This window comes from Macaca thibetana, chromosome 17, assembly GCF_024542745.1.
Source record: "Macaca thibetana thibetana isolate TM-01 chromosome 17, ASM2454274v1, whole genome shotgun sequence".
Lineage (NCBI taxonomy): Eukaryota > Metazoa > Chordata > Mammalia > Primates > Cercopithecidae > Macaca > Macaca thibetana.
In genome coordinates, this window is record NC_065594.1 from 84,016,358 (window position 1) to 84,088,446 (window position 72,089).

Below are 72,089 nucleotides of genomic sequence, written 5' to 3' on the forward strand. Positions count from 1 at the left end.
ATTTTAATGTAGTGTGGTGGCAGAATCTGTGCTGTTAGGGGATATTATTTGGCTCACAAGAGCTGAGAGGGGAATTGCAGAAGCATAAAATGTCAGCTGGAGGAGAGATCATAACAAGCTGATGAAGGAATCGCCTTTGGATGAGAGAAAGGTACAGAAGTGTGGAGAGTGTGCTCAGAATACTGGTTTCTAAGACATATTTTCAGGAGTTTTTCAACATATACGTTATGCATGGCTACTTGATAGCGTGCACAGTGCCAATCCATTCTAATTCTCTATGAATATCAACAAGAGTTTTACATGACAGTGTCAAAGTAGGTTAGTTGAGAGTCATTATTCATTAAATAGCAATTAAGTCACCTAACTGAAACTTAAGGTAGATATCAGCGAGAGAAAACAGCCAAAGAATACACATAAAAATACATCAGATCAAGGGTAAAAACAAAGGACTATCCAAGATGTAGGTCAGGCGTTGCCCTTTCAAGGTAACAAACTGATACTGCAATCTCTTGCCCCTGGTAAAACAGCATAAACTGTTTAAATACAGAAATAAAACCATAATTGAGTTATAAGTGTTGGGAAGGAGAAACTATCATCTCTGAGGCAGCATCAGCGCAGATAGCACATTCCATGGTCAGTAGATGTGAGAGTCTAATGACTGTAGCACTAAGTGGTCTTAGGTATTGGAGAGGTCTATGAAGCACAGAGATCAAGCCAAAATCTACCTGAATGCATCGCATTGGCCAATAACAATAATATGAAAACAATGAAAGAAAAGTCAAAGGAAAGAGAAGACAGGTCCAGATGTTCCAAACATCATCTAACATAGTAGTTCTCAACCAGAGGTGATTTGCCACTGGGCATTTGGCAGTGCCTAGAACCATACTTCATTGTCACAACTGCATAGAATAGTGGAGGTAGTGAAGGTAGCTGGTATTAAACAGGTAAGACAAGAAATGCTGCTGAATATCTTACAATGCACTGGGCGACCCTCAACCCAAATAATTATTTGACCCAAAATGTCAGTAGTGTCAATTTTTTTTAAATGCTAGAAAGTCTGGAAGAAAAAAAAAAGGTGCAATGAGTGGTAAGTGTATTATAGAAAATTATTAGATAGTGTTACAGTCAACCTCCAAATTCAAGTTGTGTGACAAAAAAGAAACATACTTTTACTCAAATAATCATTCAATGCAGGTGATCTTGGGCAGTGAATAAGAGGCTTTTCTCCCTGGATTGATTCAGGGATTCAGCCTCCTTCCATTTTTTAGTTCTCTTTATCAGGAATGGCCCAAGAATCCTGTGCCTGCAGCATGATGAGGGGAAAGAGGAAGTGAACATGGTATATCAGCTTCTTAAAAACCCACACGTCACTTCTGACAGGTACTGATGTGGATACTTCTAGTTGCAAGAGGCTTAAGATAGTTAGTTCCTGGATAAACAGCTATGTCATAATGAAAATCCCATACTGTAGAAACAACATGGACTTTGGGAGCAACTAGCTCAGTCAAGACTCCATCTGCCCCTCTTTCAACCAAATAACTGCATGAGTTACTTTTCCAACAGAGACCATTTTCCATCCTTCCCAAGGAAGACAGAGACAAGTCCCATCCACTGTCTGTGTCCAGATCAGCCTTGAGGAGGATGAGACGGATCATAGGCTTCCTCATCTGTTCTACATGAAGGTTAGATGACACATCAGCTTCCCCATTGTTCCCACCACCAAAATCAAATTATAGAGTGAGGGAGCCTCAGGTAATACTGCACAATACCCGAGAGTCACTAGGCCATATGAAATGTGCTATGCAGGCAAGGAGAGGGCCCCCTGCCCTTGCAGTGAAGGAAGTTCCCTGACAAGTCTCTGAATCTGCTCTCTGTAAGGAAGTCTCATTGATTGCAAGATTCATCCACTGTACATCCTGTCTTCTGTTTCCAAATGCTGAGAATTCCTCCTTGTTCAGTTTCTTCCTAGACCACATCTGAAAGAATGCCATCTTGGACAATGCCATCTTGGAGAATGGCAGTTTCCTAGCCTGATTTTGGGTTTTTCACCATCATAGGATTACTTGGGTCATACTCAAGGTTTCCTTGGGTATATAATCCCCACAAATGCCATTGGCCTTCTGAGCTATTTGCTTCCATTTTCAGTAACCCCAGGTAAAGTCATTGTCTCTGTGTACATCTCAAGTTGGCCAGTTTCTTCCGCCTGTGTTTTCTGTCTTGTAAACCTAAAGGAGACCACTTTGAAACCATTGAAAACAATTTGGTGAGAAGGAAACCGTTAATCTGATCTTTGCCGCAGGGCTTAGCTTCCCTGTTTGAGTGATGATTCTTCCCGGACCTTGTTGTTCAAAATTTTTACTTTCGGCCTTAATCATTTCACTCTGGTATTCAGCCAGGTTCCGGTTTTACAACGTGCCACATCTCTGCATTCCCTCTTTGGCCTTTACTTCTTATCTCAAACAAATTGACTTTTGCTCAATTTTATCTCCTGTTGCATCAAGAAACTACCACCATGCAACTAATAGTTTTCTAACCTCGTATCTTGAAGCTGTGGGCTTGGCCAGCGTGTGTTCTGATTTCCAAGTTATCACAGCTGGCAGCTATTGTAATGGGTCACCACACACATATTGTGACCAATCTTTATCTTCTCAGAGTCTGGTATCAGTTTCCTGACTGCCCATGACTTGATTATTAAAGCAATACTGTGTGTTTTCATTTCTTTGTGTATTTGCACTCTGAGGCCTATGGAGTACTAGGTAAGGAATAATAGTCACACTTAGATACATTAGGGTACAATTCGGGAATTTTGAAAATTAAAAAATGCTAAAAGTTTTCCATAGCAAGAACAATAACAGCTCACAGTTATTTAGCATTTTCTATTTGAAGGCCTAAGTATATCTTTTAACTACATAATTTAACCATTACAATGACCTGAGGAGGTAACTAATATTATTATCGTTATGTTACAGGCATGAAAACTAGGGCACAAATTATTTAAATAGCTTCCTCACATAATGTGTATGTATAGTAAGTGGTATATCCAAAATTCAAATTCTTAATTTTTAATCCTACTCTATGCTAATTTTTCTAGTACCTTCGAAGGAATAAGAATCAGATATATAACATACGCTTCATTATCTCCAGTGAATGCAGAAGACAATTAAGAAATATTGTCCAAGTATCAAGGCATGATAAATTTTATCCTGTTTTATACACAGCTGAAGGAAAATTCATGTTTGAGAAAATATATTACTAATTTAGGTATGTAAGGGATTCAAAAACATACCACAAAGATTGGTTTAAATGTCAGTAAATAGAGGTGTAATCAAGGATATACAATTACACACTGCAAGGCAATTACATTATGACCTAAAAACGTAGCTAACAACAATATGGTAGAGTGTGAAGTGAGAAACTGAGAACAGGGTATGTTATAGGTATTTAGTGTCTCTATATGGTTATACAAATATAAAACTGAAACATGAATTATAAAGATGTGTTACTACTGAAAGAAGAGAAATCACATCTACAAAAAGTCTTGGAACTGAGTGGGTGCTAAATAACTAAGTTAGGTGAATTATTTAATAAAATGGACACAAATGAGACAAAAACAGATGGACCTTAATAAAGTCTGAAAGTCAGACTGTGTGGTGATCAGATGGTTGCGTATCTTGACAGCCTCACACGTACAGGGTGTGTGCATTGCACTCACTTACAAATTCTTGCCCACAGCTCTTCACTGAATGTTAATAAGAAGTATTGGTGGCAGAAGAAGAGAAGTAAGAGTGATCTTCTTTGAGGAAAATCTCAGGGCAGGACAGATAAACCGTAAAAAACCCCTCCAGACACTCCACGTTTTACAGTGAAAATGTGCAGTGACCACTTGCTGCTTTGGGGAAAGGTGACTGTGCCAAAAAACACAAGGGGAAGCCCACCGGGCCTCCTGGAGTGTGGGAGAATGGAGACACCCTTTGGAGCACTAAAGCCCAAGCTCTGCTGAGCGAAGACCCTGATACTTGCCTCAGATGAGTTGAGTTGAATTCAAGCTGCACTAAATTTAAATCAGCAACAAAGCCCCAGTCTATCTCAATTATAGACAATGGCTCAAATCTGCAAACCAGAGGCCTGATAAAAGAAAAGTCATGGAATTTTCCAGATAATGTTATTTATTTAACTTCCTGCTGTTCTTGTAAACATTTAATCAACCATTACATGATTCCTAAAGAAGCAATAAAATGTAACTCACACTTAAAATTTCAGCAGAACTAGTCACACAGATGATCAAGATATTGTAATTATCAGAGAAAAACTTTAAAATAATGATGCTACATATTTGAAAGGATTTAGTGAAAAAGATGGGTAATAGGTATGAACATAGCGGCAAATTTAAGAAAATCTCTCTAACCATGCTTGACATAGTAAGCACTTCATAATTATTGGTTGATTACATTAAAATAAAGATTAAATTTGTCACCCTTCATGATAATCCTCTGAGCAATGGAATAAAATTCATATAATTATATCAGCAGTTCCCAAGTTGGTTGACACCAGGAGCTGGTTTCATGGAAGACAATTTTTCTACCGATGAGGAAAGGATGGTTTCAGGGTGATTCAAGTACTTTACATTTATTATGCACTTTATTTCTATTATTATTACATTGTCATATATAATGAAATAATTATACAATTCACCATAATGTAGATTCAGTGGGAGCCTGAGCTTATTTTCCTGAAACTAGATGGTCCCATCTGGGCGTGATGGGAAACAGTGACAGATCATCAGGCATTAGATTCTTGGAAGGAGAATGCACCTAGATCCCTCATATGTGCAGTTCACCGTAGGGTTCAGGGTCCTGTGAGAATCTAATGCCATGGCTGATGTGACAGGAGGTGGGGCTCAGTGCTCAGGCAGTATTAGTATTACAAAGGGCAATTAAGAGTGGTTTTGTAACTTTTGAATTTCCATTTAGAGCTCAACATTACCTTCCCTTCTGTGAAATTTTTAAGTCCCGTGTCTTGATCTCTGTGAACTTTTCTGACTAACTAAAATGTTTCCTTGATTAAAATAATGGATTTTTATTTAGAATAGAGGCAAAGTGTAGGAAAGAAAGCCCCTGATTTTTCACCTTCTTACTATCCATTCAGTCTTTCTCAAAGTCAGATAGAATTCTTTGTAGTCATTACCTTTTTAAGAAAGTTTAATGTTTTTGCTTTTTGAATGTTATTTTTTCCTACCATATATAATTTTATTTCATTTTTTATATATGGTATATGGTAACCATAAGTTTCGTACATGCATGTAAGACTAGTTAAGATCAAACTTAGCAATGACAGGCACTAACATGTTGAAAATAGTTTTGTTTAATATTTAATAAAGATTCTGTAGTTTAGACATGCAGTATATTAATGAGATCAATTTAAATCCATCTCAAAGCATGTGTTCTCAAGTAGGGATGACCAAGGCACATTGATCTAGATGAGAAACATTTGTTATTTGTAGGTTTTCCTTTACTAGTTCTACCAAATGTTAAACTTGTCTTCTGTGCCACCCTGGAGCCAAATATTATTCAGATAGATCCTACAAGGATGATGTATTAGTCATTTCTCACGCTGCTAATAAAGACATACCCGAGACTGGGTAATGTATAAAGGAAAGATATTTAATTGACTCACAGTTCAGCATGGCTGGGGAGGCCTCAGGAAACTTACAATCATGGCAGAAGGGGAAGCAAACATGTCCTTCTTCACACAGTGGCGGCAAGGGGAAGTGCTGAGCAAAAGGGGCAAAAGCACCTTATAAAACCGTCAGAACTCATAAGAACTCACTCACTATCACAAGAACAGCAGCATGGGGGTAACCAAGCCCATGATTCACTTACCTCCCACCGGCTCCCTCCGATGACATGTGGGGATTATGGGGACTACAATTCGAGATGAGATTTGGGTGGGGACACAGCCAAACTATATCAGATAACATGATATTGATGTTAAGTCATCCAAAGACAATAAAGAAATTTAACATTGTGAAAAAAGACTCTATCTGAGATACTACTATGGTTATGAAAATAATTTGATGGAATGTGTGCATATGTGACTGTCAGTGTGTGTGTGTGTATTTGTGTGTGTGTGTTTGTGTGTGTGTGCGCGTGCATAATTTACTTTAAAGGGAATTTAAAAAAGAAACTTTCAGGCAAGTTTGGGTATTAATTAACTTAATTATTGGCATAAATTTAGAGAATTCCAAGGTGACGACTAGTAGGCTAGTACATCATAGTAGAAAGAGCACAAACTGTAGTGACTAACTTACGTGGAATCCAATGCTTGTTGTACAGTACACCAGTTGTTTGACTTTGGACATATGACATAACCCCCTCATGCCTCAAATTCCACATTTTGAGCATGAGAAAAATAGTAAGTATAACAGAATGTCTGGCATAGAGAAGAAGGCTCTGGGTAAATGTTAGGTCATTTCCTCTCCCACTTTCACCCTTCATGGAATAGTCAAGTCCTAGCAGTTTGGTTAAAACTCTTGGTTTCACTCATTTTTTTTCACTTTATAAAAATCCTCGGATTCTCCTTAGTGCCTAAATTACTCAGTGATTTAAAATAAAGTGTCATTGAAACCTATGTTGTATTTATGGATCTTTTAAGCATATAAGCACTGCAGTTATCTTATTTACAAAGATGCTATTATTAACCTACTATAAATCAAGCTTGGCTTGATTTACAATGGCTCATTCTCAACTGCACAATGTAAAGGATAATAGAAGACATCATTAATCTTTACTTACATTGAGAGAAAAAAGGTCATATGTTCATTTGAGCTTACGTAGGGGGTATCGCGGTATATTGGAGTAGAATTCGGCTATCTTGCAGGTTAGTCCAAATACATGTACCTGCCTCAGGACCTACTGAGGCTTCCTGGTCCTCTTCTCTGATTTGGGGCCACCGTAGCTATGGTATGGGCTGAAGATAAGCCTCTGTTTATTAAAAAAAATTAGAACTTTAGCTTTACAGAGAGAGGAGAAACTTGGAGAATAAGAACACCTCTGAATTTATACATGAAGGTCTGGAGTCATATATAAGTAAAATGATTTGCTGGCGGTCATGTGGCAGAATCAGGTAGGAAACTCCTGTGTGCTAGTAACTCCTCTTTTCTCCACCATATGATACAGAAGAATTTTTCTTCTTTTTGTGTTCTGTTCATATGATTCCATGCACTGGAGCATATAACAGCACTGTTGAATCTTCTCAGACTATAGAAAATTTGAAGTTTTAACTTTGTTTTAATATATGGTTTAGCTATATATTCAGAAGTCATTATGGGCACTATAACTCCCTCTTTTACTCTATAAAACATTTTACTTGGTGCATATTTTATACAAAAACACAAAATAGGTGATCAGTAAAAATGGATCGATTATTTAATTTTGAAATAAATTGCAGATGATACTCTCTTATAATAATGAAATACTTTCAAAATACCCCCAAATTATTTTTATGCACTGAAAGTTAGTTGTATTGACTGTAGTTCATACCAGAAGTGCCATTGGCAAGAATTTGGAAATCTTTGTTATATGGGGGATGTTTTAATATTTGTTGTAATGGTATTTGCACACAGCCATGCACTTGTAGAATATTACTAGCTTTAGGCTTTCTCTAACCCTGAACAAACTCAATTCCCAAGCTCCCAGAGCAATTTTTAAGCAGAAAGGGGGAAGGCAGATCTGAAGACAAACATAGTAGTGATCCCATGCTAGGTGAAAATCAGAATTGGAAATGGTAGGGTCAAACACAATTTAATAGTTGTGGCACAATATTCTGACCACTATTACTTTGACATGCTGGGGTGGAGCGTAAGCAAGACCATCTCAATGGAAAAGAGTACTTTCATTATGATGTGCTCCAGATTTCGAGACAAAAACTTACATCATAGCAATATTAATAGTAAGGATATGCAATATTCATTAATAACTTACTACATGCCTTTTGCTGAGAAAGTGTTTTTTAGCTCTGAGATATGTTTAATCTTTGGAAGAAGTCTGTTTGATATACTATAAATTTTTCTATTTTTGTCCAGAATAATACATCCGTTAATGGACACATCTGGGACTAAAATACAACTATTTATAAATCCATAGTAATCAAATAATATAATATAGCATCTTTCCATATGAAGTCCTAGTAATCACTTTTGTCAATCTAAATATAGAAGATAAAATAGAAATATGAATAATAAAACCCATAAAAATATTACTTAATATGAGTGACTTGAGACATGGGCATATTTCTGGACTCTTGATGTTACATATGTCATAACAGGCCTGTTTCCTTGGTAAAGAAAACTCTGAGGCAACTCATAAAAACATTTATTTTATAGAAATATTTTGAGAATAAGAAAATAGTTTGGTTTATTATTAGGTTTATACACAGTCTAAGATATCAGAAATGTTTAAAATCATTTTAATTGTCTATATTTTCTATGTATTATTCTACATTTTCTGAAAAGGTAGTTTTATTCCATTTTTAAAAGCTTATAGATGAAAAATTTTAAGAGAGACACATTTAGTAGAGTATTGAATTCTAGAAGCAGACAATCCACAGGGAAAGCATGGACTCGTTCCATTGAGATTTTACAGGTCCTATTGGATCTCAGTTACATAGTCCTTGTTTTCAATCTTTAAGGGTTTTAATGGATTTGGCAGATTAATAAAATGTGTTTTTTTTCTAAATCTTTTAACCTTTCACTTTTTATTGCATGGTGCAGCACACACTGTTTTCACATAGAGGGCAGCTTCGTCCCTCTGAATTGCAGACGCTCTGCCATTTGTACAGCCTTCTCCAGACAGACAAAACTGAGCAGAGTCCAAAACATTATAATAACATTTGTCTCCGATGTTGATGAGGGCCAACACATATTAATTTGTCATTTGCCGCATATTTATCAACCAGATTGCAGACTATTTCCAGACTGAGGCAGTTAAAAGCCTTTATTAAAAATGATGCTTTTGAAATCTAATTTATGTCAGCATGCATATATTTTTGTCTAATTTTTTTATGTTTTACAAGCTAATAATGTTTCAAAAGTGACAAACAGGAATGTTAGATTTATGAATCTATTTTTAAATTAATTTCTGTTATTACAAAGTCATTTTATTTCGCTTTTTGCTATTCCAGCCTTAAATATTTTAGAGGAAACCACACTACTACAGTGGTAGCTGGTAGTTACCATGACAATCATAATTTTAAGGAACTCTGCCTCAGACCTTTATAGTGAGATAGTATCAAACAAATAGGACGCATAAAGGAATCAGGATAAGTAATGCAATAAATATTTGAACAGAGCTTTTCTAATCCCACATATAGAAGCAAAGGGTAAGTGTGAGGTTTGTATTTACATATACTGCTATGCTAATATATATAACAATGTTAATTTCCAAGTTTTTAAAAACATATAAAGTTTTTTATAAGGATAAGTGTGAATTGCAAAACAATGCAGACTCAATCTATACATACAACTTAAAATGTCTTCACAAAAACCTTTTGGCTAAAAAAGGAAAAGAAAGAAAATAAAAGGAAAAAGAAATCACATTTTAAATATTGAAGAAATACATGTTTGACAAATTTTTTACAAGCAAACTACATGAAATCATCTGATATGTTGCTACATACTTGTATTGCATCATGAATAACCTATGACATTGGTTTTCGACTCCCTCATTATATGTTATTCACCCCGCTTATGTTACATTTTAACGTCTGATCATTGACTTCTCAACTTTAGACTTTGGTTCATATGCTATAAGTGATATAAATATTTAGAAATATGGTCTTTGCCTACTACAAGCTTAAAATATAAGGAAAACTATAAAAATAAATAACTATGGTATTATAAATATTCCAAATTAATGGTAAAAATAGTAAACAATATAGAAATCAGAAGAAATTATCAAACTAGAATCTTTATTGTACAGGTCTGAGAAAATACTAAATGTCGGCTGGTGGCATTTCAAAAACTGAGTTTGATGCCTGATACTGCTACTTATTTTCATATGTCATTTATAAAGTTCCTTTTTCTCTCTAAGCTTCATGCATTCATCAGAGAGCAACCCTGTGTTGGTTTGCTCAGGCAGTTATAACAGAGCACTGTACACTGGAAGGTTTAAACAAGAGACATTTAATTTCTTAAAATCCTGGAAAGCAGAAATCTGATATCACTGTGTTAGCAGGGTTGGTTTCTTCTGAGGCCTCTCTCCTTGGCTTGCAAATGGCTACTGTCTCTTCTGTGTCTTCATGTGGTCTTCCCATGTGGTGTGTCTAAATCTCTTCTTCGTACAAGGACACTAGTCATAGTAAGTTCAAGTCCATCCTAACAACCTCATTGTAACTTAATTACCTCTCTAAGGACCCATCTCCAAATACAATCACATTCTGAGGTACTGGGGTTTAGCACTTTGATATATACATTTGGGGGTAAAACAGCAGCTCATAAGAGTCACTAATTGTACTCATGTCATATGAGTGTTGTAACGTTAAAATAGGATATTACTTGTGGGAAAATACATTGTAAACTTAAAATGGATAATCAAGGTTAAATGGTGCTTTAGGCAGGGTAGGCATCAACTGCTATCATACACACAAAAACAATAATTCTCAGGGACTTAAGACAATAAAAGTATGATACAAATCCATGAAAAATCCATCGTAGATGTTCCCAGCAGGCACATGGTGAATTGAAGACGTAGGCTAGTTCCATCATGTTGTAAAGTCTTGGTGTCCTTTACTGAATTCAGTGCTTCCAGTCAAGAGGTGAAAAAAGATAGCATAGGAATTGTGTAAGGAGGACATGTGAGAGGATCAGGCCCAGAAGTGGCACCCACCCTCCCACACACATTCCACGTTCCACAAACAACAGTCCTGTGGTCCCAATCAGATATGAGGAGCCTGGGAAATATGGTCTAGTAGTGAACAAAGGAAGGAATAAAGAATATAGGTCTTCTCAATTGTGGTGAAAAATTAGCCAATCCTTGCCATAAAAATTATCTGTATATTTATTTTAATTGGACTTTGAAACATAAGTAGGCATCCAAAGATGAAAATGGGGCAGTGATTGCATTCTAAAGAAAATGATATGGCCAACAGATTAAAAAATGTGTGATACTTTAAATCAAGGAAATACAACGTAGAGGTGAAAAGTCTATAGCTGGGGGCTGGGGTTTATATCCTGCTTCTCCCATATTTTTAGCTGAGATGCAATTCATTGTTAAATTCTCGAAGCTTCAGTTCCTTCCACAGTCAATTATCCGTAGTATTACCTTATTGCTACTATAATATAACATCTCATAGGTATTGTTTGTTAGAATTAACATGGAGAATATGAATTGAGTAATTTGCACATCTCGTGTTGTGAGCACTTAATAAAGATTCAATAATATTGTGATGTTCCATGGCAACAGTGGACAAAGATCTACTGCCTAAACCAGTGCATTTTTTCATCTCTATTTCCAAATTTGATCAAAGTTAATATCTTTATTAACTGAAGAAGTTATAATGAAAACTGTGAAGACGAAGGCAGAACAAATAGCTTGGATGATCATGTTAGATACCACTAGTGGCTTGGCAATAGTACTTGAATGGGTCTTCAATTTTTAAAAACTTTAGTAGTTTATGGTTCAGGAGTTCTAGGAAAATTTCACAAAGATGTTTTTCAGAATGGTGTCCAAAACTACATGTATTCATTCTGAGAGGAAACTTACCCACCTCATCTCACCCAGAACCCATTGCAATGAAAAGACTGACTTGCTTAATTAGACTCACACAGAGTTTTGGTTCTGCTGTAAGGTAACCTCGAAGTCCAGTTGAATCATTGACAAAATTCAAGCTAAAGAAATTTTGGAATTTCACTATGAATACTTCTTGGCATTAGTGATAACTGTTGGAGGCTAGACTTTGTCCATAGACTGACTAAAAAGTGAGTTAACTTCAAAAATAGCCCCTCAGAATATTCATTTGCTTGGGCACTTACCAGAGAAGCACTCAGGACTTGGACACGATTATAAATCAAAATGTCAACACTGTGAATTACATGTAGAGGCAGCCAGAGTGGGCTCTAGAGCACAGCTGGTGGAGGCATCACAAATCCGATGACCTTAAGCGTATGGCCACTGTTGTCTTCCAGCTGGGGCTCCTGAGTGTCACTCAGTGCTATTATCCCAAAGCAGATTACCACAATTAGCTCTCAATCATTTGAGGCTCAAACTTCAGAAAATCTAAATAAGCAAACGAGCATGTACCTAGAGGTCATATATTTAACACAACACATGCTCAGCAATATTTCAAAACAGATCCATATAAATTTCCCAAACTTTGTATTGTAATATAAAATATCGTAACTTAGATCATTTCTACCTACCTAAATATTCCTAAGAGCATTCAAATTGGTAACTGAGTTTGAGGTGACTTCTGTATCTCTTAACTGTAACTGTGAATTTTAATATATATATTTTTTATTTTTCCAATACTAGCAGTAGTAGGGATCAGTCAAATTAGCTAAACCAGGTTGAGGAGTCAAAAACATTATAGTTATAAAAAACTCAGTGGCTTCTGGGTTGCAAATGTTAAATTTACTCTCTGATTATCTATTATGTGTTGTAAAGGTATACGTATATTTAGTAACACTTACCTTGTAAGAAATATCAAAAGACAATAATAAACATATTATAATAATACAAAATCTCACTCACTTTCTTCTGGATAGTAAATGTTACATTTATCCTCTTATTATCTATTAGATACTTAAAAGGTATGTATAAATTTAATAACATTTACCTAGTAAAAATATCAGAAGACAAAAAAATAGTTAAATGTATTAGGATAATAAAAATATCTCAATTAGTTTCTTCTAGATAGTAAATCTTAAATTAACTTTCTGATTGGCTATTATATATTTAAAAGATACATTTAAATTGAGTAACATTTACCTAGTAAGAAATATCAAAAGACAAAAAAATAGAGTTCACACATGTGGAACCATGTCAAATGAAGCTTTAACATTGTATACATCTAGCAGAATAGTCAAAACATGTATTTTTTAAAGTCTATTTTTATCTTGTGGGAAATTGTGGAAAATACATTCCACATTTGAAGCTTATTAAGCAAAGCAAAATAGCATTGGCAGATGGATACGTTATCCTGAAAGCCGAGATAGCTGCCTTTTCTGGCTCAGGAGAAACTCTCTTTTAGGCCAAAAAGTATATATGCTTCAAATTTGTTCATTTAGGAAATACTTACTGAGTGTCTAGTGCATGTTTGAGTTTTGTCAAGCCATTAGGAATATAAAAGTAAACAAAGCTCTTTAATGGCGCCTACCTTCTAACAGTTTCACAGTGAAAATAGAGAGATAATTTTCTGTACAGTTTCAGTATAATATGTCATGGTAAGCAAGCTTCCACCAAAATCTGTCCTTCTTTTCAAATGTACACGGGGTGCGGCCCTTTCTCTCACTGCTGCAACGTCGGCAAAAGCCCTGTGTGCCCACTTCTCAAGGCTTGTAAGGTAGCTCTGTCCTCCATCCTCTCTTCAGCTGCTACCAAGACAAGACTCGGAAAACAAACAAACAAACAAAAACTGCAAATGAAATGAACCTCTCATCCTGAGTCCCCACGAAAAGAACCACCGCCCAGTGACCAGGAATATTGGAATATTCACTTCAACTTAAAATGTGAGAGTGACATAAACTTATTAGACTCGAACCGTTATGCATCGGTTGGTCTATTTATACCGCAGTTGAACTTAATTAACTATTACATGTGGGGAAAATATGACAGCATAAGGGGAAAAGGCATGCCTAGGCAGTTGGAGTGGGGAGGAATTCAACTTGGTCAGATAAGCCCTTCTCATGAAATGACATTGATGAGTAATAGGAGATGGTCTAGAAGCCTTACCCTCCACTCAGGCACCAGGGTACCCCTTGTTCCCTACCCCCACCCCAAGGACAATGCTCCATCCCTTCCCCCTTCACCCTCCTTTTCATACATCTTCCATGTACCCTTGTCACTGACACACTCCCATGCTATTATATCACTCACTTTAAAATTCCATTTATTCCCTCATTTTTTTTTTTTTTTCCTGCAGGAACTGTCCTTATGTCTACAACCGAAGTGCTAGAAAAGTCTGTCCATGTTTATTGCCTCTCCTTCCATTCTTCTATGGATGATCTCTATTAAGTTTCTGTCAAGGGTACCAAAAACCACATAGTCTTATGACCATTTCTTGATCCTTACCCTATAAAACCTGCCTGAGGCATCTGAAAATTTTCTTCCTTGAAACGTTGACTTCAGTTAGTTTTCAGGATGCCACACTAACTTGGTTTTTGTTCTATTTTTCTTCCGATTTCTTCTCTTCTATTTGGCTTGTTACTCCTTATCTCCTTGTCCTTTTAATGTTGCACTACTCCAGGCTCAGATCTTGAAAATATTTTCTGTCCTGCCTCATTCCCTAGTTTATTTCATTCGGTCTCATGAGTAGATATGTGCTCTGTCTTCTGATAATTATTCAATTGGAATTTCACACTTAGATTTTTCACAGGGGTGCTAGAGTGGTGTAGCCATTTTCTACTATGTTCAAAACTGAGTCCCCAAGTTCCCTAGATCTGATGCTTCTGTAGTTCTTCCCTACTTAGTTGTATGCATCCACCTTCCCGACATTATTAAGGCCCACAAATTTGATGTTGCCAGAGACTTCTCAATTTTATCACCCTCAGTCTCTTATTCCAATTTGTCGGTAAATCCTGGCAGCTTCAATATATAGAATTCAGGCACATTTCACCCTCCCAACTCACTATCGTCTCTTACCAAAGTGCTATAATACATCAATCGTTTCCAACCTGAGCTCATTTCCACCATTTCACCTTGCAGTATCTTCTCAAAAATCAGCCACAGCAGTTCAACTAAAATGCCATTCCTCACTCAAATGTCCATAATGCCTTCTCAGCTCACTCAGAGTAAAATACAAAATCTTGTGACGCTAAACCCTACATGACTTAGTGTCTCTTTGCCTCTTCTACTTCCTATTTTTTCTGCCATCCCTTGGGCACCAGGGCACTCTGGCATCTTGGAAGAGCCTCAGATTTAATTACGGTTCCACCAGGATTCACTTCTCATGGAAACCACAGATGTCAACATGGTGAATGTTCTCACTTTCAGCAGGTGTATTCAAAATTCATCTTCCCAGTGAAGCTATCCTTGGCCATCCTATCTAAAACAGTAACTCTCAACCATGGCAGTTCATGCCCCTGCCTCTCTGCTTTATTTATTCTTTAGTCCTTACTGTCTACAATGTAAGATCTTTGTACACAGACACAAGCTTGTTTGTTGTTTCTGCTTGTTTATACACTGTGTGAAGGTAGAGTTGTCTGTTTTTTAACTTTTGCATTCCCAGTGTCTAGAACACAATGTCATACATAGAAGATGCAAAATAAATATTCATGGAATGATTGGCTGAAATAATTAGAAAATACTATAAATTGTGCATGCTATCATTGTGAATAATATGTTTATATATCCAAAGATAACATTGTCATCTTTTTTTCTATCTTGCTAAGTTATGAAATACTAAAATACTTTTTAAGAAGTATGAATATATAGTTTTAGTCCATTGTGTTGAAGTTGATGTATCAAAATATCATAAAAATACAACAAACATTTAAAATGAATTCTTCCATTTTCTGTAAACCACTTTCCACCTATTACAGGCAATAATGCTAGTATGTCAGTGCTAAATGCTAGATTCCAAGCTTTTTCAAAAGGAACTTTGAAAAGATGAGTGTCTGAAAATATTCTTTTTTCTATAGGTTCCACTTCAGAAACAGAATTTAATCAAAATTGGCTTGTATAGTCCTGCCATGATTATATGCCTTTCCTAACCAACCTGATAGCTACAAGGTTCAAACTCATTCTGGGATTGGAGGATTCACTTTTCTATTCATCAATTATAATTTCTAATAATAATGCTCCTGCCTTTGTAATTTACAATGGTTCTTTAATTAAAAAAAATCACAAACTTTCTGAAATAATCAGGTTACCTTCTGGAGTTGCAGGTTTTTTATCTTTTAAGTGAACACTAAACATTCTGCTATATATGACATTTTCTAAACACCTGTTTGGAGATAAGGGCAGTTGTTCTCTTTGTTCTATACATGTGTTTTCTTTTTAGGTCTAAAAATGGAAACACACAATTAAAATGCTTCTTAGTAAATTTATTACTGCCAAATTCATAAGTTAAATTTAAAAAATCACATCTTTGGAAATGTCTTTAAAAAATATTCATAGGTTATTTCACAGTAGCAAGTACATAGGTATAAATGCCTGTCATTTAACAAGCTTCTATTCTTCCTTTAATTCCTTTTGATGTTGAGGTCTCTGTAAAGATGAGAAAACCAACCTAAATGGATTTCACTTTAAAATCAAAATGAGTTGAGTCTGAAATGTTCTTGTGTCTGTGACAGTTTAAATCCCTCCTGAACGTTCTATCCTTCTCTGGTTTTATCACGAGAAACATGGCAAATGGGTTAGAGTATTTTCACTCAGTCAGATGATGGTAGTGAAATAGAAAGAGAGTAAGGATACTGTATCCAGAAGTGGCAGTGTTTTATTGCTTTGTGGGCCCTGCAGCCACTTTATGAAGGCTGAGGGAGGGAGTTTCAGAGCGCAGGTGGCTACCGGCTCGCCTTCAGTACCGACCTAAGCACTTACTCTGAAAAAGAGGCCAGGTGACCCCCGAGGAATTATAGAAGGAAACCGTGTAAAAGTTGAAATAAGAAAAACCTAGGGAATAAATACAAAAGCATGTGTTCACAAGAGCAAGCACTCCAAGAAATGCCACCTCAGCAGAAATCTGGTAACTAGGCCAGGCAGAGAACATCCTTCCTAGGTTAAATTATTCTCACAAAAATTTTTCCTATCTCTTCCTTAACCTTCAATTCTGCTGTATTTTTTAATGTTCAGGAAAAAAATAAGTATAAATTTTAGAAACAGACTCAAATTCAGCAAATTTGATGTTATGTATTTATAAAGCCATTGATTGCAATTCCCCCAACTGGTTAATATATAATCTTCCTGATGAAATTGACAGGTAATTGATGTTTTTATTTTCAGTTTGAGCATTCACCTTAGTATCAGTGTAATTTAGACTATGCAATAATATAACTGCATTAATGAATAGTTTTTCAATTATGTTTTAACATTTCATATTCAAATTTTACAAGAATCCTTGATGAAATAGTATCTTTTAATTGCTTAGATTTATGGACATGATATTATTTGTCAGTTCAGGGGAAACAGCTCACCAAGCTTGACCTATGCTTAAGGCCTTGTGCTAATTAATCAAGAATAGGCTGCAGCTCCTCTTGCTAATGACCTCATCAACAATGGGTATAGTTTCAGGATAGAAAAAACAAAAGGTGAATCCCAATTATTATTTTTTTTCAGTTTGGTTTTCTCCTTGAATAGCGTGGGGAGGCTCTGGAGGGAAGCAGACTGGCTGAGTTCATAGTCTAAAAATAATAACTTATATTTACTGTGCCTTTGTCAATGATAGGCATATAGGAAATACTTTGTAAATGAATCCTCTAATTAAATTATCACAACAGTGCTAAGTGATAGAAACTATTACTATCCTCGTTTTTTATACAGACCAAATCTTAGCATGGCTAATTCACTTGTTCAAAGTGATCTATCTAGCAAATGGTAAGGTCAGGATATAAGCCCAGGCATTCTGGTTCTGGACTCTATACTCTCTCTGAATCTGAGTACAGTAGGTCATTGATACATGTTAGTTTCTTTCTAGCTATACAATTTTTAAAACACTTGAAAGCATGATTTTTTTAATTCAAAGAATATTTTTTATTACATAAAATGTTATATATACAGTTGGGCTTTTATTTGTTGTCTACCTGGACCTTTCTGTCCTTCAATACACCAAAGGTAAGATTATGTTAAATATGGTGCATTTCTTTCCAGGCCCATTAGTTATGTGGTTATAAATGTACATGACTCCATAGCACATTAAGAAATGTACATATTCTTCAACTTGGTTTTGTTATCATTATGTCTTAAAATTTACTTTAGTTATCTATGTTAAATTATATAAATGTGTCAAAGTTTACCCATTCCACTATTGACATAAACTTAGATTGTTCCTACATTTTACCAAAGTAATTGGTTTTGTAATGAGCCTACTTGTCACTTTGATTTCTGCATATACAAATTTCAGGCAAAAGTTGCTCATAGTTACTCAATCTATTTTTCCTGCAGGAACATTTCTTTGTGTAGAGACATGACAACAAGTCTGTTAAGTCGTAGGGCGTGTGTAATCTTCTGCTAACTGGGAAAAGCCTGATAGTTCTCCTTAGTCTCAAGAGTAAAGAGTCTTTTTGGACTTGATTTCTGCCATATCATCACCATCAGTTTATAAATCAGATTTGTTGTTTGTTTTTTAAAAATATTTTCTGCCATTATAAAGGTTACAAAATAGTGTATCGTTAGTGATTTATTGCATCTCTCCCTGATGACTGTGTAAATTGAGAATCTTTTCTGTTAGTTATTCAGGATTTCTTTTCCATAAACTCATTCATTCGCTTATTTATTTAAGATCTGAAGGGAGTCAAGAGGAAATGCAAAATGAACACGAGAACATAATGGTAGTGATTTCAGGGGTGAGGCTGAGATCATAGAAGTTACCGTGGGAATCATCAGCGTAAACATGGCACTTACTGTCATATAAATGATACCACACCAATAATGAGTAGGGAGACAGGAGAAAAGCTTCAAGGCTTGAACCTCAATGCTTGAATATTACAAAGTCTCAGAAAAAGGAGGGATGGCCACTAGAAAGAGTGAGACAAACCAAAAAGAAGAAAAAATGAAGACGATTTGATGTTTAGGAAGGCAAGAGAATGCTCCCAGAACGAGGGAGGAAACATCTGGGTAAAGATTGCTGAGAAGACAAGAAAGAGGAGGACCAACGTTTGATCATTTGAGTTGATATTTTGAAGATTGTGGATAAGAGCAGCTTTGGTGGAGTGGTGGAATTCAGTGAGTACAGACAGTTTTTTCATTCAGTTTTTCCTTTATTTTTCAGCTTTCTTGTTATAATTGATAAATAAAAACTGTATACATTTACTGCATACAACATGATCATTTTACATACATATGTACATACACATGGTGAAATGATTACTGAAACCAAGCTAATTAACACATCCATCACCTCATGTAGTTATGTGCATGTGCACTTAAGACCTACTCTCTCAGCAAATTGCAAGTATGTGATACAGCATTACTAACGAGAGTCAACATGCCACACATTAGAGTTCCAGAATGTATTCATCTTGTAACTGAAAGTTTGTAGCCTTTGACCAACATCACTCTGTCCCCTACCCATACCAAGTCCTAGCCCCTGGCAACTACCATTTACTATCTGCTTCTACAGGTTTGACTTTTTAGATTCTGCATGTAAGTGAGATCATATAGTATTTGCCCTTTGGTGTTGGGTTTATTTCACTTAGAATAACATTCTCCAGGTTATATAAAGCACACTTTTTTCCCATTCATCCATCAATGGACACGTAGATCATTTCCATATCCTGGCTCCTGTGAATAGTGTTGCAATAAGCTTGGGAATGCAGCTATCTCTTGAAGATACTGATTTCCATTTCATTTGGATATATATACCCAGAAGTGGGATTGCTGAATCATCTTGTTATTCTGTTTTGAATTTTTTGAGGAAACTCTGTACTGTTTTCCATAATGGTTGCACTAATTTACATTCCCATCAGCAGGTGCACAAGGCTTTCCTTTCCTCCACATTCTTACCAATACTTGTAATCCCTTGTCTTTTTGATAGCATGTTATATACATGTGTTTTATTTTTATAACACACCAACATCCTGATGTGTGTGAAGTGATTGTTCAGTGTGTGTGTGTGTGTGTGTGTGTGTGTTTTAACATAAATAAGGTGTTGTAATGAAAAGGACAATTTCAGGATGGCACCATTAATGTGTGTATATTTCTTTTTTATTATTATTATACTTTAAGTTCTGGGATACATGTGCAGAATGTGCAGGTTTGTTACACAAGTATACATGTACCACGGTGGTTTGCTGCACTCATCAACCCATCATCTACACAAGGTATTTCTCCTGATGCTATCACTCCCCACCCCCGACAGACGCCTGTGTGTGATATTCCCCTCCCTGTGTCCATGTGTTCTCATTGTTCAACCCCCACTTATGAGTGAGAACATGCAGTGTTTGGTTTTCTGTTCTTGTGTTAGTTTGCTGAGAATGATGGTTTCTAGCTTCATTCATGTCCCTGCAAAGGACATGAAATCATCTTTTTTATGGCTGCCTAGTATTCTATGGTGTATATGTGCCACATTTTCTTTATCCAATCTATCATTGATGGGCATTTGGGTTGTTCCATCCAAGTCTTTGCTATTGTGAACAGTGCTGCAATAAACACACGTGTGCATGTGTTTTTATAGTAGAATGATTTATAATCCTATGGGTATATACCCAGTAATGGGATTCCTGTGTCAAACGGTAGTTCTGGTTCTAGACCCTTGAGGAATCACCACTCTGTCTTCCACAATGGTTTAACTAATTTACACTCCCACCAACAGTGTAAAAGTGTTCCTATTTCTCCACATCCTCTCCAGCATCTGTTTCCTGATTTGTTGATGATCGTCATTCTAACTGGCTTGAGATGGTATCTCATTGTGGTTTTGATTTGCATTTCTTTAATGACCAGTGATGATGAGCTTTTTTTTCATACCTTTGTTGGCCGCATAAATGTCTTCTTTTGAGAAGTGTCTGTTCATATCCTTTGCTCACTTTTTGATGGGGATGTTTGTTTTTTTTCTTGTAAATTTGCTTAAGTGCCTTGTAGAGTCTAGATATTAGCCCTATGTCAGATGGATAGATTGCAAACATTTTCTCTCATTCTGTAGGTTGCCTGTTCACTCTGATGATAGTTTCTTTTGCTGTGCAGAAGTTCTTTAGTTTAATTAGATCTCATTTGTCAATTTTGGCTTTTCTTGCCATTGCTTTTGGTGTTTTAGTCATGAAGTCTTTGCCCATGCCTATGTCCTGAATGATACTGCCTAGGTTTTCTTTTAGGGTTTTTACAGTTTTAGGTCTTAATTTAAATCTTTAATCCACCTTGAGTTAATTTTTGTATAAGGTATAAAGAAGAGGTCCAGTTTCAGTTTTCTGCTTATGACTAGCCAATTTTCCCAACACCATTTATTAAATAGGGAATCCTTTCTTCCGTGCTTGTTTTTGTCAGGTTTGTCAAATATCAGATGGTTGTAGATGTGTGACATTATTTCTGAGGCCTCTGTTCTGCTCTATTGGTCTATATCTGTTTTTGTACCAGTACCATGCTGTTTTGATTACTGTAGCCTTGTAGTATAGTTTGAATTCAGGTAGTGTGATGCCTCCAGCTTTGTTCTTTTTCCTTAGGATTGTCTTTGCTCAATGGGCTCTTTTTTAGTTCCATATGAAATTTAAAGTAGTTTTTTCTAATTCTTTGAAGAAAGTCAATTGTAGCTTGTTGGGGATAGCAATAAAGTACTTTGGGCAGTATGGCCATTTTCACAATGTTGATTCTTCCCATCCATGAGCATGGAATACTTTTTTATTTGTTTGTGTCCTCTCTTATTTCCTTGAGAATTGGCTTGTAGTTCTCCTTGAAGAGGTCCTTCACATCCTTTGTAAGTTGTATTCCTAGGTATTTTATTCTGTTTGTAGCAATTGTGAATGGCAGTTCACTTATGATTTGACTCTCTGTTTGTCTATTATTGGTGTATAGGAATGCTTGTAATTTTTGCACATTGATTTTGTATTCTGATACTTTGGTGAAGTTCCTTATCAGCTTAAGGACATTTTGGGCTGAGACAATGGGGTTTTCTAAATATACACTCCTGTCATCTGCAAACAGAGAAAATTTTACTTCCTCTCCTCCTGTTTGAATACCCTTTATTTCTTTATCTTGCCTAATTGCCCTGGCCAAAACTTCCAATACTATTTTAAATAGAAGTGGTGAGAGAGGGCATCCTTGTCTTGTGCCAGTTTTCAAAGGGAATGTTTCCAGCTTTTGCCCATTCAGTATGATATTCCTGTGGGTTTGTCATAAATAGCTCTTATTATTTTGAGATACGTTCTTACTATTTTGAGATACGTTCCATCAATGCCTAGTTTATTGAGAGTTTTTAGCATGAAGGGGTGTTGAATTTTATTGAAAGCCTTTTCTGAATCTATTGAGATAATTATATGTTTTTATTCCACTGGTTTTGTTTGTGTGATAGATTACATTTATTGATTTGCATATGTTGAACCAGCCTCGCATCCTAGGGATGAAGTCGAGTTGATTGTGGTGGACAAGCTTTTTCATGTGCTGCTGGATTCGGTTTGTCAGTATTTTATTGAGGATTTTCGCATCGATGTTCATCAGAGATATTGGCCCGAAATTTTCTTTTGTTGTTGTGTCTCTGCCAGGTTTTGGTATCTGGATGATACCAAATGAGTTAGGGAGGAGTCCCTCTTTTTCTATTGTTTGGAATAATTTTAGAAGGAATAGTACCAGCTCCTTTTTGTACCTGTGGTAGAATTCAGCTGTGAACCCATCTGATCCTGGGCTTTTTTTGGTTGGTAGGCTATTAATTACTGCCTTAATTTCAGAACTTGTTATTGGTCTATTCAAGGATTCTACTTCTTCCTGGTTTAGTCTTGGGAGGGTGTATATGTCCAGGAATTTATCCATTTCTTCTAGACTTTCTAGTCTATTTTCCTAGAAGGTATAGTATTCTCTGATGATAGTTTGCATTTCTGTGGGATCAGTGATCTCCTCTTTATCATTTTTATTGTGTCTATTTGATTCTTCTCTCTTTTCTTCTTTATTAGTCTGGCTAGCACTCTATCTATTTTGTTAATCTTTTCAAAAAACCAGCTCCTGGATTCATTGATTTTTTGAAGGGTTTTTTTGTGTCTCCATCTCCTTCAGTTCTGCTCTGATATTAGTTAATTTTTGTTTTCTGCTAGTTTTTGAATTTGTTTGCTCTTGCTTCTCTAGTTCTCTCAATTGCGATATCGGGGTCGATTTGAGATCTTTCCTGCTTTCTCCTCTGGGCATTTAGTGCTATAAATTTCCCTCTAAACACTGTTTTAGCTGTGTCCCAGAGATTCTTGTACATTGTGTCTTTGTTCTCATTGGTTTCAAATAACTTATTTATTTTTGCCTTAATTTCGAGAGATGTGGAGTCAGGGTATTTTTAAAAACTTGTTTGTTTTCATAGTGGAAGAAGGTATAACATATCTTTGGGCTCAAGGGATGATCCAGTAGATAAATAAGGAAGTTTATTTGCAGAGGCAACATTCTTGTGTAGGTGAAAGAGCATGAGAGCCACTGAAAAAACAAATAGTTAGCCTTAGAAAGCAGCAGAGAGAGTCATCCATGGAGATGGAAATGAGGTCAGAGTATGTGAGTATACAATGGGAAGGTGGTAGGGTTAGGGATTATGTGGAAGTTATTTTCTGATTTTTCCACATTCACATTTAAGAGACTTAATATTGCAAAATGAAATCATTTATCTCAGATCCCTATTATTCATGTGTAGTGTGCTAGTAATGTCCTCTCCAAGAGAAAGTTTATGAAGAGAAGCTGTGACCATTCTCCAGGTATAAGATAAAAGCATTGGAAAACCTTCTTAGATAAAAATCTGCCTTTTTCCTAATTTTTTTGTGGGCAATACTGCTATTTTCCTTAATATGAACCTATCTCTGCTTCACTGGTAAGTGAGGAATTGAACACCGATGCTATTCCATAATAATGGTATATATAGAAACATACTGATAGAGCTTAAAATTGAAAACATAATTTGAAAAAAAAACCTTATATTATTATTTTAAATTTTCTTCAGGAAACATAACCATGTTTCCTAAGCTGATGGAACACCTTTGAATTTTCATACTTATTCAGAATTAATAATTACATATTTGATATGGTTTGGCTCTGTGTCCCTACCCAAATCTCATGTGGAATTATAAATCCCTATGCATCAGGGGAGTGACCTGGTGTTAGGTGGTTGGATCATGGGGGTGGATTTCCCCCATGTCATTCTTGGGATAGTGAGTGAGTTCTCATGGGATCTGATGGTTTAAACGTGTGGCACTTCCCCCCTCACTCTCTCTCTCCTGCAGCCTTGTGATGAAGTTACTTGCTTCCACTTTACCTTCCCCCATGATTGTAAGCTTCCTGAAGCTTCCCCAACCATGTGGAACTGTGAGTCAACTAAATCTCTTTCTTTACAAATTACCCAGTCTCAGGTAGTTCTTTATAGCAGTGTGAAAACAGACTACTTTCTCTCTGAAATAAAATCCTCACTTTTGTAATGTGGAGAGATAGTTACTTTTAGTTCATAAATTGTTTATTAAGTTACCAAAAATAATTATTTTTGAAGTAATTTTCTGGCATATTATTTTTTAAATGAACATATCAGTGCCAATACATAGTCTGAGGAAAGGCTACAGAAATCCAGAGGTCCTGACAATTATGTTGAGCTGCTCCTGGGTATATCGGAGTGTTCATTTCTCTGTGCCAACCACACTGACATAACCTTGCTTAATGAATGGCTACAGACACAAAGACGCTAGATTCTTGCAGCATCAGCCCTCTGCTGACATACCTTATCACTGCAATTTGTCTCACCTTTCGTTGTGTGTACTATCTTTCTGAAGTTTTATCTAGTCAACTGCCATAAACTGCTGTTCTAAAACACATTTTTCACATCTAATGAGAAAGGTGATTTTGGAAAAGAAAGTTAATGGCCTCTTTGCTTTTGCCTTCTCTCCCTCAAACCTGCATAGCGGTAGCATCTAATGTCTTGAGATAGATACTGCTGATCTCACGTTTGCTTTGGATACTTTCAAAGCTGCAAAGTGTGACACAGCCTTGGAGAGGAAGAGAAAAAGTGTAAGTATTATTTGGAACTCCGGGGAGGATGAAGAACTAACCTCACAACTGAAAATATGTAATAATCTACACTTGGCTACTAAATGTGGAGGGTAGTGATTTTGTCTTCTTTTTCTTTCTTTCTTCTCTCTCTCCCTGTCTCTCTCTCTCTCTCTCCTTTCTTTCTCTTGCTCTCTCACCCAGGCTGGAGTGCAGTGGCACAATCATGGCTCACTGAAGCCTGCGCCTCCCCAGTTCAAGAGACTCTCCCGCCTCAGCCTCTGGAGTAGCTGGGATTATAGGCATGCACCACCACACCTGGATAACTTTTGTATTTTTAGTAGAGAAGGAGTTTCACTATATTTTGCCAGGCTCCTCTTGAACTCCTGACCTCAAGTGATCCACTCGCCTTGGCCTCACAAATTGTTGGGATTACAGGCATGAACCACTGCACCTGGGCGAGAGTGGTGATCTTTAATGTCCATTTGGTGGAAGGAAGAAAATGGGAGCGAGAACTGAGTGAGAGGAAATGAAACCATTAATCCTCTTGCTTTAGCTCCGTGGAGAGACAAGGTGGACAGGCACAGTTGTTGCAGTGGACTCACCTCTACCTCCTGAGTGTGGAAACAGAAAAGAACACAGCCTAAGTGAAGGACATCATTCCCCTCTCATACCGCATCTTTGGTGACTGGTCTCCGAGGTCTGGCCACACGACTCTTTCCTTACTTTTAGAGGCAATCCCATAATCAAGTTCTTTTCACCTCTGATGCTTTTATGGTTCATGTTCACTTTCTCAGGCAAGGTTGAGGAGGAAACGTGGTCACTTGTTCGGAAAGCTATTTTGTTCATTTTTTTCTCTGTGGATATGACAGAACCATTGTGACAGGGTTCAGCAACGGCAGCTGACAATGCCTGCTTGCCCCCTGCTCTTCTTTGCATCCCTACCTTTCCACCTGCTGATGCTGCTGGAGCCAACTTGGTTGTCAGGTCCTCAGGAAATGCCCATGGGAATCCCTGCAGGGGCCCCCCGTCTGCTCACCCGCCTCTTGGGAAGACTCAGCACGCACACCCCTTCATCCCAACACCATCTGCAATCCACGGGCATAGCACAGGGTCCAGACTAACTTTGCTTTTGCTCTGAGAATTCCTCGGTGACACGTCGCACTGTAGCCTTCACCTTACATGCTTTATCTTAATGCCCTTGATTCTCTCTCTGTCACTTATCTTTAATATTCTAATTGAGAAAAAATCATGGCTTTATGTGGCCTTTAGAGTGTCCCTAATGGTTATTCAAACAGTGAATGACTCCTCTCATGAGCCAGGAAAGTAGATACTGGAGTGTGGATTATATTCTGGAAGCACATCATTTTCCAGAGAACTTGACATCACTGTTTTTCAGATTTGAGTGTCTATCTACCAGGTTTAATTTTTAAAAAGAAATTCTACTTAGGATAGCATGCTTGACCTTAAAGCATGACCTTACTTGTTATGAGAAGAATAGGGGATTTTTTTCTAAGTTTCATTAAATGATAGAGTTCTTGAATGGATATCTGTGTGAATCCAGTGGGACAATTTAAGGAGGGTTTTCAATACTTGAAAAATTGTAATAGACTATATGAGTAAATCTGGCCAATTGCTGTACCAATGGGCTCCCTCTAAAAGGCTCTGTGAAAGACATTCTTCTCTCAGGCTCAGGGAGAGTCATTGACTACCTGAGTTTTCACCCATTTTGCCAACACTCAACAGCAAAGATTTCTTCCTATAGAAAATCAGGATCCAAGTATTTAGTCAGAAGATAAACAAGGAATACAAACATATGTTAAATAAAGTCTCATAAGATATTTGGGAACATTTAGGGTAAAAGTAGATATAATAAAAAAGATACTTCAATGTTTTGGAAATGACTATAATTTTACACATGTATAACTATTGGGTACTGGGCTTGATACCTGGGTGATGAAATAATTTGTACAACGAACACCCATGACACGTGTTTACCTATGTAACAGACTTTCACACGGACCCTTGAACTTAAAATACAAGTTAAAAATGTGATGAAACAAAATATAGTATAAACTACGGAGCGTTTTACCTCAAGGCATTTTTCTTCCTCCAAAGATGAAAGTTGCCCAAACAGGCCAAGGGCCTGGTGATTCTCTTAGGGTGGTAGCTGCTATCCCCTGACCTGCTTTTCTAAGCTATTGTTAATGTTCTTTCAACTTAAGCTTCTTGGCTGTCTCGGTTTGGTGAGTTTGCTTCCATCCTTTCGTATTCATTGAGATCACGCATTACATTAGTGATTTGGTGGCTCCACATATGAAGGTCAGAGAGTAATTAATCTGAAATTGCTTACTTCTTAGGAAACTGCATCCTGCTTCCCAAATGCCTACTACATATTCCGTTTGAGTGTCATGCAAATGTCACAAGCTCACTCTGCTTCAAGTATAGATTATTAGATTCTAGAGGAAAAAAAGTAATCTTCAGTTTCTTACATAACATTTGTCAATAATTTCTATGATTCTGAGCTGTTCTGTAGCTCAGGAAGCACCATGGTTCAACCTCAGTATTTTGGAACTTGGAAAGTTTCTATTAGTCTTGTTTGTTTCATGTTTGACTACCTAGTTTTCATGCATTTTGCCATCGCCAGGCAGTACTTGCATAATGTGGAGAGCCAGTGTGGCTTTAGCCAGGAATCATCCTGGGGCTAGGTGGGGGTTAGGCAGGGGTTAGATGGGGTCTAAGGGGGTGATTGTTGGAGGCCTAACTTTCTCTGCATGTTTTACCATGATGTGATGCAGAGTTGGCAGCAGCGGTTTTGGAGTGAACCAGCCCTGGGTTCAAGTTCGGTTCTAGCAGTTTCTTAGGTCTGATTCCTTAGAAGTAAGCGCTGTCTTGACAACTCATGAGCAAGCGATTTGGAGGAATTCCTTCTAAAAAAAACCACTAAGGGAGCCAGGGGAAAGGGAGGGGGAAAGAAGACAATTTCTGTTGTGAGCTCAGGTGTATTCCCAGCCCCACCTCACTCCACAGAGAGTTCTGAAGTACAACTTATACCTCAGAGTTTGCCTCACCTTAAAGCAAGGGGCAGTGATTGTCTTGTTTCAGTTAAGATATGTTCTGGAGAAGGTGTAATTTTCTGGGTACCTCCATTTTTTGTAAACATAGGTGGCTCCCACAGTTCAAACACATCCATGGAAGAAAGTGCCAGGTGCTAGTTATCAAAAGCAAGGCACCCAAAAGACGGGGGAAGAACGGGCATGTAAGTGCGCATGGCATGCATACACACACCATGCAAACAGACACACGTGCACACACAAACATACACACAGAGACATGCACACATGTACATACACCACACACACGCACATATGTACACCATGCACACACAGACACGTGCATACATGCCCACCACGCACACCCACAGCTATGCACACAGCATGTCATGCACACTATGCACACGCACACACACACGTAGATCACACAAACACATGCATATGATGCACATGTGTACACACACGCATGTCCAATGATACAAAGGATCTAAGGGTGTCTGGTCAGAGCATTGTAGTGTCTACTATGACTATTTAGTAGCTGTCACATTGGGGCATAGCTATTTAATTCATTCAGATTGCAATTCAAATCGAATATAAAAGCACATATCACCATGCCTGGCGCAGAGTTGCAGTTCAGCAAATGATAGCTTTTATTAATACTGTTACCAAAAAAGCCTTATTTCTATCTTTTCCTTCCGCCTTCCTTGTTATATTCTTTCCCTCATTAATTCCTCCCCAGGCTTTCTTTAATTTTTTTTTTCAGATCCATCCATTCCTTCCTATTTCCACAGGCTTATTCCAAGGTACATTCTTGAAATCCTACCAGGAGCCTCCAGTTAGGACCTTCCTAACTCTCCTCCATGTGCCTAATACATGTTTTCTAATCCATCTTGCGCAATGCCTGTGGCTAATTGTATGCCTGTAATCACCCACCCCTGTAATTAATCCCTGCATTAATTTTCCAGGTTACGCAGTCCTCCTACATCCCTTGGTCTTGGAAATCAAGTATTTCTCTAGCATTAAAAATGGCCGAATTGAGTATTTCAAAATTTCAGCCCCATTTTTCTCTGACGCTAAATTGGTTTTGATCTTTTGAAGAGACCCCATGATTGTTGGTGTCCAAGACTATTTCCCTCCTTTGGCTTGCCCTCTACTCTTTTACCTCTCAACACTCCATTTATAGTCTAGAGCCTGTTTTGGAAAACCAGGTCCATATCTGGAGGCCCTGCATCCTGCAGAATGGTTCTACTGAGTCGCCTCTGCAGTGGCAGTGTGAACTTGGGCATCCCATTAAAGGAACATCCCAGGGGATGTCAGTAATTTTCAGTCATGATTCGTGCACTGCTCTACTTCATCCAGCAATGCCATTCCTCACCCAAATTCTTCAACTTCCTGTACGAGCCTCACAGTTCCTTCCTCTGGACCTGATTGCCTTGCCAATTTGGCTTACATCACATTTTCTTCACTTTCTTACCGATAAATTCAGTGTATTTTCAGACTGTTGTGGCTAAAATGCATGTGTGTGATTGGTGAGGACTCATGATCTTCTTTAACGGAGGACCCTCCAGCTGGCCTACAGGACTTTAACGGGTAGGGCCAAGAAGGGAAATGATCACAGCATCCTACTTGCCTCTGTATCCACAATATCCACCATCCTCCCTGTGCTTAGGACGTTTTGAAAATGCCTTTGAAAATTAAACTTCAATTTAGTGTGAAAAAATGAGCGTAAGTCTATTTCTCTTTTCCAATCCACAGTCCTTCTTGCCTGCCAGCTTAGTCCAACGTTGTGTCCCCAGTTCTTAGCACAGAGCCCAGATAGCACATGGTGGGATGTAAGTACATGTTTATCCTTGAATGGATGAGTTTTTTCCCACAGCCTAATCACTCAACTTTACAGAATGATAGGCCATCTACCTCTTAATTCTTCTACCGAAAATCACTTAGCTCAGCCACCATTTAACTGGACTGCTCTGTTTCGATTACTAGAGTATTTTCAGAACATTATATCTTGCATACTTGAGATAAGCATCTTCCTTAGCTGAAATTTACCTTGAGGTCAGCTTTTAGGGGTCTTAGGTTTTAATGAACTCTTGACCTCCTAAAGTCATTAAGATTCTGGAAACTGGCCCCGTTTGATGTGTTTACAGATCACAACAGCCCTTGAACCTAGTCGCCCTTAGTTTCATTTTGCACGTGATTTCTGCTTTGTTGGTCACTTTTACTCATCCAGCTTCACTCTAGCCAAATCTCTTTAAACACAACTACTTATACATGCTGCATTCTTCCACCTCCACAACAGACCTTGTACTTTATTAGTTTATAAGGTTTTTCTGTTCTCTGTACAGATAAATCACTTCACATTTTTTTCCAAGGGTCATATAACATTTTGTTTCCTCTGTGACACAGTCCCTCACCCCTGAAGTTGAAGTACAATGACATTTTCTTCCTCTACCTTGCAATTTTAGCTTGTTTAGAAGCATTAAATTTTACCCTGTGTAGTTCTTCTTTCTTCATTGATTCTTATCATTTTCTTTCTTGAGAGCAGGGACCATGAAGTGTTTTGTTTCTTTGTTGGGTCACTCACTCACTTGCTTTGGTGTGTGCTGGTATACTCTCAGTAAATATCATTGAGTTAATGAATAAATAAATGAACGATTCTCCAAGTAGTCTAGATATAAAAAATACCAGAAAGATATGAATTTTTAATAGTATAGCTAATAATAAAGTTCTTGAATTAAGGGGAAAGTAGTTTCAAAATAAAAATTGTAAAGATAAATAGGCCATTATACATTTTCTTTACCTTATGTTGCTGTTTTTAAAATTTTGGCTGGATCACCAAGAATGATGAATTTACATGGTGAGGTGTGTCATGATATCAGATGGCTCAGCTGGCAAAGCAGATTCGGGCCAGGGAGATCAATATCATTATTGGTGTAAATGAAACAGGTTTATATTCTTTACTTAAGATTCTCCCACCTTTATGATTTTGCCCTTTTTTGGCTTCTTTGTAAAATTCAGCCTGTTTAAAATGGACTACTTAATTTTATTCTGTTCTCTGCCTAACAAATCCAATAGCCATTGTGCTGATTTTAGGACAAACTTTTAAATGGTCAATTTATGAGCAATAGTAGGGATATAGGTTTCAATCTCAGTAGAGCATACAGAACTCAGACAAGACAAGGCTGCTGCTGGTGTTCTTGACACACTGATGATCCGCAGGGTTTTGTTTTGTTTTTTAAAAAGTCTGGTTTCTTGACGCATACAACAGCTCACTACACTAATCTGAGATTTAGTCAAATGCTATTACTTCAAATCTTCCTATTTTTATCTATGCTATCCTAATTTTCTAATTTTCTTTTTTGCTTAGTGATTGCATGATTTATTTAAACATCTTTGTGAATTCTGGCCTCATTTTAGATTTACAAAATCTTTCTCAGCCATTGATTCAAATATCAATGAGCTATTGCCACAATAATACTGTATAGCATCTATCCCATTCTGAATGACTTAAGGCAACCAAACTTTATCCTATTGAGAGGTGAAGCCAGCTGGGCTTCTGGGTTGGGTGGGGAATTATAGAACTTTTCTGACTAGCTAAAGGATTGTAAACACACCAATCAGTGCTGTGTGTCTAGCTAAAGGTTTGTAAACACACCAGTCAGCACTCTGTAAAAACGGACCAATCAGCACTCTGTAAAATGGACCAATCAGCACTCTGTAAAATGGACCAATCAGCACTCTGTAAAATGGACCAATCAGCAGGATGTGGGCGGGACCAAATAAGGGAATAAAAGCTGGCTACCAGCAACAGCAGTGGCAAGCGAGTCAGGTGTAGTTGGTCCACTTCCGTGCTGTGGAGGCTTTGTTCTTTGGCTCTTGGCAATAAATCTTGCTGCTGGTCACTGTTTGGGTCGCCACTACTTTCATGAGCTGTAACGCTGGCCACGAAGGTCTGTGACTTCACTCCCGAAGTCAGTGAGACCATGAACTGACTAGGAGGAAATAACAACTCCAGACACATCTACACATCTGAAGGAACAAACTCTAGACACACCATCTTTAAGAACTGTAACACCACGAGGGTCCGCGACTTCATTCTTGAAGTCAGTGAGACCAAGAACCCACCAGAAGGAACCAATTCCGGACACACCATGATCGTGGGTTTGCAGGTTGACTGTGGTTTAGTTGATCATGTCTGGGATCTGCTGAGTGGCTCCACTGCAGGTTACGGGTCAAATGCACATGATGCCTGACTTTACTACCTTTGATGAGTTTACTTACATAAAATAAAAAATGTAATTTGCAGTATGTTGACCTTGAATATCAATCATTAAAGAGAGAAAAGAACCATGATAATAGTAGTTTCTTTCCAGTGTCAAGAGCAAGAGATGTGTTCACATAAATGTGAATACAGAAGAAATCTGGACTCTGTGATGTCACTTTTAAATGACATTACCCTTAATGCCTGTTTCAAAACAGCACTTTGGATCCAGTGTCCAAGATCTTATAAGCAAAGTACTTCCCACTGGGTACACTGGAATGTATTTGCTTATTTCAATGATTCAAATTTATTAAAGAAATAAACACATTGTTTCTTTCGAAAGAAAACCTAAATGCCTTTGGAAGTGCATGGTAATCATACAGTTGAATGATTTGTTGCCTGGAAAATGGATTGTCCTAATGTTACTAACTTTAACTTTCTTCTAGACCGTTTACCCAATACAGTACTGGCTCTTATGAAACTTGTGAATAATCTATGCTTCCAAGAACTACAATTCCATCTCTATAGTATTTTTGACAGATGCCAACTGAATTGACTCATTGGGTATTGATCAAATGTAGCAACTTCTCCATGTATTCCTCATTTTGAAAATGTCTTATAATATATACAGCTTAGCTACAAAATATATTTCAGAGAATGTCAGTTTAAAACACATATTGTAACAGAGGTGGCTACTGCTCACCCATGTAGCACTACTTCAGGCATAGTTAAATCTATTCGTCCATGGATCATTAGTTTTTGCACCATTTACGTGGCCTACATAATAGAATCCTTGTTTAGCAGGAGAGCAAATGAAACCGAAGGTTGTATGAGCATTCTTCCTAAGACCAAACATCCTGAGCTAAGATGTAGAGCTCTGCAATCTCAGTCACCCTTCAACTACTCATTGCGTGTATATATATATATATATTTTTTTTTTTTTTTTTGAGAGAGAGTTCTTATACTTTAACTCTATTGCAATCTGTCTCCAATGATGTCTTCTATTTTTTCCCAGTGTTAAGACTTCACCACAATCAGCTAGGATTGTGATTTCCTTGCTTTCTACGTGCTCCAGTTACTGTGACTAACCAAATATTTCTTTTCAATTTTAGTGAAATTCAGCCTAATCCTCCAGGTTTCCTCTGTTCGGATTAGTCCCCGGTGACAGCTGTTCCTTTACTGTTGGCACCATCTTTCTCTCTTTCCTTTCTATTAGTTTACTGTGTTTTGTTGTTGTTGTTTTCGTTTTTTGTCTTCCTTACTCCTAGGTCAAAGGTTTAATGAAATGTTATATCTGTATGCATATGTGTGTGTGTGTGTTTTCATCACAGACTGTAACACATTTGTTGCTTTTTATTATTTATTCAACTATTCCAGAATGAATGTTTTCATCCAGACTCTAAAAGTGGTAATGACACAATTTTCTGGAAAACATTTTTCTCTGGCAGAATGAGAAGATGGTATGCACAACTTTTCTTGAAATATCTTTCTAAATGTACATGGGTAACTGTAGTTCCCTATTTGCAGAAAATTACTTTTTCCTCAAATTGTAATCTCTGTTGACAAATATTTACTAGTTGTTACAAAAAATAAAAACTCAGGTGTAATTAAGTTTGTTCAATTCCCATATCCAAATCTTCAGTTCTTTTCCTCCTCTCCTCTCCTGCTACCCACACTGACTCAGGCCCTGACCTGTTTTGAGACTATCTTAAAATCATCTCAAGGCATTCACCTCCTGCATCCCTTAGGTTTAGAACATTTCCCACCAGCCATCATAGTTTTTCTATAAATGAAATATAAACATATGTATCACCAGCTTTTGTTTCCAGATTAATATGATCTTATTTCTATTATATCTTGTTTTCATTTGTTGGTGTATTAGACGGTTCTCATGCTGCTAATTAAGACATACCTGAGATTGGGTAATTTATAAAGACAAAGAGGTGTGATGGACTCACAGTTCCACATGGCTGGAGAGACCCCACAATCATGGCGGAAGGCACAGGAGGAGCAAAGTCACGTTTTACATAGCGGCAGGCAAGAGAGTGTGTGCAGGGGAACTGCTCTTTATAAAACTGTCAGATCATGTGAGACTTATTCACTATTATGAGAACAGCATGGGAAAAACCCACCCCCAGGATTCAGTTAACTCCCATCAGGTCCCTCCCATGACGTGGGGATTATGGGAGCTACAATTCAGGATGAGATTTGGGTGGGGCACAGCCAAACCATATCACTTGGCAAGCCACTTTGGCACTTGTATTAGCTTGCCAAAGCTACCCTAAAAAAAAAAAAAAATCACAGAACAGGTGGCTTAAACAACAGAAATTTATTTTCTCATATCTCTGTAGGTTGGAAGTCCGAGATCAAGGTGCCAGCATGCTTGGTGTCTTCTGAGACTTCCCTTTGGTTGGCAGATGGCTACCTTTTCACTGTGTCCTTCTGTGTGCATGTTCTTCTGGGGTCTCTTCCTGTTACTGTAAGGACACTGGTCATACTGGATTAGGGCCTGTGACAATGGTCTTATTTTAACTTAACCACTTATTTGAAGTCTCTATATTTAGATATAGTCATACTGTGAGGCACTAGGGTTTGGGGGGTTCAAGATACCGGTTTTGAGGAGACACAATTTAGGCCCTTCTAGTACCATATACTGAGAGTTTTTTTTTAAAGTTTTATACCTGAAACTCAGTAATTCCATTTTAAGGACTCTTGAAAGGAGTAGTTCAAAATAGACAGAAAAATGAAACCCTTTTTACAGAGTTATGCTTAATGCATCATTATTATCCCTGAGATAAAATTCAACATCACAATATACTCATGTCTCTAGATTCACCCCTGTAATCTACCACTCTGTGTTCAACCACATGAGTCTTCTTCGAGTTCCTGGGACGACCTCACATTTAATCCACAAGGGCTTCAGTTTTGCCCTTTGCTCCTTCTGGCTCAATTCCTGTCACTTTTTATTCAACAAGATCTTATCTTATATTTAAGACCCCTTCTTCAACAAAATACTCCCTAATGGTCTCAATATAAATTAATTTCTTCATTACATCACTCCATAGTACCCTTCACTTTTATATCATTGAACTCACGACAATTAGTAATTACAAAAATAGTTGTACCATTATTTGTGTCAAGTGTGTTTCCTCCACTAGATTAGTAGATCCAGAGGGAAAAGGCTGCATCTTCTTTCTTCAACTCTACATCATAGCACCTAGCATATGTGAGGTACTAAACAGATATCTGCAGAGTGCATAAAAGCATGGCACCCACCCCACCCCACTCAGGCCCCATTTCTACTTGCTGCATCAATAAATAATCTCCAAGTTTTATGTCAAATACTTCTGCATGATGTATTTTATTTTTTGACGAGGCAAATTAGATTTGTCCTCCTCAATTCCTTGATAACTTGCACACAGATCCTCCTTACACATCAGTTGTTTGGAAAAGAAAAACTTTCTAAAGAGATAGGAGAACCATGACTAGGCAAACCAGAACTTTAAGTTTTACATTTATTCTTACACTTTGTAAGAATGAATACCAATTTCTTAGATATAAGACATAATTTTCTTGCCCTTGATTTTAATACCTCTCTTGAGAAGAAGTAATAAAAATACAGTCTCACTGGGTCATTCTTCCTGAATTTGTGCCTGATCCTCTAGAAAAGAAGCAGTAATAAAAGACAAATTGAAAGTAAAGGTAATACTTGATTCAATTTCCATGGTGCAATGAATACTCCAAATATTAATTGCAGCCGGGCTGGTGAATAAGGAAGTAACACTAAGAGTGGGGTCTTTGGGTTGGCAACAGCTTTGCATTTAGGACACACCAAATTGCCTACTAGTGTTCTTGGTAGGGAATGAATGACTTTGGTCACACAGTGTGCACAGGTCACACAGTGGACACTGGCAGCAGTAGACATCATTAGCATGAGCTAGTTAGGAGAGGATAATGATGGGCATACGAAGAGTAGGTGGAGAATTTTCCCTTCTGCTCCTCATCCCTGGCCACCCCATCCCATCCCATCCCATTGCATGGCATCTTATTCCATCTTATCTCACCCATCTCATTCTTATACCGTTTCATCTTATCCCATCCATCCCATTCCATCCAATTCCACCCTGTCCCATTCCATCCCCTCCCATCCCGTATCATCCCATCCCATCCCATATCATCCCATCCCATCCCATATCATCCCATCCCATCCCATCCCATCCCATCCCATCCCATCCCATTCCATCTGATCCCATCCCATGGCATCTCATTCCATCTTATCTTGCCTATCTCATTCTCATACCACTTCATCTCATCCCATTCCATCCTATTCCATGGGATCTCATTACATCTTATTTCATCCATCTCATTCTCATAACATTTCATCTCATCCCATCCCATCCCATGGATCTCATTCCATCTCATCTCATCCATCCCATTCTCATACTATTCCATCTTTTCCCATCCCACCTCACCCTGTCTCATCTCATCTTTTTCTAACCCATCCCATCCCACACCCTCTACAGAGCTATATGGGAAGGATTTTTTGAGACTGAAATTTCAGCAAATTTAGTGGATATGAAACAAAAAAATGTCTAGTAGGAGTTTTTGTTATTTTGTTATTTCTACCAACAAGATTATATGGCCTAGTAAACACAACTTGTAAAGGAATATCTCTGTTACCGGTATTACAGATGTAACACAGATGTCAGCAACATCTAGAATTATTGCAAAATTGGGCTTGACATAAGTAATTCTCATTTAGAATGAGAATTCTAGATATTTCTAAAGGTATTTGTATCACTATAACCTACATCCCAAATATTATAGAAATATCACTATAACCTACATCCCAAATATTATAGCAACTCTGGTTATACTTGTGCAAGAAAATCTCTGAAACATTGAGAAATATGACATATCTCCTGGCCATTTTTGGCTCTGAATTTCTTGAGCTGAACTAATAATATCTGTTAATAACTAATCTACCTTTTATATATAGCATCGGTCAGCGCTAAATGTTTTCTCAATATCTTCTCTCTACAAAGCTCTGTATAAGATAGAGGGAAATTGGAGAGAATGTGATTGCATTGTAAGACCTGTTGACACTCAGAATTAGCTATTCTTGTTCTGGCAAGCCTTGATTATTACCAGAAAATTTTCACTTGTTCTGTTTCTCCCTGGTGTTCTCTCTCTCTCTCTCCCTCTCCTTCTCTCTCTCTCTGTATCCTCTTTCAAACATTCTCCATAAGTGGACAGAGGTCATAATGAGATTTCTTCTCCAATATTTATAGTAAATACCAGGACACCTGAAGGGAAGGAGGAGCTGCTACACTAGAAAATATTTTGTCTTCACTGGCATTGAATAGCAAATGCCCCCTTATTTTCTCCACTATTGACATGATTAGACATTTTGGGGTGAAAGGAAATAATTTTTTAGTCAATTTTTTAAAACTATCCTCATATATCATTGCTTAGCTTTCATTTTGTTTTATCTTTTCTTTGATTTTTTTTTTACATTTGAGCTAGTAAGGCATTAAAATTAGCTGTCAGCTGCATTAAAATGGTGTTGGTTTTTTTAGATCCTGACAGCGGGGAGGAGAGTGAGGGGGAGAGAGAGTCCCTTCCTTGAGGACATGCAGGCTTGCATGAGCTTTCCATCCAGGAATCCCACCAGGTTCTGTGGTAAAGAGCAAGAGAAGATCCTCTGAGGAATCTGGCATGAAAGGGAGAAATCTACCTTTGAGAAATATGCCCAGAGCATTCTCCCGAAGGACACGTCTGCAGATAAAGCAACTTTATCAGAGCCTTCTCTCTGCTGGAGAAGGGTACTGCCTCTTCCACTCTCCCCAATTCCAGCCCCCTCTAGCCTTCTTATCTCACTTTAGAGGGGAAGGAAGCAGGGCCACTGACCACAGAAAAGATAAAATGTGTCCATCTTATCAAGGAATTGCTCAAGGTGAGAGCAATTACAATAATTATAGTTAGACCCATGTCTAACTATATTTCCCTGGTGGAAGTAATATTTCCCTGATTGAAGTAATTACTGCATTTGAGCCCAGCATCTTAAAGAGATACAAATATACCACTGTATCAGTCAGGGTTCTCTAGAGGGAAGGGACTCATGGGTTAGAGGTAGATGTGAAAGCGAGTTTATTACACAATCACAAGCTGAAGCTCCACAGTAGTCCATCTGCAAGCTGAGGAGCCAGGCAGCCAGTCCAAGTCCCAAAACCTCAAAAATAGGGAGCCAACAGTGCAACCTTAAGTCTGTGGCCAAAGGCCTGAGAGCCCCTGGTAAATCACTGCTGTAGGTCCAAGAGGCCAAAAGCCGAAGAACTTGGATTCTGCTGTTCGATGGCAGGAAGCATCCAGCATGGGAGAAAGATGGAGGCCAGAAGACTAAGCCGGTCCAGTCCTTCCACGTTCCTCTGCCTGCTTTTATCCTAACTGCACAGGCAGCTGATTAGATGGCACCCACCCAGATTGAGGATGGGTCTGCCTCTCCCAGTCCGATGACTCAAATGTTAATCTCTTTTGGCAACCCCTTCACAGACACACCCAAGAACAATACTTTGCATCCTTCAATCTAATCAAGTTGACACTCAGTATTAACCACCACAACCACAAAACATAGAATATCTTCATTTGCCCTCCAAAATGATGGAATTTTAAAAGAGGTTCTCATTTTTTTCCCCAAAAACTCAGTGTGTATGGCCTTCTGAGAAACAGAGTAGGTGTAGAGAGAGAGAGTGGGGGAGAGAGAGAGAGAGAGAGAAAGAGAGAGTGAGGGTGAGAACTGAGAGAGTTGTGTTTCTCATCTATGTCCCAAAATTCATGGAGATATTTGCAGTGAATGTTTTCTGTAGAGAAGAATATGTAAACGTCTGGGAAAGTCAAGGCATTCTAATATTAGGCCTAGTGGGTGGTTTTCATGTTACATAGTGTGAGCATTTTACATTTGTTTATGTTGGTGATGACTTGCCTAGCTAAAAGCATCAATGTTGAAATACAAAGTCTTATTCTATGAGACTCTGCAGGGGAAAGGAAAGGGAGCATTAACTCAATAATGAAAAGAACAGCTTCCTTTTTTTGGACCTTGCCATGTACTGGTCCCTTATGTTCAGTATTGTGCATGCTCCATGCAAGGTTGTATAGAAATGTCAACAGGAATGTATGAGGCATGTATAATTTTTATCTCCAATTCACAGATAAGAAAAGTGACATGACTTATGCTGATTGTACAGGGATATCCAGTTACTAGGAAAAACCCGGATGTTCTGACTCTGTCACACGCACTAAATTTTATCAAATGACACAAAATAACATGACGCAGAAGAGAGGCTAGATGGGTCGATGGATTGAATGGTGAGTGGTGGAAATGATATACATATAAATTTGGATTTGCTTGCTGAAGAGGATCTGTGCAAATATATAAGTAGAGATATTTTTAGGTTTAGGATGTTTGTCCCTAGTTTCCTAAAATTTGTATTCATTGATTGTATAAATTAGAAGTTGTCTCATGATCACTGAAAGGAATGTACAGATGCATTTTAATTACATGAAACCACTAATATTGGGATTTAATGGACTAGTGGACTGGTGATAAAATAATCAGGACATTTGGATTTTTTCATCATAATTTAACTGAATATAATAGCAAAAAATGGTCCTTCCTGCATTTCCAGGGAATTAAGCTATGGTGGTTTACAACTGATATGAAGGTTTTAGAAAACACAAATCGAATAACATCCATCCTGGAAAAAAGGTGAGCACTTACCTATGCATGTGTCTGTGTGTGGAGATATTCTTAGTTTCAGTTTATAGTGAGAAGAAGACATAACTTTTCCTGTCTTAGCAGGAAAGTTAATCTCCCTCTAAACATCTAATATCAATATGTTTAAACACAACAGCTCACACTAAAACATATTTTAAATGTGTATTGTTTTGAGTGATTAGAATTAATAGGACTGTTGTAGTTTTAAGAAAAACTGGCTAGATCTTAAGATTTATGCATTTTTAAAAAAGAGATACTTTGCCCTTTGTACTAAAAATTATATTTGCAAAACCCACACAAATATTTTCCATTTGGGAAAAATTTTTTAAATACTTCATTAATATAAAATGTCAGTTCTGTGTCTAAAACAATCAACAAAAATAAAATTCACTGTTGCCTTTGAAAAGATCACAGGTTCGTGAAAGAAAATTTATTTAAATTAAACAGAAATCTTCTTCCCTCCTCCATCCTTCCATCCTTCACTCCCTTCAGCAAAGCAAAAAGTAAAACATGCCCCAGCCCCACAATACCTCTCTACAGCACGATATCACTGGCTTTTATGTTTACCCGGAGTTCCACTTGCTACATGCATATGCTTTTTCTCCTTTGTAGGAGTAAATCTCTGCCTTTTTCAACAAAATCAATCATTTTGGTTTTAGCTTCTTTTATTTCCAGCCTTCCACCCCTCAACCCCAACTGTGCCAGTCGGCACAGTAAGAACCTGAATAAAACTGGCAAAATAGAATTATCTTTGATGGGGAGTGAAGGAAGAGAGGCTATGAAACTCAGATGTTAATGTTTTTCCTGTCACACTAGATTTCATTTTTCAAGTCTTTGTAACATGGCCTTCTTAAATTGCCAAGTTGGTATCTGTCTGCCTCCTGTGCCAAAATACTGAGCCCTGAGAAGTCAGGGCCTTACCTCATGCAAAAACACCGTGTTGCATTCCTCCGTGGCAGGATTTAGGAAAGATGCCTTCCTTTGAAAGATCAACTTAACTCAGACTTTTCCTGAAATCTTCTTTATTTGGTTGTGATCCAGGTATGCAAGTAGAAAATGCCCCTTGTGGTCTCCGAGAAAGTGAGGATGTGTGTGCATATTTGTGAAATATCCAAATGTGTGTATCAGGCTTTAAGGAATCCGTGACATTTGCTGCTTTTTATCACTCAAGTGCTTAGAGATGGCTACAAAAAAGCCAGCAGGAAGCAAAACCCACATGTCATGTTTTGTCCCTCTAACAACTTGTATCCTTCTGTGTGCTGCTAACAGGACTGCATTTTCACACACTCACTTTCTTGAGTTATATGGCTTTAAGCACAGGTAAATGTTTCAAATTGAGTGGTAAGTGAATAATTACTGTAATACGGTGGGAATCGATATCCATTTGCTTGAATTTTCTCTATGACTCACAACAGTCTATGACATCTGTTCAATGATGTATATTAAATTACTCTTCAGATGCAACTGAATTAAATTACCAATTTTTGTTTTATAACACAACTTGCCGGCTAGAGTTTGTTCCTTCAAAAGTCATCTTTTTTTTTGTTTTCATTAACTTTGACATTTATATAAATATGAAGAAAGATGGTGCATAGTTTTCTTAAATTAAAGCAGATTGGGTCTAAAACGGACGGTTCTCCTGTTAACTGCTGTTTTATTCTATCTGTGCAATCCCTTAGCTATTGTGGCTATCACAGAGAGGCTTTAAGCACAGGCATATGGATCTACTTACGAGGCTTCACACTAAATTTGTTCAGTGCTTGATCTTCCATCTCTCTAATGGCACTTTTTTTTTGTTACCAACACATTCATGGCCTACAGTTGACTGCTTTTATTGCTTTTAATTAAAGTCTGAAATAGAAAGTGTCTATTAATCAGCGTGTGAAGCCAATCATGAGGAAGGATTTTATAAACTCTTTACAAGATGGATAACAGTTACATCAATTGTCCCACCTTTGTCATCTTGGCAGAAAGACAATCATTTAAGTCATTAAGGGAACACCTGTAATCTGGAAATTTGGAAGGCAGCAACTATTTTGACAGGTCAGCTACATTTTTTTTTTTTTAGGAGCAAGAGATGTATTTAAAAATTCACCATATTATGGTCGTTGTATTCACTTTTGCAGCACAGTCGAGGAGAAAATGGTGGGTGACTATTGTGTGAGTTCCTCTTAAATCAGAGTATAGTCAACTAATCATTGAAAATGAATTGCAGGCTTTGAATATTCTGTCCTCCCTTGGCGCTCTCTCTCTGTCTCTCTCTCTCTATTATATACACACACACATTTTAGTTTTTAATTTTTATGGGTACGTACAAGGTGTATATATTTATGGGGTACATGAGATGTTTTAATACAACCATACATTGTGGGTCTGTTATATATGGCCTTTATCTTGGCATATGTCCCCTCTCTACCCAGTTCTTTTTAAAGGTTTTTAATCATGAAATCATGTTGAATTCTATCAAATGCATTTTCATCATGAATTGAAATGATCATATGGTTTTTGTCTTTTATTTTGTTGATATGATTTACCACATTAATTGATTTGCATATGTTGAGCCATCCTTGCAACCTAGGGATAAATCCCACTTGGTCATGATTAAGGCTTTTACTAATGTATTGTTGAATTTCATTTGTTGAGGATTTTTGCATTGATTTTCATCAGAGATAGTGTCCTGTAGTTTTCTTTTTTAGAATTGTCTTTGGTTTTGGTACTCGGGTAATATTGGCTTCATAGGAATGATTTTGGAAGTACTCCTTCCTTGTCTATAAAATAATATTTGCTTTATATATCTAGTGTTTCATGCATGCATATTTAAAATAGTTGGATTCTCTTCCTGAATTAACCTCTTTATGATTATATAATGACCTTCTTTGTCAAAGTTTTTGTTGTCTTGAATTCTATTTTGTCTAAATATAGTTACTCCTGCTCTTTTTTGGTTTCCATTGACAAGAAATATCTTTTTCTATCCCTTATTTTCAGCCTATGTGTCTTTATAGGTGAGGTGATTTTCATGTAGATAACATATTACTGGATGTTATTTTCTTTTAATACAATCAGCCACACTATGTCTTTTGATTGAGAGGTTAGTCCATTTACATTCAATGTTGTTACTGATAAGGAAGAACTTACTTCTTCCATTTTGTTATTTATATTTTTGTTGTTTTGTAGTCTTCTTTTCTTTCTTTCTTTCCTTCCTGTCTTCTTTTTAGGAAAATCACCTGATTTTCTCTGGTGATATAATTTAGTTTCTTGCTTTTTATTTTTTGTGTATCTGTTGTATGGTTTTTGGTTTGAGGTTACCATGAGTCTTACAAATACTATCTTACAACCCAGTATTTTAAGCTGATAACAACTTAACACTGTTTACAGTAACAAACAGAGAAACAAAAGGAACCTAAAATAACTCTACATCTTAACTTCATCCCCCCTGCTTTTTAACATTTTGTTTTTACCTATATCTTATTGTACTGCCTGTCTTGAAAAGTTGTTGCAGTGATTGTTTTTACTGGCTCATTATTTAATCTTTCTTACACACCACAGTTAGAATGTTATAATATTCTATTCTTCTGTGTACTTACTTACTATTACCAGTGAGTTTTGTATCGTAATAATGAGTATTTCTTCTTACTCATTAACATCATTTTCTTTCTGATTGAAGTAATCCCTTTAAGAGTTCTTGTAGGCAGGTCTAGTGTTGATAAAATTCCTCAGTCTTCTTTAGAGAGAGAGAGAGAGATATACACAAACACACACACACACACACACACACACACATATATATATATATAGTCTGGGAACGTCTTTATTTCTCCTTTATGTTTGAAGGATAATTTCACTGGATATACTATTCTAAGGTAAAAGATTTTTTCCTTCAGTACTTAAAATATGTCATGCCACTATTTCCTCTCCTGTAAGCTTTCTACTGAAAAGTCCGCTGCCTGACATGATGGAGCTCCAATGTGTTAGTTGTTTCTATTATCTTGTTGTTTTAGAATCTTTTCTTCACTTCTGATCTTTGAGGGTTTGATTGTTAAATGCCTTGGGGCAGTCTTATTTGGGTTAAATCTTCTTGGTGTTCTATTACCTTCTTGTACTTGGATATTGTTATCTTTCTCTAGGTTTGGGGAGTTCTCTGTTATTATTTCTTTGAGTATAATTTCTAACTATCTCTTTCTCTATCTCCTCTTTAAGGTTAATAACTCTTAGATTTGCCCTTTTGAAGCTACTTTTTAGATTCTATAGGCACACTTCATTGTTTTTTACTCTTTTTTCTTTTCTGTGTATTTTCAAAAAGCCTTTGAGCTCACTAATTCTTTCTTCTGCTTGACCAATTCTGCTACTAAAAGACTCTGATTCATTCTTCAGTATGTCAGTTGCATTTTTAGCTCCAGAATTTCTGCTTGATAATTTGTTGTTATTTCAATTTCCGTGTTAAACTTATCTCATAGAATTCAGAATTCCTTCCCTGTGTTATCTTGAATTTCTTTGAATTTTCTCAATGCAGCTATTTTGAATTCTCTGTCTGAAAGGTCACATATTTTGTTTCTCCAGGATTGGTTCATGGTGCCTTATTAAGTTATTTTGGTACAGTCATATTTTCCTGGATGGTCTTAATATTTGTAGATGTTCATCTGTGTCTGGACATTTACTGGTCTTGCATTCTGGGTTTGTTTCTATCTATCCTATGTGGAAAGGTTTTCCAAATATTTCAAAGGATGTGGGTCTTGTGATATGAGCTGTATCTGATTTAGGGGGCACTCTAAGCCCAGTAAAGTAATGCTGTGATCCTTGAAGACTTGTAGAGATACTGCCTTGATGGTTTTAGACAAGATCTCGAAGAATTATCGGGATTACCAGTCAGAGACTTTTTTTTTCTACCCTTAGTTTCTCTCAAACAAGCAGTATCTCTGGGTCTGTTCTGAGCCACCTGGAGCTGGAGGTGGAGTGACACAAGCCCTTCTATGGCTAGGACCACAGGGATTGTGCTGGGTCAGACCTGAAGCAAGCATAGCACTGTGTCTCGCCCAAGGCCTGCTTTAGCCACTGCCTGGCTACCACCTGTGTTCACTCAAGGTCCTGGGGCTCTACAATCATCAGGTGACAAAGCCAACCAGGCCTGTGTCCTTCTCTTTGGAGCCACAAGTTCCCCAGGCCTTGAGTGGATCTAAAGGTGCTCTCTGGGAGTCAAGGACTAGAGTCAAAACCTTGAAGTCTACCTGGTGCTCTATTGTACTGCAGCTGAGCTCACACTCAAACCACAAGATACAATTCTCCCCAGGCTTCCCTCCCCTTTCCAAAAGCAGAGGAGTCTCACTGCATTGCCATCAATACCCCAGGTCACAAGGAGTACTGCCAGCCTATAATGTTTCATTAAGGCCCAAGGGCTCTTCAGTCATCTTGTGGTGAATACCGCCTAGACTTTGACTCATCCTTCAGGGTAGTGAGCTCCCCTCTGGCCCAGAGCAGATCCAGAAATGCCACCCAAAAGCCAAGTCCTAGAATTGGGGACCCCAACATTCTGCTTGGTGCCCCACTGCCACACCATGGCCAAGCTGGTTACTAAGGTGGAAGACAATGTCCCCTTTACTTTCTCCTCCACTTTTCTCAAGCAGATGGAGTCTTGTCCCATAGCTACTACAGCTTGTTATGTGTTAAGTCTCTATTGAAGCACGCAAGTCTTAGAGTCTTACTCTAGGACCAGGACGTCCTGCTTCTGGTTATTCAGGGCCCAGGGGCTCTTCAGTTAGCAGGTATTGTATCCTGCCAGGGCTGGGTCTTTCCCTTCAACGCAGTGAGTTCCCTTCTGGCTCAGAGTGTGTCTAGACATTTTTTCTGGGATCTAAGGCCAGAAAAGAGAGCCTTACAATTCTGACCAGTGCCCTATCCTGTTGTGACTGAGCTGGTATCCAAGATGCAAGACAAAGTCCTCCCCATTATTCGCTCTCCTCTCCTCAAGCAGAAAGAATGAGTCTCTTTCAGAGCTGTGAAGTATGCAGTCTGGGATTGAAGGAGGGGTGATGCAAGCACTCCCTTAGCCCATCTCTGTAGGTTGCATGATCCCCCACTGCACTGGCTCTGGGCCCACTTAGAGCATTAGGTCTTGCATAGGAGTTGTAATCTTCATGGCCTGGACTGCCTTTCAAGTTTATTTAAGACCCCAGAGTGCTTTAGCCCACAATTGTTAGACTTCTGGAAACTGAAGTCCCAATCACTGAGATCAACTATTTCCCTTTAGCTAGGGCTGGTTTAAAGGCTTCCTCCATGGGTAGGCATCTGCTGCGTTTGGGTTGAGTTGCTTTCTGCTATAACAGGGTGGCACTGATTTTAATGTCTCACAACTGCTGGACCCTCCCTTTCCCCAGCACACAGAATCATTCTCTGCACCATGCTGCTGCCAGGGGACGGGGAAGGTGGTGCCAATGATTCACAACTGTTTTTCTTGACCTCTTCAGTGCCTCTGATCAGTGCCTCACTGATTCCAAGTTAAAACCCAGTACTATGAGTGCTCACCTGACTTTTTTATTCTTATGAAGATGCTTTTTTGAGTATAGGTAGTTGTTAGATTGGTGTCCTTCCAGGTGAGGGGGAAAGATCAGTGAAGCCTTCTATTCCACCATCTTCCTCTGCTCCTCCTCTTAGTGTATTTTAAATGCCTTGATTTTTCACATTTCTCAATTGAGACTTATAGAATATAAACTTCTGATAGTAAAACACTCAGTGATCTATTTCCTTAAGTTTCCAAGAGAGAGAGAAATGAAGCATTGTCTCTTGTCTTCCTTTTATGTGCTGGAAAGTCTTTTCAAATTCAAACTAAATTTGATTCAGAGAAGAGATATCACAGCTTACTATGGTGATGATAAGTGTGTCCAACCCCACCCATATGCAGAGTTGTGTGGGTTGAAATAAAATTATTAAATTACAACTTAGTGAGATTGATCTGAGACCCTTAAGAGGTTCTGCAGAGTTCAACTTACTTTCAGTTGTACAGGTAAAATGGTGGGATTTGGGTGGATGGTGAGTTGGTTTTCCAAATACTTTATCTCCAATAAGAGCATAAGGAAATGCATCTCATAGAAAGAAGTGTATATTATTATTTAATGAGAAAGTCACCATTATTTAGAAACGCAGAAAGGAAGAATCCCTGGTCATAGTCTAGGGGCTGGAATTGGCAAGGAGAGGGATGTTTCTTGGTCAAAGGAACATAGGAGTCCAGAATTTTTTAACTATCAAAATTTGAAACAATTACCACCTGTAAAACCTTGTGTCTGTGTCTTTTATCCCTGTTTCTTGATTTCTCCATCTTATACATGAAAGTGTTGAAATAAATTATTCCAAATTCCTTTCTGCCTTTAAAATATACCGACAATTCTGATCATTGTTCTTACTACCTCTTTCTTACTCTTTAGTTTCTTCTTTCCCTTGCTATAGGATTCCTAGAAGTCAAGAGTTGGAGAAAATGGGTATCCCAAGATAAAGTGGGAAAACCATGTATGAGAAACAATGTCTATGAGCACTCTTTGGTTTTACAATGAGAGGCCAGGTAGCAGCTGTAGGGTTACTGTTCACTACTTTACACACCCTCTGCTATCATCGCAGTATCTGTCCTTGTTCTTGCCAAGCTACATCCTATCTCCCCATAGTTAGCATGTACTTCCCTGTCCACTGTCAGATACGGCCACATAACCTGTTTTGGTCAGTAGAATGTGACAGATGTCAGATCTATGCTAACACTTTAATGTGGCTTGTTGGTTTAGACCATCTGAGTTAATGCCCAAGATAGAGGCTGCTCCTCCAATTCTGGTCAAGGAAAAAGAAGGTACATGAAACAGAACCACATCCTGAAGCAGAGCCATGGTCCATGCACAGCGTACACATAGGGTAATCTTATGTGGAACCCCTATGTGAAATCTTAATTGAAATTCAATAAAATTGCAATGACCTACCATAAGCCTGTCTCTCTTCTGGGTATTTCCCATGCATAGAAAAAGATGAGAACACCCAAGAGCCATTCTTCCAGGAGGAAAGGAAAATACATAAAAATAGGATGTAAGTGGTGCTGACTCAGCTACTTGCTACCTGGGGTTTCTCTCTGTGCACAGTCATGGCGGGCAGGACAGACGGGATGAAGGAAAGCTATGGGACAGCTATCTGTTTTATACTCACTGAATATTCATGAACATATTCAACCCACATGCTTACTGGAAACGTTTCCAAGCATGTATCCTCAGTGTACACATAAGCCATTTCCAGCAATGCAGGCCCATTCTGCCTTCCCTTGTTGTCAGTTTTTATTCCTATACAAACCTCTCCCAAAACTCTCCTGTTACTCTCACAAGGAGTATTTACCACTTACTTAGACAACCAGTAACATCATCAACCAGTTACTTCTTCTTTGACATTATTGATCTCATCTGTGACGCTTCTGTACTTAAATATCATTATAATGATGACAAGGACCTGTTATCCACAAGGAGTGGGACATATGCATTTTAGTTTCAACTGTGTGCTCTACTGTGTTTGGGCAAATCTAGCTGTGTATTTGGCTCACCTGCAGGCCTGCTGTTGGACAAATGCAGATATTTTTTAGTCTCTAGTGTTCTTTACCTGGTTCCTCCCATCCTGATGACTGGTAAAAATTTTCCTGAATCTTATTTCACATATTCCAATTTTATTCAAACAGGGAAATTGGTGAGAAGTGTAATTCTGCTCTATTTTTATTTTCCAAGCCAATAGATCATCCTTTTAAATCAATATTAGCCCCAAGCTCTAAACCACAACATATCTTTCAACATATCTCCTCTTTTATAGAGGAAAGTCCACTGTTTAGGAATGAAATTGTTTTCTGGCTCTTATCTTAGGGAAGAGGAAGAGAAAAAAGGAATTACATTTGACTTTATCCAATAAGGTAGGTCATCACCTAGCAAGGCCCTAAGAAAATGAAGCACAATGTAGTCTAGGGGCAAAGATATGGAACAGTGTCAGGGTGTCAGGAGAACAATAAGTTTATGGTGGGGCAAAGAATGATAACTGATGATTATCAATGTCTCCTGGTAATGAGGTCAGAATGAACCTACAATGAACAGGCATAGACATTAGATTTTTCACAGAACAATTTTTTATTTAATTGAAGCCCATTGCAGAGAATTATTCACTTTCTACTGTGTCAGGATATAGAGACAGTTATAGAGATATGGGGATATAGATGTAATAGTGCTTTTTTTTTTCTTCTTTTGCTGCAGGAAAGTAAAAATTTTTCATAAAAAATCTGTAGACTAGTGTTTGAGAAATTCTTGGGCAGAATACTCTGGGAGATAAAAAGGTAAGGATCCAAATGTAAATCACTAGACAAAGATCTAAATAAAACTTCCGGTTTGTTAATGAAGGAAATCAACACATTCAGCAGAAATTATTTCTAAATTGGGTCCTGACTATATACATCCCTCCTGAATGAAGCACTCAACTCAGTCATTTCTAAGGCCTTTAGGTAGGTCTGTTGAATGAGTAAATTAAGCACAATCTAGTCAAACCAGAATAGCCATAAAAATATTCCACTTTTACTAGATAAATGCAGACGATGTCCCTCAAATCAAAGCTGCACCCTTTCAAACAATGGCAGAAAAGAGTTTGTTCTTAAATTAACAAAAGATATTTGATAATTGTAGGGTCATTGATTTGTCAGTAAGTCCACAATTCTAGATAGCAGTCCTTCTAACCAAATAATTCAGATGTATGTGTCTACTATGTATGATGTTAGCCTTTGTTATTTGACAGCACGTTCCTTTTCTAAATATCTTTTGTTTTCTTTGATAGATCTTAGAATTTTTCCAGGGGAAATTGGTGCCTTAGTAAATAAATAGGTAAAACAAGAAATATAACTATTAGAATCCACGTAATGAATGAGTCCAATGTACCATTATATATGGGAATCCCAAACATGGCTATGTTAGTTATCCATCCATTCATTAAACAGTCAACAAAATGTACTGTGAACCTGCCATGTACATAGTCACTGTCTTAGATGTTGGGTATATTACAGTGAACAACATATATACAAAACTCCTGCCTTTATGTTACTTGTGTAAGCTATCATGACCTCAAAGGATCAATATTTAGGGTATTCCTACTTTGTTTAGCAGTCCTAAGAGAGCATACGTATATATACTACATCAATATTTTTGCCTTTATTAAAGAATCACAATGTGTCAAACCCAGTGCTAACTGCTGGAGATAGAAGGAGGAACATGTTATGCTCTGATTCTTAATGGGGCTCATAATCAATTAGGCTTAATAAAATAATCACACTCCAATGCAATGAGCACAACAATGAATTCCAGAGACAGCATAAACAGAGACGAAAGGAAGAGTATGTTAAAGGCAAGGGCCTGTGAAAGTAAGGGCATCTCAGAAACTGACTTTCTTAAATTTTAAGAATTGTTCTTTTTAAAAAATGTTTTAAACATGTAAGATATCTTCATAGTAAAGCCAAGGTAAATAAAGTCAATTCGCAGAAATATAAATTTCATTTCTGTCCTGTCACCCACCCACACGTAGAACTTGTGAAAGTTGTCAGAATCAAAATGGGGCCTCTTGTGTTAAAGACTGTGCCAAGTGGAGTCAAGGGTGGCCGTGAACAGAGGTTTCTTATGCACAAATACCTGATAGCAACAACTATCACAAAAGACTCTGCAAAAACCACAAGCTTGTGAAAGAAAGGCCCACTACAACCTTACTACACACAAAAAAAACTGTGAGGACATCTGCACAGCAACTTCCTGTCTAACCTCGAACCGGCACCACCCTTGATATGGATCCTTATAGCTAACAATAATTATCACAAAACAATCTTATAATCTTCTTTATTTTTCCTTTAAAAATCTTTGTCTTCCTTTACCTACCTGAGTATGCATGTAGTTTACTATGGTATGGATATTGCCATTACAATGCCCATTTGTGAATAAATATCTTTTTCTTTTACAGAGTCTCTCTCTGTTTTTAATGTGACAAACTTAACTCTTAAGCTAAATCTTAAGGAAGTCTTTTACAGCTTCCTCAAACAGTCATTGGTTCTGTTAACTATTCAGACTTCCAGGTCCGATGCAGACATGCTGAGGTGTGTTGGATTCTACTATACTTAAGAATGAGACACTTGTTGAAAATGGAAATTTTGGGACCTTATACTCAAACACCCCTTGTCCATAGATTTTGGTGAGTTGGTTTAGACAGAGAAGTAATGGAGCAGTGATAGGACAGGGTGGCTTAAAAGAGAGGTATTCCCTGGGCCCACTACAGAGGTTAGGAATTGAACAATAAGACAGACTTGGGAAGGCCTTACAGGGCATTTAAGCGGGGGAATGAGGTAGATTTGTATTTAAGCATTTTAGAAAGACAAATCTGGACTCTTTATGGAGCACACATGAAATGATTCTTTAAGTTTTAAAGAAAGGGGACCAGAAAAGGAGCAGGCTCTGTGGTCCAGGGAAAAGAGGTGAAGGTCTGAGCCAGGGCAAAGATAAAGCAGTTTTTCCCAGCTCAGCATCTCCTCCTCCTATCAGACACAAAAGTTTTCTTCAACCTAAAATTGCCATTGACAAATCCAGCAATCACTTACTATTTTGATATTCAGGCTACTCTTGCAAATCATCTCTTCATGTGTTGTTTAAAAGCTTAATTTGTTATTTTAAATGGCAGGTTCAATAGCTAGAGAATGAATTATTCAATCAGTAAACGTAAAATGAACTTTTTCTTGGAAATAAGCACATAGCATATAGTTTCCTTTCACCTGATATTTCTTCTACCTGGTATATAAATATGCTGTGATTGTAATTAGGTGTCTAGGGCATGGATTTAGTAATTATTATATACAAATGTATATTCTAATAATTTCATTTTTTTAAATATAGTATTTGTATATTTCAAGCTCTTTGGGCATCAGCACACATCCAATTCTAATTTATATAGGCCAATTGATATATTATTTTTCACATCTATAAAATAAAGATAACATATGCATATGTAAGTTTAGCAAAATACATAAATATGAGCAAGTATTGACCAAGACAGCCTTCATGTTCCCATCACGTTAACTAATCTTTAGACAGGTTAACGTGACTATTGGACTTTGACCTTCTTTATCTTAGAGCATTTACTTAATAAATAAACTTGCAGTCGTAAATTTTTTCTTTGCTCCTTTGGGATGTAAATCTTCTACAACTGAAGGATGTCTTTTGCAAGGACCTGGGAGCCATCCTGTGAAATGTAATCATCAAAAAAGACAAGGATCTCTATCACCCAGTATCTAGGGGTGGAGAGGAGCCTAACTTCAAGAAGAGACAATTAGCAAACATGGATGGCTAATTGCATTGACCAATTTTCTCCCTAATATCTTCCAGCATTTTTCCCAGCAGTTCACCCTCGTGCTTAAAAACCCTACCATCTTTTGTTTCCATGAGGTTGAGTTCAATCTGTCTCCTATTACACTAGTCTTGAATACATTTCCCTTGCCTCTGTAGCTGGTTCAGAGCAATTTTTCTTTTATAGTTCATCCGTGAACATGTAACAAGATACCCTTATTGTATACGTATACTCTAGCTCTACATACACACACATCTTATATGAAAACACTTTTTTATTTCATCTGTTTTACAAAGGAAAAGTAGTAGTGTTTAATAATATTGTTTATGTCATTCTAAATCACAATTCATCTATCATTTATTCAACAAACATTTATAAGGAATAAAGTCAGGGGGAGCTCACTATACTATGCATAAATCAAAGGTAGTAATAAGGAACTTTGTTCTGTTTAAGAAAGCCACATCCTTCACCCCACTATACCATCTGAGTTGGGAAAAGCAGAACTTTTGTATTATTGTCTTTTTGCTGGTCTTGCTCTGAATGGAGAGGTAAAAGAGAAAACCAATTCCTTTAAACATTTTGTTTTCCCTTTACATACAGACATCTGGAACTATTTCTTAATTACCTGTCATTTTATTTCTATGACTTGAGGTCTGCAAATATCATCTTTAACAGTAAACCAACAACAAAAACTCCATAAGGAGTTTTGATTTGCTTTTTTAGTAGTTGCCTTTACGGAACTGTTTTCCCTGAAAAAAAGTATTGAGGATATATGTTTTTCTTCTAAGCAGTTGAGGGCCTGTTCAAAACCAAGTACAAAATTGTGCACAGGCGCTGACATCCTCACCTTGAAGATGTTGACCCTAATGTAATCCAACCCCTGATAAAAGAGAGAATTTTTATTTTGCTTTCTAATTCTTCTTGATTTAAAAACAAGTCCAAGGTAGGTAGTTAAGCTGTAATCGCTTCTAATGACTGTGACATTTAAGAACAATGACCCTCTAAAATGAAACTATTTGGTCATTCATAATTAGTTAACCTTTTGGAAGCTTAAAGCCTCAATTACTTCAAGGAGAGACCGAACTTCAGAATACAAACACGTCTGTGCCTTCAGTGATAAATGGAACAGGATAATCTACCCAGTGACTTTCTGAAAGATGAGTATTTACTCAGGTGTGGAATGAATATCATATCAATAAACAATGAAAATGAGAATTGTTCATTCACAATATTGAGTCTCAGTTAATTACTTAATTTTATGAAAGAATTTTAAAAATGAAAATCTCAAGGGAATTCACTTAAATGTGTAAATAGATTGGTCTATCAAAAATGTCTCACAGATATTTACTTAAGGAAATAATTTTGTTTTCTGTATATGTTCTTCAGTGAAAGAGGAATTTCTACTTCCAGATAAATGTCTAGTGAATTTGACTTGAATGTGTATTAGCATAAACAAATACATTTTTTGCATAACATAGATGGCATTTAATTTGTTTGTATTTCATAGATAGGTGCCTAAATTTTAGTACTATATATAAGAAAATTTATATTTAAGAATTTCTAGAGTGTATTTGTGTATATTATTTTTCTTAGAAACATGACTTTAGAATGTGATAATTTAGAATGTGATAATTCAATCATTGAATATCTTTACCTTTTTTAATTTTTTCATGGGCCATCTATTACTTAAAAAGCATAAGATCATATTATTCTTAATATTCAGAGCAGGTAGGCTTAAGAAAGGCATATGAATGTCTAACATTATAACGAATATCAAAAACTTTCTGTACTGGTCACTGGTACAGTCTGTGTCTTCAACTGATGCCAAAGATTATTTGGTTTAATTTAATTTTTACATTTTATGCTATTAGTATACATTGTCTCCACACTATGTGGAGTACTGTGCTTGACACAATACAGAAAAAAAGTCCTTAAGCTGCTCAAGATATGTGTTTTTACTCTTAGCTACTGCCTGCCAAGTGATTATGGCTATCACTGATTTCATTAGAAAAAAAATTGATCATACTAAACAAATCATGGCATTTCCTCCTTTTTCCCAACATGGGATTGATATTTACAATATTTATATGTGCATTTTCTTTTCAACTCTCATTATCATAACCCATTACCTTGCTAGATTTGGAAGACATCTCTGTTTATAGGTCTGCATTAGATCAAGTTTTGCTTCTTTATGCCATCATAATGCTGTTTCTTGGCTGCTTTGTGAAAATCATTCATCAGATAGTGATTGTTTTCTATAAGCAGAGAGGTATGTGTGGGATGAAAAGAGGTACCACCGGGAGTAGTCTCTGTATAATTGCTCAGAATATGCTACCTGAATTCCATTTGTCTTCCCGGGAGTTAGGTGATAAGAGAGATGCTTGCTTATGCATCACTCGCCTAGATCATATTGCAAGAACTAAGAATTATATTTGCAAGTACAATTTCAAAGTGCCTGGCAAGACTCACCGTAGTTTTGGAATGAAAAGGATGTTTCCAGGATGCATGGATAATGTGTGTCATACACATTTTTATACAATTTTGTCAAGTGTTTTGTCATACCTTTGATGTAGAAAATTGCTTCTCCTCTTCTTTGCCTCCTTTCTGTCTGCCTTTGTCAGAGCCTTGCTGGATTCTTTGAGAAGCCCATATAAGTTGCAGCTGGCAGAAATAGCAAACTTCCTTGTGGGCCTTTGAGAGAAAAGTACTGCAAATAAAGGACGTAAAATAGTTCCCAGAATGCTGCCTAGATGCAATTGACATTAGCATCTCAATGCCACAATATTTTCACAATTTTATTGAAATCATATTAACCTTTTGCAAATTATAATGTAAAAAATAGAACTGTGTAATAGTTATGATATTTTGGGTTTTATTTTCTAAACACACTGGCCATGAAAATTAATAATACCATGTGATGTAAAAAGCAAAAATATCCAGATACATCTAGCGTCATTACCAGACATCCAGCTATAGATACAGTCAATTTCCAGGAGAATTTAAAAATATAAAGTATATGATTTAGAACCCTAGCAATACAGGACAACATAAAAGAAAGCTCTTTTAGGTGCGTTATCAGAGACAAGTGAAACAAGAAGGTGTGGACAAGGAATCCTACTTAAAGAAACATAAGATTTTAGATGTAATCAATAATGTTATCACAAGCCGTTTAGCACCACACAATTTAAATGGATCGAGTTATTGTAATTACGTAAATAACAAAAAGAGGGAGGCAAAATAAGTTGATCTTACCAGAAACATGTAAATTATTATAGCCCTTTTATGCTTCCAAATGAAGAAAACTCACTGAGTAACTGAAGCTGTGGGAAGAAGCATTAGAGACGTAGTTAATGAGCAGAAATATAAAATAAATAAAATCAAAGGAGTTTGCCACTGTGTATACAGACTTCCTGTGGCTGGTTAAAATAAGAAGTCATATTGAAATATATTCATAATAAGCATGTATTAATAGTTCTACCTTTTTTTAAGTGTCTTTTGAAATATGCTGTATTTAAAAATCTAAAATATGTGATATATGTTAGTTATGTTCATATTACCAGGAATTGAGTCACGGAAAGTTTACATGACTTGCCTTAATCTTGCTTACACATCTGTCACCTCAATCATCTCGTAAGAATTAGGGTTTGTATTTGTAGATATACAATCTCTGTATTAAGAAATATAAGAAACAGAAGAGAAATATCCAGGTAAACACTTTGGAAAAGGGAATAAAGGGTTTCCTGTTTGTATAGTTAGAGACAATGATTTCCACTGCAATTTTGAAATTTAAAAAATGGACTTTTAAAATGTTTTTTAAAATACTAGATTCTGACTGGTGTTAATAGTACTGTTTCCTTACCCAAGTCTCTACATAAATTGAGTACGACGTGCAAACCACAAATATCACTGACAGTAATTTATTTGAATTTCAACAGCAACTGAAAAGAGGAAGGAGATCATAGGCACATTTTGCGAGATTCACCTATTTTCTCCTTTCGCTCCCCTTCTCTCCTTTGCTCCTCCTTCTCGCACTTTCTTCCCCCAAGTGTGGGTGCTGCTGCTTAATTGCCAAGTGATATTGGCAGATTAACCTCTATGAGCCCCAGTTTTCTCTGAAAAACAGATGAAAATACTATCTATTAACAGTGTCATTTGGGGGATTCAATAAGTTAAAACACGTGTGAGAGCTATTGTTCATTTGGGTCCGGCCGCCCAGGGTCCTCAGCTGGTTTGCTTGATTATCCCGTCTCTGTGCTTCTGGTGCATGAAGAATCCTTTACACGTGCTCCCTTCTGAGGTTTGCTCTTGGGGTGGTTGAATCCTCCTCATAAGGAAAGGTCTAGAAGTTCCCTCCGAGTCATACAAAACCATATCCTTTGTATCAAGGCGAAAACAGTTCTGAGGAGCTCCTGATGGGGTCAGGCTAAAAGCAGAACTGTGACCAGGTGTGGTGGCTCACTCCTGTAATCCCAGCACGTTGGAAGGCCGAGGCAGGCAGATCACGAGGCCAGGAGTCCTTTCTTTTTTTTTTTTTTAATTTATTTATTATTATTATACTTTAAGTTGTAGGGTACATGTGCATAACGTGCAGGTTTGTTACATATGTATACTTGTGCCATGTTGGTGTGCTGCACCCATCAACTTGTCATTTACATCAGGTATAACTCCCAGTGCAATCCCTCCCCCCGCCCCCCTCCCCATGATAGGCCCCGGTGTGTGATGTTCCCCTTTCTGAGTCCAAGTGATCTCATTGTTCAGTTCCCACCTATGAGTGAGAACATGCGTTGTTTGGTTTTCTGTTCTTGTGTTAGTTTGCTAAGAATGATGGTTTCCAGCTGCATCCATGTCTCTACAAAGGACACAAACTCATCCTTTTTGATGGCTGCATAGTATTCCATGGTGTATATGTGCCACATTTTCTTAATCCAATCTGTCACTGATGGACATTTGGGTTGATTCCAAGTCTTTGCTATTGTGAATAGTGCTGCAATAAACATACGTGTGCATGTGTCTTTATAGCAGCATAATTTATAATCCTTTGGGTATATACCCAGTAATGGGATGGCTGGGTCATATGGTACATCTAGTTCTAGATCCTTGAGGAATCGCCATACCATTCAGGACATAGGCATGGGCAAAGACTTCATGTCTAAAACACCAAAAGCAACGGCAGCAAAAGCCAAAATTGACAAATGGGATCTCATTAAACTAAAGAGCTTCTGCACAGCAAAAGAAACTACCATCAGAGTGAACAGGCAACCTACAGAATGGGAGAAAATTTTTGCAATCTACTCATCTGACAAAGGGCTAATATCCAGAACCTACAAAGAACTCAAACAAATTTACAAGAAAAAAACAAACAACCCCATCAAAAAGTGGGCAAAGGATATGAACAGACATTTCTCAAAAGAAGATATTCATACAGCCAACAGACACATGAAAAAATGCTCATCATCACTGGCCATCAGAGAAATGCAAATCAAAACCACAATGAGATACCATCTCACACCAGTTAGAATGGCGATCATTAAAAAGTCAGGAAACAACAGGTGCTGGAGAGGATGTGGAGAAATAGGAACACTTTTACACTGTTGGTGGGATTGTAAACTAGTTCAACCATTAAGGAGTCCTTTCTTTAGCTTGCTTTTCTCACCCATTCGTGAGTCTTTCCTGAGGGCCTTCGTTTTACAAGGTGCATCGTAAAAGCCCTGCTCCTTAGCATCTGATCCAAGACACCGTGTACAATAGCGGAAACATTCCCCAGGACATTGTAAGTGCCTAATAAATCTTTATTATTGTTATCATTATGATTACAGGTTGAGTATCATTTATCCAACATGCTTGAAACCAGAAGTGATTTGGATTTTGGACTTTTTCTGATTTTTATAATATTTGAATAACCATAATAGGATATCTTTGGGATGGGACTCAAGTTTAAACACAGAATACATTTCTGTTTCATGTACACTGTACACACATACACTCAAGGTAATTATTTTATACAATGTTTTAATAATTGTGTGCATGAAATAAAGTTTTTGACTGCATTTTTAAATGCAATTAGTCACATAAGGTGTGGAAACTTCAAGTTGCGATGTCATGTAAGTGGTCAAAAATTTCTGATCGTGAAGCATTTCAGATTTCCGATTTTTGGATTAGGGAAGCTCAACCTGCAATTCCTTCATCAAATGAAACCACTGGATGAACGCTACTATTTAATAAGCCCTGTGCATGGTGTGAGTCTCCTCTCTAGGCGTCAGTGACAAAGGCCACGGCATTGATGGGAAGCTCATAGGGGCTACACTGCAGGCAGGAGTTGGAGATTAAATGAGGAATATCAGAAATTAGCAGCCTAAGGAAATACATTGGCCCATGCTTTCTAGGAAGATTGTTGTTAACTGATTTTTTGTCTTATTTTTATAAAAACATCTGGTTAGGCATGAGATTATCTTTGATAAGCCAGTTTAATATTCATAATACATGAACTTCTCCTGATTTTCATATTGTATTTGCCTATCAAAATCTTGGTATTTGTACTTCGCTGACGCCTTATTTAACTGGCATTTTCAAATCAGCTTCTTAGCACAAATTGTGGTCTTGCTAAATGTCTTATCCAATTAACCAGTTGGCAGGATTAGTTTTTTGCACTAATGGTTTTTTTTTTTTTTAGTTTGTTTATGGCTTTGTCAACATGTCCTGTTTTCCAAAATGTATCAAGATAAACTGTATGAGAGGTTAACCTTCCCAGTTCAATGCTTGTCACCAGCTGTCTTCCCAAAGAAATACTCAGGACAAGGACATACGAATCACATAGTTTCTAGAAAGTATATCTATTTGCTTTATCAAAATTTCAGAGACATAAATGGAGTCTACTTAATCTCAAGGCACTGTGATTCCTTTCAGTAGAGATGTTCGCATAATATGTATAGTAATCCCTCAGGCAGAGGGCAGGATAAAAATGGTTACTGAGCTCAGCTCTGGGAAAGTGCATAAGAATTTATCTAAAGGTCAATGAATATTATAAAAAACATTCATAACTAAATGTGGTTATGATAATGCAATTAAAAAATTATAACTGAAACTCTGATTTGAAAAAAAAAAAATAATCCATAACATCTGATTTTGATCTTGACTACATCATCTACTGGAAAACATGAAGGTATTTGAGACTATTGGCTGCAACTGTACTTTCTTCAACAAGGGTTGATCCCCTCCTGCCATCTGCATCCTTCCTTGGAAGCTCTCAGTCCTACTGGACTCATGTTTTTCCTTATTGCTCTATCACTGCTTAATAATTCTTTATATTAAAATGCCCTGTTCTATGTGATTCCTGTCTCCAGACTGGATACAGGCTTACCCAGTCTTGTCCTATCTTTTTACTTTAACCTACTTTTGTCTTGGTATTTAAAGAACTTCATTACTTGTATGTGGCATATCGTTAAGTCTTGCTTTTTTCTATAATTGACAAATCATGGGATGCTTAGATCAGATCTATTCAATTTGACTAGTGATTTGGTTAGGTTTTAATCTGCTGTATCAATATATATTTATTATCAGTCCTATTTTTTCTTTGATTCTTTTTTTCTTATTCAGTTTTTAAAAAAATTATTATTTTTTTAACTATAACTCTTTATTATTTTAATGGTTGTTTTAGGTTTTAGGGTGTATTCATTTAAGTCATCACAATCTATTTTAAATGATAGTTTCATGCATAGTACTAGAAGCTTAAAATAGTATTACCTCCTTTCCACAGATTTGTGCTATTTTTCTGATAAAACTTATTTCTGTTATGTATGTTTTGCTATCTGGTGATTAACATTTGCTCAGTCAATTATCTTTCAAATATTTAAATATTTACAAATTATCTCTTTGTACACTTAAGTACCATTGTCATTATTCTACATTCTTTTTTCTAGGTCCAGATTTCCAACTGGTATCATTGTCTGTCTTCCTGAAGAACTTGTTTTGACTTTTTTTTTAATAGTGCAGAGGTGCTAATGAAAAATTCTCTGAGAATCTATATGTCTGGAAAATCTTTATTTGCCTTCAGCTATTGAAAAGTTTTTCATTGAGTATAGAATTCTCGAGTGTTGAGTTCAGTGAGTGTAGAATTTAAAGAGATTTTTGAACTGTATTATTTACTTTCTGGCAAAATCTAAAAAACAAAAAACAAAAAACCTTTTGTCAATTTATTTTATTCCTTTTTTTTTCTCTGGCTCCTTTTAAGATTTTCTCTTCATCTTTGGTGTTAAGCAATTCAGTTATGATTAACCTTGGTGTAGTGGTCCTTGTGTTTATAGAGGGTTCGCTGTGCTTAGATTTGTGGGCTTTGATATTTTCATCAAAATTGTAAAATTAAGCCATTGTTTGTTCAAATACGTTTTCTCACCTCTCTTCCTTTTTAGGGAATCCAAATATATGTCTATTAGGCCTCTAAAAGTTGGTCCCATAACTCACTGATGCTATGTTCATATGTAATTTCTTCCTTCTGTTATTCATTTTACATATTATTGTTTACAATACTTAGTATTGTTGTGTCTTTAAATTCACTAGCCATTTTCTGCAATATCTAATTTACCATTATTCTCATTCAGTATATTGTTTATCCTAGACATGTAGTTTCTATCTCTGAAAGTCCAATTTGTGTTTTTGTAAAATATCTTCCATTCTTCCACTTCATTTTTAGAGCATGTAAGATGCAATTATAATAACTGTCTTAATGTACTTGTCTGGTGACTCTAGCAAGTTCTGGGTCAGATTTTTTGTTTCATTTTATTTTTAATTGACTGATGATTGTGTATATCTATGGGGTACACTGTGATGTTTTAATACTTGTATACATTGGGTATGGTCAAATCAAGCTAATTAGCGTATCTGTCACCTGAAATATTTATTTGTGGTGAGAACATTTAAAATTTTCTCATTTAACTATTTTGAAATATGCCATACATAATTATTAACTGGAGTCACCATGTTGCATAACAGAATACCTGAACTTATTGCTCCTGTCTAAGTGAAACTTCAAACACATTGACCAACATCTCCCTTTCCCAGTTCACCACGAGCCCCCAGACCCTGGGAACCATCATTCTACTTTCTACTTCCACGAGCTGAATTTTGTAGGTTCCACATGTCGGTAAGATCATAAAGTATTTGTTTCTCTGTGCCTGGTTTGTTTGAATAACACAATGTCATCTCGGTTCACGTATGTTGTTGCAAATTACAGAATTTCCTGTTTTTTTTTTTTTTTTTTTTTTTTAGGCTGAATAATTTTTCACTGTGCATATATACATTGTTTTAATCCATTAATCCAGGGGTCCCCAAGCCCTGGACCACTTCTGGTCCGTGACCTGTTAGGAACTAGGCAGGATGTGAGTGGCAGCCCAGCGATCATGACCGCCTCAGCTTTGCCACCTGTCAGATCAGTGGCAGTATTGGATTCTCATAGGAGTGCAGACCCAATTGTGAACTGTCCATGAAAGGAATCTAGGTTGCACACACTTTATGAGAATCTAATGCCTGATGATCTGAGGTAGAACAGTTGCATCCTGAAACCATCCCCCCACCCAACCCCATCCATAGAAATATTGACTTCCATGAAACAAGTCTCTGGTGCCAGAAAGGCTGGGGACCACTGCATTAATCCATTGATGGACACTGAGGTTGTTTCCATCTCTTGGCTATGGTGGATAATGCTGCAATAACCATGGTAGTGCAGGTTTTCTTTTGACATAGTGATTTCAACTCCTTTGGATATATAACCAGAAGTGGGATTGCTGGATCTTCTGGTAGTTTTATTTGTAGTTTTTAAATGAACCTCTCTACACTTTCCTGAAATGACTACAGATTTACAATACCACCAACAGTATATAAAAGTTCCCTTTTCTTCACCTTCTCACCAACAATATTATCCTTTTAATAATAACTGTCTAACAGGTGTGAGGTGGTATCTCATTGTGGTTTTAGTTTGCATTTCTTTTATGATTGGAGAGGTTGAACATTTTTAGGTTATCTTTTGACCATCTGTATGTATTTGAGAAATGTCTATGTAAGACTTCTGCTTACTTTTTAATCATTATTTATTTTCTTGTCATTGGGCGGTCTGAGTTTCTCATATATGGACGGCAAATATTTTTTCCTAACCCGTGCCAGTTTTGATTGATTGGATATTCCCATGTTAAGTCGTTTTGTCTGCTTGACATACATGCTAATGCTTGTTTGGAGTGAGATTTTGTGAATTTTAACATGTTAGGGCCTGGATTTAAAATTTTTTTTCTAAATATCATTGACCGTCTTTCTGGATTGCAGTTTAGTCACAGAAAGAATTTGGTATTTTCCGGTTTGCCTGTAATATTTGTTAGTAGGACCAGAGTCATGTCTAGTCTAGGGCTAATGATTTCCCACTACTGAGGCAGAACTCCTCTCTGTACTCTATGTAGCCCCATGAACTTTGCGTTTATCTGGTATCCTGGGTAGAAAAAGACACTGTTGTCAGTACCATGTGAGTACCTGGTACTGTTTCCTCTCACTATTTTGAGTGATCCTTTTCACAGTCTTGGGAAGTTTCTCTACAAGCGAGGTCTGCTCAGTAGTACTGCTGAATGCTCAAAAGGAAGCCTTTTGCAGATCAATAGAGCTTTCTCTGTGCATCTCTCTCCTCTGTCCTGTGAAGTCTCCACCTTGGTCTCTGTGACTCTCAGTTCTTTCTCCTCAAATAAGAAGGTGCAGTGTGCTCTGCCTGGGTTCTTCCTCCTTGATCATGGCCTGGTCACTCTTTCAAGAGAGTACGTTGGGATAACTGTAGGACCCAACCATGTCTGTTTCCTGTCCCACCGTGTGTTAGAGTTCTATTGCTGCCATAACAAACTAACACAAACCTAGAGGCATAGAACAACACCCACTTATCACCTCACAGTTCTATAGGTCACATGCCCAGGGATAGCAGGACTCATTCTGTTTTCTGCTTACAGTCTCCTTAGGCTGAAATTGTGGTGTGGGCAGAGCATGTCTCCTTTCTGGAGGATCTAGGGGACCATCTGTTCTTAGGCTCGTTCAGTTTCTTGCTTGGTTTACTTCCATGTGGATACAGAAGAAGAGTTATTCTCAATGTCTAGAGGCTTCTCCTGGCTCTGAACCCCATTCAGAGTCAATCATAATCGTAGTGGCTCAGGTTTTACCTGCTTTCTAATCCCCTGCTACCTCACCTCTCCTTCCTCCTCTGCTACCACATTGCTTATACTGACCCTTATGCTTTCTGCTGGAGTTGCACTGTCTCTCTCTGAATAAACCAGGATGATCTCCCTATCATAAACTCAGCTGATCAATCACTTCATCTGGAATGTTTCTACAACAACATGTTTGGATTGGTTTTTGAATGAATAACTAGAGGACAGTGATCTTGGTGGGTTATCGTTAGAATTCTGGCAATCACATTCAGCAATCACTATGTTTTTTCTGATTTCCAATGCCTTGAAAATAATGGTTTCTTTTTTGTGTGTTTGATTGTTTGTTGCAGCAGGATTACAGACATATTCTCCATCACTCCATCTTGGACAGAAGTTGATCTCAATGGTCAGGCTGTTAGGAGTTCTCTTTCATCTACCTTCTAAGATGGCGTTCTTCTGTTGCTATAAGAAGTGGGAAAGCGGTTGTTAACATGTTAAGAGACGTTGTCCTATTCTTAAGATTGTGCTTATCTCAGATATTAAATATCGGGTTGAGTCTAATTTCTGCTGCATTCCTATCTGTACAGGTGCTGCTGGTCCCATTGCTTCTTTATATTGACACTGTGTTATTTACCGTGCAAATCCATTGCCTTGGTCATTCAACCCTAATCTCTAATGTAGAATTATGCATACACTTTGTTTGTTTTCATTGTTTGTTGTTTGTTCTAACCTTGTTCTTTTACTAGAGAACTGAGACTCTGAGCAGACCCAAACCCTCTTCCCAACCTATTGGGATCTCTCATTGGAAACAGCAACTTCTGAAAATTCTAAATCTGCACAGCACCTGTGGATAAAGGAATGCCACTTCAGGCAAGTCTGTATTTTGACTTGCCCCTCCGAATGCTATGGTATTTCTCCTACCTTGTTCTTGTGGACCATAGAATTGTAGAATTTCTCTTGAATGTTTGCAGCCTGGGACCAGCTTTCTCTGCAGAAGACAAATACTCTAAGTTCTTGGGTTGTGGTCATGGTCCAACTCTTAGTGTGCTGGCTTCTGATTTGTCCTACTCCCACCAGTATTAAAATCTCTTCTTCCTCAGCTAGAAAGAGGGAAGTTTTTTGACTTCTTCCTGAGCGTGAAAAACTTTTTTTTTTCTCCCTAGTATGTCCTAATTATGATTTAGAATTTCTAGGCTTTCTTTGACTCTGCAAAGAGAAATGAAAAGTACATTATTAAATTTGAAATATATTTCATAAAAGACCCTACAAAAGCATTATTCTATAAAATTGTAATTTCTTCATGTGAACACAATACCTTTCTGTCCTCTCACAGAATACCTATGACATTTCTGCAACTAGACCAAGGCTTTAAGAAGTAAATTCCTAAGTAAATTACTTAGTAAAAGAAGTAAAATAGCAATATGACAGAAAGTAAGAAAAAAGAGCACAGAAAAGAAGTTGACCTCATTATTGAATTACTGAATTCAGACAGCAATGCAGTGCAGAGAAAATAAAGATACGGGGAACAGAGGCTTCTGGTAAAGAGTTTTCAGTGGCAAGTTTAATGGTCAGTGTGACTGGACTCCACAGCAGCCATCATGGTCACCTGGAAGACAATCAATTATTTTGTTTATGACAAGTAATGTACACTATTATTACTTCATTGAGAAAATTCCACTAAATGTTTCTCTACAGCTCAGCACTTCTTGAGACTGTAACCTTGTGCACTATGAGACACAACATAGAAGCAGGAAACCCAATGTTCTCCTATTTACATGCTTTTAGCTACATAGAGTTGTAATATGACCATGTGGGCAGACAGATTGCATTCAGAAAACACTTCACTGGAACTCACACAAATTTTTAAAATTCAATTTTTTTTCATAATAATCAATATCAACTTTGTAAGATCAGATGGGTATCTACTTAAAGTTGACATATAAGGAGAGAAAAATGAACCATAACCATGCGTTAACAGGGGGAAAATAATTCTATCACACAGCAATAGTATGGTGCTTTATTCTAACTGATTGAAGCAAGGTGAGAGATTTGAAGAATGGTGTCATGCCCACATTGATCCATATTGTAGAAAAAAAGAAATGTATTAGTGTTCAGGGAGGTTGATGCTAGACCTGGTATTCTTCCCTATTTTCAAATGCCAAAACTAGAGAGGGATTTAGAAATAAGCATCTAGAAACTGCACCCTTACCTCCATTATCATTGGTGTATGGTTAATCCATTGGAAGAATAAGAATACATTTTAAGAAGCTTGCTGTTTCCCCAACTGTTTCTGCAAAAGCTGTTTCCACACTTCCATTGTCCATTGGCAAAAGTTTTTAATAACACTTATCTTTTGACCTTTTATCCATTTGCCCTTTGGGTTTGTTTGTACCAGCTCTGTGAACCCGTGTGATACAGAGCAATTTACTGGCTATTTGTTCTGTAAATCAAAACCACCTCAAAGGTGCTTTTGCAACTATATGGGACTCTACTTTTTTCTCCAAGATGCCTGCAGAAAACAGACAACAGACAACCACAATAGAAAGATACGTGTGTAAATTTCCGGGTCATTTCCTCTTTATTATTTCCTTTCTTCACTTATGTTACAACAAAATCCACAGTGTGACACACCTCAAAACATACATATAAGTATCAAATCAATAAGAGATACATACACAGCATATGCTTATTGTAAGGAGGTGGGAGAAACTTACTTTTTCAATTAATTTACAAACAAATTTGAAGGGACTGTGTTAAGTGGAATGAGCATAAACTGTTAATATGTTTTTCTTTCTTCCCTTTTACGATTCTTTCAAAAGAATAGAAAGCACCCAGATGTATGTGCAGTACTGGCTGATTTCCAAACTCTGTCGTCAGATTAGTATTCAACTTAGTGTTCAGGGGTTTAGCCATTATAATTAATCATTTCTCTAAGTGCAGAAAGATACTTAATACTCTGTCCTGACTCATTATTTAGATTTTTTGTTCTGTAGTGAAGGGCCTTAGGAAAAGATTAATTAAGTCAAACACTTTGGGGTTATTCTCCCATCATGGAAAAGAGGATTTACATACATAACTGGCATTAATGTTGGGGAATATTCCTCCTATAATGAAACAGATGACTCTCTAACTGAATTTATCCAGAAAGAAATAAGACATACCAGATTTAACTTAATGAGTATTTCTAACGTTTTACTTTTATTATGTAACTTTTTGTACTGCAGTGATAATCAAACAGTTTATATACTTTAGGACATATATGATATGTGTTAGGAAAAATGAAGGCTTACTTCAGCTTGGAAATAACTAACTTCCTAATCAAGTTATGGCATCATACTAGCTGAATCTCATTCTCTCATCTAAAATATGATGAGTTAGAATGTATAATCTCTGTTGCTTATAATTCAATCATACTGTCATTCAATGTGTAACATATTTAGATCTGAAATGAGCCCAAAACATTGGGAATCCAGAAGGACAAAGTCTGGAACTTGCTTTTGGAATAAAATAAAAAGATTACCCATGTTTTGCCAGGGCTAGTTGAAAGTGTCTGAAATCTGTCCTTCAACACGGAAAGACAAATTACTTTTCAGTGTTTCTATTTCCATTTATGGAATACCCATTATTATGTTGAAATGACCCAGAGACTCTTGCATAAAATAGGGATGAGTCCATGCTATGAAAAATGTCCCACCCTAAAAAAAATTATTTATACTCATTCTGTATATACTCTGAAATATTGTCATTGAGGTAGAATAGAGAGACACAAATAGCTTGTCCAACATTCTAGCCCTCTTATATTTTTCCACTATCATATTTATTTTTTCCAAAGTATAGTTCTTTATCTGGAATATTATTTACATACCTCAAGAGAGTCATCCAGTCACTTAATTAAATACATTGGTCTTTAAAATCCCTACTTTAGAGAATCCATCATCATCAACTATTTTTTTCCTATGGCTTAATTTTTCTTTATAAACCCCATTTATCAAATCACAAAATATACATAGGCGTGAAAATGTTTATCTTCTACAGCCATGTTTATATTCTCAACCAGATGCATACCCTTTTTTTTGTTTTTTTACTTAAAAAGTGATTTCCAAATAGGTTTATTCTTTGCCTATAAATCAAATAGCAAAGTATGAATCAATATTATATTAAATATGTGAACTTTCAAAAGTCTAAATAGATGGAGTAACATTGCCTGTTCATTTGTTTTCAATTCAAATCTTGAAATGTTAGGTATTTCATTGACCTTGGTCTATCCAGAAGAATCAGTTTGCCTAAATCACCAAAGATACTCAAAGATGAATCCAAATTGAATTATTTCCCAAGTGGGAAGATTATGGCTTAGGGAGTTTATTAGACAAGCTGCAGCAAATACTTGGCTATTTATCTGTTGTGTATATTTTTCTGATCAATTAGATTATAACTTTTTAAATGCAGTGAGCAAAATTTTATATTTCTTTAATAACCCATGAGACAAAGATTGACAAACCTTTTTTCTGTAAAGGTGTAAATAATAAATATATTTCCATCTTCATGGGCCATACTGTCTCTGTTGCAAGTACTATACTCCGCTGTTTTAAAGCAAAATCACCCATAGATAATATGTAAACAAATGAACATGGCCGTGTTCCACTACAACTTTATCTACAAAGCCAGACAGTCAATTTGGCCTGTGAACAATAGTTTCTCGAGTCCCCTATGTGGGCATACAATAGTGCATAATAAAAATGAGCTTAAATGTAAAATCAGTATAAAACTTTTTTTCTTTTAACACTACCTGTTTTCATAATAATGATTTATTTTACCATTTTATATAGCTGATTGTGTAAGATATACTATTGACACACAAATCCACATCAAAAATACCTGTTAACCTAAATATATGTAAACTAATGTAAACCATATACAAATACAACTGTGTAAGAAAAGACTAGAATGCCAATGGTAGCAGTGCAGTTATTGTAATACAGGAGTTTTGTTGCTGTTTTCCAAAACTACTTCAATGTACACTACATTTATTTTTATGAAAAAAGTAAACATTTTAATAATACAATAGATTGAGACTGTACTATATGAATTAACTATGCATAAACATTAAAACAGATATTCATGGTTCATTACTGGGAAAACAATATTTTAAAATATATGAGAGGCATCCTAGTTAAGAAAAATACTTTCCTTAACATGCCATTAGTTTAGAAGGTTTAATTCCAAATTGTGATATCATATTACAGTAATTCTAGGACTTTATTTTTGTGAGTTAAAAACTTGTTCTGATTTTTAGGACTTTGGCAAGACTATTTGAAATTATCCATAAGATTGTGCATAGTAGTCAGCCCTGTGTGGTTACTGTGAGTCAGAGGCACTGACTACTTGGCCCTGAATTTCGTAACTTGAGTCTTTAATTTTTCTTTCTTAAGCCAGGGTCTTGCTCTGTCTCCCAGGCAGGAGTGCGGTGGCACTATCTTGCCTCAGTGCAGACTCTAACTCCTGGGCTCAAGCAGCCCTACAGCCTCGGCCTCCCAAGTAGCTGGGACCGTAGGCATGTGCCACCATGCCCAGCTAATTCTTTTTATTTTTCATAGAGACAGAGTCTGCTTTGTTACCCAGACTGTTTGGGACCTCTTGACCTCAGGCAATCTCCTGCCTCAACCTCTTAAAATGCTGAGGTTACAGGGTTGAGCCACCACACCCAGCCCAAGAGCTTTAAAAGTTCTTTTTATTATGTACAAAAGTCCCTAAAGAATGCTGAGTTTGTTTTATGATTTTGTTAGAGCAATAAGAACTCAAAAAGTTACATCAGAAAATATTACTTTAAAGAAGTTGAAATACATTATAAAAGGCTCTTCCATACCATTATAATTTTCAGTGCATTAGAAATATATTAATGTAAGAAACTGATTTGAAAATAAATAGAGGACGCACTGTATCCACGGGTTCAACATCCAGGGATTCACCAACTGTACATTGTACATATTTTCAAAATAATCAACAATAAAAATAATATAAAAAGCAATACCATATAACAACCATTTGTACACATTTGCATTATATTATGTATTATAAGTAATCTAGAGATTATTTAAAGTATACAGGAGGATGTGTGTAGGTTATATGCACATATACTACACCATTTTATATAAGGGACTGGAGCATCTGAAGATTTTGAGTATCTGCAGGGGTCCTAGGACCAATTTCCCAAGGATACTGAGGGACTACTGTACATCCACACATGCTTATTTTTGTGTTTGGACATTCACTCCTCGCTCTACTCCATAATTCCAAAATGTCCCTATAGGGTATTGATTATTCAATTAGAATTCAAGTTACTGGAAAGAATGCCTGAATGAAACATCTTGAGCCTAAGAAAATATTTTTTCTCCAACAGAAGATAAAGCCTGTAAATTTTCCAAGATTTTTATGACTCTAGAAAATAAAGATGAGAATTAACATATTAGATATGATCCTTAGAGCTTTAAGTATTCGACCTATGTGAATTTCAGTACAAAAAGGAATCTGTTATAAATGTACAGGTGTGTCTCACAAAATCTGACGTCTAGTAGGTGTATCTAATTTTGACTAAAATGAAAGGCTTGGGATATTATTGGCAATCTTGACAGTGCTCTCACTAAATCTCTTACATGTGGTTGGCTTTCTTCCTGTGTATCTGTTCCTCTACCACATCCTTTACTCACACCGGTAATCTGATTTTTCATCTTCTTTGTTTATATGACAACTTCGGGTTGTCAGAGGGGCAGTATGTACATGTCTTCAGCTACATCCACACAGAAAGATACTGTTCCAAAATCTAGGGTACACATTTAGATTAGGTCAGCCTATACGGATGTCCATCTCTGTACCAAGCCACTGTAAAGTAGCTGGGACCATAACATCACGGGACACCTGCTCCTGTTATGACCATCCACATCAGGAAGGTCAGCAGTCACCAGAGATGAGGTCTGAGAACTTGTTTGAAAAAAATAAAATAAAAATTAGGTGTTCTGTAATGCAGCATGTGTTCAAGAACGAAAGTATAAACTGAAAACTATCATTACTCCCAGTACCTGCATCCAGATATATCATTTATTAGGTGAGGAAATAATCTGTTTTCCATATAAGTTAGTGAGAAATTTTATGAATGTCTTATTAGATTCCTTAAAAATGATGATATAGCATTTCTCACTTGACTTCTTTGCTTAATGTTACTGCATTTCTTAGCATGCAAACTTTTTTTTTCATTTTGGTGCCAAATCTTACATGTTGATGGTATATTTTATTTTAATACAGAACTAGATATTTTTGTTACTATTTTATTGAGGAATTTTGTAATTATGCTCATAAGTGAGGTTGTTGTTCTCTTCTGAAACAGGTAAGGTCATTCCATTTTTTAAATGACTTCACTGTAATATTGATCTCATGTGCAAGGTCAATTTTTTACTTCATTTTACCTCTCAACAGCATTTGCATCAGCAAAGTCGTTTTTCCTTTTAATCACACTTTTTTTCCAACTTGCCAATTTTGTCCACTTTTTTCTCTTGCTAAACAGGCCACTCTACTTCAGTTTACTAATTTAGTCTTTGTGAACACAAGATTCAGTCCCTGGATTCTTCATGTCTCCATCTACCCTTCTTTGGTAAATGTTTCAACTCATTTAGATACTGAAATTTCTAAAACTTGTATCTCCAACTTGGACCTCTCTCACAAACTGGTTCATCCAAGATATCCACTCGTATATGATTAAAACACATCTTTTCTGTTTTCCTTTGTTGGGAACAGGCCCCCATCTGGCCATAAACAAAATCTCTGCAGCACTGTGATATGTTCGATGGCCATGATGCCCAGGCAAGGCGTTCCTAAGCCACAAACAATAGCATGAGCGATCTGTGCTTTAAGGACATGTTCCTGCTGCAGATAACTAGACAGAGCCCATCCCTTTGTTTCCCATTTTAGTTAATCTATAATCTATAGAAACAATGCTTATCACTGGCTTGCTGTCTATAAATATGTGGGTAAAACTCTGTTCATGGCTCTCAGCTCTGAAGGCTGTCAGCTCCCTGATTTCCCACTCCACACTATATTTCTGTGTGTCTTTCATTCCTCTAGCGCTACTGAGTTAGGGTCTCCACGACCGAGCTGGTCTCGGCATTCCTTAATGAATCTAAATATACTATTTTTCAAACCTGAGATAATTTGAAAAATTCTATTTCTTATCATGTTTAATTCATGTAACTACATTATAATTTCCTCATGTTCGCAAGGTAAATATCTGAAAGCACATTGTAAATTGTGCAAAATATTTGATCTCAATATCTTTTATTTGGTTCATCTAAAATGTTACTTTTAGACATTATATATAAAGTGTTGTCAGTTTTTCATATTATAAACAAAATTACAAATAACTGACTTATGAATATATCCTTGATGAAACCTAGCAGTCAGAAATTCTTAGAAAATAAATTCATG

The 72,089-nt window shown here is 37.0% G+C and overlaps 1 long non-coding RNA gene across 2 annotated transcripts; it reads left to right on the plus strand.

Moving 5' to 3' along the window:
* The first annotated feature begins 18,646 nt into the window (after positions 1 to 18,646).
* On the plus strand, positions 18,647 to 51,075 carry LOC126940328 (uncharacterized). Of its 2 annotated transcripts, XR_007720710.1 has the most exons (6): positions 18,647 to 19,091; positions 24,923 to 25,028; positions 39,530 to 39,686; positions 40,007 to 40,086; positions 49,341 to 49,420; positions 50,653 to 51,075. It is a non-coding gene; the product is annotated as an uncharacterized LOC126940328 (long non-coding RNA). The 2 variants fall into 2 exon arrangements; XR_007720711.1 differs by lacking the exon at positions 24,923 to 25,028.
* Positions 51,076 to 72,089: the final 21,014 nt, after the last annotated feature.